This window comes from Pistacia vera, unplaced genomic scaffold (assembly GCF_008641045.1).
Source record: "Pistacia vera cultivar Batoury unplaced genomic scaffold, PisVer_v2 Contig195, whole genome shotgun sequence".
Taxonomy (NCBI): Eukaryota; Viridiplantae; Streptophyta; class Magnoliopsida; order Sapindales; family Anacardiaceae; genus Pistacia; species Pistacia vera.
In genome coordinates, this window is record NW_022195996.1 from 1 (window position 1) to 72,089 (window position 72,089).

Consider the following 72,089-nt stretch of genomic DNA (forward strand, 5'->3'; position numbering starts at 1 on the left):
TTTTGATTGATTATAATTTGTTATAGAGTGGGATTTATATGTATCCCTAAAACTACCCTTCACATATACTACAACCATTATTAAATTTTTACATAAAATAACTTTATGATTTTTAAAATAATAATAATTTTACACAAATTCTCTTATATAAAATGATTTATTTTAAGTTGATTAAATTAATAACTTCAAATTAAAGAGAACACGTATCTAACTTGCATGGTTGCTACATCTGTGTGAGAAAAATAGTTTGTCTTTGTTGATGCAACGATTTGCACCAACAAGAAGTATGCAAGATTTTAGATGAATCTATACAAGAGCCTATTTAAGACCCAAAGGTTTGATGTAGAATCACTGAATATAAAGACAGATCCAAGAACAAGAAAATAAAAGAGATTTTTAAAGTGATTTGGATGCTAAAAGTCAATCTTACGTCTACTGTTATGTTATTGGACTTATTGTTTTACGAGCTTGCTATAATGTGTTTTTTATGAGTAATATGCAACCTAATTCTCTACCCTCCCTAAGACTGATTATTTCGGGGTTTATACAGGGCCAACTACATATTTGAATATTTCATAATAGGATAACAACTCGATCTTCAACTCTCCTTTGGGAATCCATGTTGTAACTGAAGTAGGAATTATCCTTTCCGGGCCTATTGCACCACGAGTTGAAAATAAAATCAAACTTCAATAGATTAGGAAAGGTGGTGCGATCTTCGGTCTCGATTCTGGAAAGGTATCTTCGTGCCAAATTGGGATTTATCCTCTACCGATTTTCCACGCATCATTAAATGTCATGACGTTTGGCGCAAATCCATGTATCATAATTTGATGCACAACAGTCTCCATGGCTCCGTTTGGTTCACAATTTTGTGTTTTTGGGAAAGTTTTTTGAAAAAAGTTAAAAAAAAATTGAATTGGGCGGGTATTACAATGTAGGATTTATAAATTAAGAAAATACCCCCTATGTTTATTTTTTTACAAAATACCCTCTATAATAAAACATTAAAAGTTAGCAAAAACACCCTAACCCACCCTCAAATACGGACAGCCGGCCACCATCGCTGGAGGGTGGCTGGAGTCGCCGTATCGGTGCATGACCGGCTGGATTTTGCTGGTCGTGCGCCGAGGATCTGGTTGGCAAAGGCCAGATCTAGCCGTAGATCTGGCCATCGACGGCCAAATCTGGCCGTATTTGCTCGTCAACGACGACCGTTTGTTGGCCGTCGTTACCGACTGGTTACGGCCAAAGATCTGGCTGTTGAATGGCCGTCGTTACCGACTGGTTACGGCCAAAGACCTGGCCGTCAACGGCCCGATCTTTGGCCTTAGATCTGGCCTTTTCCAGCCAGATACACTGTGGATCTGGTCGGAAAAGACTAGATCGGCGTACTACCGACCAGATTCAGCTGGTAGTGCGCCATCCTACTAGATTCTGGCCATTTTCCGACAGTGGTGGCCAGAATCTGGTGAATGTGGATTGTTGGGGTGTTTTTGTAATTTTTTAAAAAATATTTAAGGGTATTTAATTAAATTAACAAATTTAGGGGGTTTAAAAAAAATTGAATAATATTGAATAATATTGTGAGTTTTTGGGTATTTTACTGTTTAACTTTTTTGGGAATACTAAATTGGCAACCAAACGAAGTCCATATTTCTTAAGATTACTTTTATGTTTATTTTTTTTATAAATTACTTTTTGTATCAATTTATTTAACATTTGCCATAATTTTTTATTTTTTCACAAAAGAAAGAGCAAAAGATAAATTTAGTAATTTGGGAAACACATTACTTTATTTGATAGCGCTTTTGAAAAGTAGAAATTAAAGTCAAAATGTACCTAACACCTATGGGAAAATTTAGCCGAAACTTTGTAGGCCTCCTGCACTCAAACGTCACGGCCGGCGATTGATGCATCGACACTTTCATATAAATCGTCTCCTAGAGATCTTGATAGTGCTGGCGGTGTCACTAGACGCGCCTCCTACGACTACCACTGGTTGCGGTGACGGTTTCCAGCCGGCAACGCCGCCAAACAGTTTTTCCGGATTTTATTGTTTTCATTTTTATTGATTTCATTTCTATTTAAAAGTGAAAAGAACTTATTAAAAGAAGACCCATTTTAGTCATTTTACACTCTAAAATTTATTCTCCTAGATATTAACAGGTCAGTGAGGTCACCGTCCCATTTGAAGACAAGATTTAAACAAAAAGTTGAAGGATCGGTTAGGGATGGAGATGGAAAACCATCTTCATATTACTTTCGGGTTAAGGATGCACCCCTTTCTGCCCCATCCTCTTCCTCATCCTTATCCCCGAACTTGAAATTATTTAATAATTAATTTAATTAAATGTTAAAAAAATTTAAAGATTGATATACTAAAGTAAAGAAAAAACTCTTATTTTATTTTCCTAAATCACAAAAAGAATACAATTTTACCACATCTTCATTTCTGTTGATGTTGATATATGTTTACTAATGTTGAATTTTATTACTTTTTAATGCTCAACAATCTAGCAAAAACAAATCAAAAAAGAAGTAATTAGAAGTCAATAATTGAATTTTTTTTGAAAATGGTGATTATATGTTTTAATATAATAATTTTTGAAAATATTGATTTTATAATTTTATAATAACTTTCGAAAAATAGTGAATAAATAAAAGATCCATAATGAAATTCCTATGTTGAAGTTTGAAACATACCTACATAAGGCAAAATTCTTACCAAATATGTATAGTTTATAAGTTGAAGATTTACTTGTGGGGTTACTCAAGATTTGAGCCAACCTAAAAGATTGTTCATTTCCATGAATTAAAGAGTCTCAAACTCAATAATGCTCTTAATTATTAATCTAATCATTAACTCTTGAAATTAACAAACTAAAAAAAGGGAAAAAAAACAATTACTACACTATGTATTAACCAATATTTAAATAGATGTCGGAAGAGTGTTAATCATTTACAAACATGACAATCGCATAAGTACTTAAAATAATGCAAAATTAGTTTTTGACATACTACACTTACAATCTTATCTCACAAACTTTCTTTCACAACCCCGAATTGACAGCTCATAATTAGTTAGCTTGTAATAAATCTCACTTGTCCAATTACAGGTCCCGCCTATCCAATTGCGAGCTGACCAACTGCAAACTGCTATGTTGAGATTATGAGAGAAAGTTTATAAAATTGAGTTGTTAACCAATCTTTATTGAATAGTTTTTGTTAAGGTAAAGTGTGTTAATTAGGGTAAACATGCGTGTCACATCCAATGCTCTAGTTAGTTTAATATTTCTCGTGTGTTTCAGATAAATATTCTTATAACATATTTTCCAAAATTAGGGTTACCTTTGTTTGTTGTGCATTCTTTTTATATATAATAAAGAAATTTTGTGGAGAGTGTACATGCATATGCTATATGACAATTTCTATTCTTGTTCTTTTCTTGTTTTTAGGATGTGACTACCTCCTGAATACGTGGATCCACTATTTTAAAATATGGCCTGGCTCGACCAGTCTGATTGTGAACTATACTCCAATCCGGTTATGACTACATGATTTAACTCGATTTTACCTTTGGATTGACCCTGCGTGAATAGTGCAAACTACGGTTCAACTGCCTAGTTAGACTAATTAGTGTCAGTATAGCAATAACCAGACCCGACAAACAAGACCAAAATTTTCTATTGAAATCCCTAAAATCTAAAATTTCTTCCCCTTCATCGCTTTGCAACCACGATAGCGCGACTTTGCCAGTTTGCCTTCGTTAGTCTGATGTCCGTTGTAGTTTACTTTATTTTAATCTTCGATTCTCCTGTAAGTCTCTGTCACAACTCACAATCATAACTCTACTTTCATTGATTTGGTTTGGTTTCATTTTGATTGTTTAATTCATTTGGGCGGAGATGATTTATGTGTTTGTTGAAATAGGGATTTGTATGATTGTATCTTGTTCTTATTATGTTTTGTGATTGAGTTTGTTGATGAATGGATTGTTTTTATGAAAACCCATTTTGGAATTGTTTGTTTATGTGAACAGTGATAACATTTACAATGTTATTTTTCTCTTTATGCTCTGCCTGAAGGTTATAGAGAAATTTTACCAAATAGATTTCTTTTTTCTTTCAAAACCGAACGGAAAAGAAAATCTTGCAAAGCTACTTTCTTGTATCATGAAAATCTGGTACCAACAATTTCATTTTATTTTTTTTCTTGTTTTATTTGCAATAATATAAGTTTCTTTGTTTGCTTCTGTAATTGAAATAATTGAACAAATTTCTCATTGTTATCAACAGAATGGAAAGATTAGAATTTTCATGCATTCGTATGATATTTTAGGGGGTGTTTGTCTGAGCTTATAAGCTAGTCAAACTAACTTATAGGCTCTAAAATTGAACTAACCTGTTTATTTATAACTTTTTTGGACTTATAAAGCTGAGCTTATAAGCCAAAATAATAATAATAATATAATAATAATAATAATAATAATTTGGGGGGTGTTAGGGCCAAAAAATGTATTCGGCCCAAATGGAATAACGCGTTCGACAATGAGGAAGAGATCAGGCCCAATCCTGATGCGGTCCAAGCCAGAGCTCCCCGGGTAAGGCCCATTTGATATGAAGCATAGTCGGTCCAAACCATTTGGACACAGGCCTCCTAATCCCAGTACACTTCCTAGACCTATGAACGAATTCAGAGCCCACAGTCACCTACGGATCACATTCCTACTCGAACACTGATAAAGTAGTCCACTACCGTCCCAACTCCTCCAAGGTCCGTGTCAGAGTCATACTTGGACTCCCTTTCAAGCCATGATAATAGGGCCAAAGGATATATCCCTGGAGGAGACAAATTACTACGAGAACTCCTAGTCCCACCAGGATTAGGAGACCAGATAGTCACTATTTAAACAGAGGCCAGTCCTCTCACAAGGCAGATTACATTACACCTTCAGACCCCGAAGTTCTAACTTGAGAACTTCACATTTCAGCCGTAGTCATAGTCCCCGACTAGACTTTTGGTAACCTCTCTACTCCCTAGCTCTCACTAAACCAGCCTTTTTCAGCCTTGCTGACTTGAGCGTCGGAGTGCCTACGGCAAACACCACCCCGGTGTTTCCCATCGCTTCACGTTTGTTTCTCTATGTGTGCAGGTACAGCAGATCGCTAGTTGCCTCAACCTCACGGGATCAGTCCCTCTTTCCGTACAGGTTGATTTTTACGTCTACAGGGGGAAGGTACTTTTTTTTTTTTTTTTGCTTATAATCACTCTGCTTACAAGTTAGTTTGACCAAATATATTACACATTATCCCTATTTAATTTTAGAATTTCATAATATGCATTTATTTTTATATTTCAAACAGGTCATGTTACTACAGTACCCTTTTTAGTCATTTTAATAATAAAATGTACTTATAAGCCACATTTTATCAAACGCATCAACTACTTATTAATCATTTATAAGTATTTTAACCAAACATATAACTGGTTAAATTTCAAATTTGAGCTTATAAGCACTAGCTGCTTATAAGCTAATTTTCATAAGCTCAGACAAACACTCCCTTAGATAGAACATAATGGAAATAACTCTTTATTACCATTGATGTTGTTCAAATTATTGTAATATTTAATTAATAGCAAATTACATTGAGTATATTTGTAGATGTTTATGACAAGAAAAAGATTGAATTGACTTAAAAGCATGAGTAGTTCATAGTTGTTAAAGGAAAACGATGGATGTCAAATCCTGAGAGAATCCTGAGTAGTAAACCACCGAAGTTTCCAATGCATTTCTCATCTTTACTTACGTATTAACATAGGTTCTTACATATTAACATAAGTTCCAAGAGATGATTACTTTGTTTAGTACAATTGCTAACTATAACATCGATTATCCACAAGATTGACAATGGAAGAATGGTCTGCCTTTTGGTGTTTGACATTTGGGCTCAAGATTGATGCGAGTGATTTATTTTATTATGAAAAGTTAGGTAATTCATGCAATTTAATTTCCTATTAGTTGTTCTCGTATATATTGAAACATTTGTAAATTTTACCTATGTACGCTTGTCATGTAGTTATTAGTACATCATATAGAAAGTCATCAAATTTCTCAATGAATTACTGGTTCAATTTATCTCCCTTTAGCTGTCACTGTAAGCTAATTTGTTCTTTAGTTTTTACTTCTTTTGATTATTTTTCATTTTTTTTCTAACTTATGTTGGAGAATGTCATCATCTGGGTTTGGGCAAAGTTCTATGACTGCTTCCTCACAATTTGTTCAAGCAAATAATGATGTAGCATGGGGACACGTTGTTGAGGGCCTGTATCAAAATAGAAAGAAGATACTAACATGTCTTTATTGTGGCAAGGTAACTAGAGGTGGATGTATTAATCAAATGAAACAATATCTAGCAAGAATAAAAGGGGATGTAGGTGCTTGCTCAAAAGTTCCTTATGATGTTAGGCACCAAATGCAAGAAGCACTAAGAGAAAGTGGGGTAAAGAATAAATTAAAAAATGAGCTTTCTAAGTATGCAAATCCTTATGATGCCAATATACATGAATTTGAGGGCAATATGTTAGGTGAAGATTGTGAAGAGGTCCCTCAAGCTCCAATGCCCATGAATGAAGGTGCTACTGGCAATAAAAAACAATGTACAATAACAAACGATGCAAAAGGAAATAGACCTATTGGGATTGGTGATTATTTTGCTCGAAGGATTACTCCTAAGTCTCAGCTATCAATTAAGAGTGTTTTAGGGGAAAAGAAGCTACGTGGAGAGCATACATGGCTTTTGCAAGGTTTTTTATGATGCTTGCATACCAATTAATTCTATAAATTCAATTTATCTTTAGCCTTTGGTGGATGCTATAGCTGCAATTGGTCTTAGGTATAAATAGCCAACTTATCATACTATGCATGTAAATTTATTGAGAGATGCTAAGAAAGAAGTCTAGTTACTTGTTGATAGTTATAGGAACACTTGGGAAGATGTTAAATGTACGTTAATGGTTGATGGTTGGACTGACAATTCACATAGGTCACTGATTAATTTTCTTGACTATTGTCCTAAAGGAGTTTGCTTTGTGAAATCAGTGGATGCTTCAGATGTTGTAAAGGATGTCAAGACATTGTTCAACTTGTTGGAGGAAATGGCTTTATGGATTGGACCCAGTAATGTTGTCCATGTTATCACTGACAATGGATCAAATTATAAAGCTTCAAGAAGAATGTTATGTGAGAAATATAAGAGTATTACTCGGTCACCTTGTGCAACACATTGCATAAATTTGATGTTAAAAGATATAGTTGAACTGGATCACATAGTCTTGCAAAACTTGTATTTGAAGTGACAAAGTTTGTGTATAATCATACATTGTTGATAGCTTGGTTGAGGAAAAGACAAGGTTGGAAAGAAATTGTATGCCCGAGCACAACCCATTTTGCTACTACTTTCATTGCATTGAGAAGCCTTCATGAGCATAAACATGAGTTGCAAGCTATGGTAACAAATAGATTTTTTTTATGGATTCTTGATATGCAAAAAGTAATAAAGGGAAAGATGTTATTCCCATAATTCTAGATAATGAATTTTGGGATGATATGGGTACAGTTTCCAAAGCCGTGGGTCTGTTGATGTGTTTGCTACGAATTGTAAACTCGGATGAGAGGCCTACAATAGGATATATGTATGGTGGCATGTACAGAGCAAAATTGGGGGTCAATACGCTGTTTAAGAATAAGAAAGATTGTACAAGCCTTATACAAAAATTATTAAGCTACGCTGGGAAAGGATATTGCGTCGTGATATTCATGTTGCAACTTATTATTTGAATCCAATTTTTCAATTTGACTGTGCATCTTTTAGCACCAAACCAGAGGTCATGAGTGGTCTCTATGATATTTCCAAGAGTAAAGCAAGTGTGCTTAATGTGAGTAAGTCAAAGCTAATGGAGGAGAGTAAAATATTTCGAGACCGCGAGGGAAGCTTTTCTCGTGAGCTTGCTACTCAAACCTGCAAAACCACATGACCTAGTATGTAATAGTTATTAAATTTATGAGCTTTTAATATTTAATTATGGTCTTTTAGGATGTGTTACAAGAAAAGGAATTTTGATCCTGTTAATGATGAAAGTATCAATAAAACTGAATTTTGGATAGTTGATGATGCAGAGGAGGTTAGTGAACTTAATGTGAACTTAATTATGATGAATTGGAACAAATATTTTATGGAGAAGGATTTTTTCATGTCGTTGTTGGTGATCACCCTTCTTATTATGATTCAATAGAAGTTTCACAAGGTTTTTTTCAAATTTTTAAGCAACTTAGTAGCTATTTTAAATTAAATTAGTTTAAAATGAGAAGTTTTTACTTATGATTTTCATTTTTTGCTGAACTTTTTGTAGATGATGATGGTGAGGGTGAGGGTGAGGGTGATGATGAGTCAGATGATGGTGTAGAAGTTCAAAGGAGGATAGATTCAAGATCATTGGGTGATGCAAATACTGTCTCTTGCTGCAATGGTGGAAATAAGCATTGAAATTGAAATGGATCTGGATTTATTTTATTATGTTATATTGTTATTTGGATTTATTTTATTTACCATTTGATCTTTGTATTTGGATTTTGGATTTATTTTATTTATGTTATAATGTCATTTAGATTTTTGATTTGGATGGATTTATTTTAGAAACTTCTTAATTATTAGAATTTTAAAATTGTATTACGTCATGTTGGTGTCAACATGATGTCGTAGATCCGACCCATTGATTGGACCATCCGACTCGGTAGCTGACCAGTTTAATGGGTCAAGGCCTGAGTCGGTATTAAAACATTGCATGGATCTAATAATCTACTTATTTTATTAGAGATCTCTTGAAATTTAGTGTTGGACTCGTTGGCACTTGAACACATGTTCACAGTAAGCTAATAATCCCCAAATCAGTTTCAAGTTTTAATAACTCAACCATTAAAATTGATTAAAAAATATTATCAAACTCATAGCATAATATTCATGTGACAATTTATCAATGTAACTTAAAAGGATAACCTTATATTCCAAACCAACAACCAAGTGTGTTTGATAAACAGTTTATAATTCATTATTTTAAAACCCGACCTAGCTTGGTCGGTTTAACCGGTTGGACCGGGAACCAAAGCATTTGTCGCGTTGGGTCACCCATTTCCATTATTTAAAAAGCCTAAATTCACGAAGAAGCAAACCCTAGAGGAGGGCGGAAATCGATGAGTAGACGATGGCAAGGCTGTTAAGGGTTTTGAAGAGGAAGTGCTAGTGAGTTGAAAGGTGGCGACGAAGGTGATTTCTGGTGAGTGAAACGACCAGAAAAGGCAAAAGTGATGCGGCCACATGAGTGGGTTGTCGTCGGCGATTGGCGAGGCGAATAGGGGGGTGAGATGAGTTTTGGTCAGGTTGTAGAGGTTAGTGTTTTCGTGGTGATGGGGGCTGTTGTCAACACTGAAAACATGCCTATTTGGCTTGGGTTTGGCAATCGTGTTGATTTTTGAGAAAAATTGTTCGATTTCAGCCAAATATTGGGCAAAATTTCCCAGGGAATGGCTTAAAGGATGAGTGGGATTTGTATTTGGTGTGTTGTCGTCACCAACCAATCGACCGCCGATTTGCATTTAGCCAGATCACAGAGGTGTATTTGCTAGATTTCAAACCTCTAGGGACTAATGTGTAATTTTTCAAGGGTGTGTTTACTGGATTTTAAACCTTTGGACATGTTGACGTTACCGGTCCGACTTGCCAATCAAACCGGTTCAATCAGTCAACCTAGGACTAGGGGTATAAATGAGCCAAGCCGAGCTAAGCGGTGGGATAATCAAGCTCGGCTCGGTTGCTACAGTGTCGAGTTTGATCTCGAGCTCACAAAAAAAAAAAAAAAAACTCCTTAGTTCTCTACTTTTCCACTTTCCCAATCGAGCTAAAATCTGGTGAGTTTGAACTCAGCTTGACACTGTAACCGAGCTCGAGCTTTTACCGAGCCAAACTCAAGCCTGACACCCCTACTCGAGATTTGGCCACTTTGCCGAGTTTCGCCCTGGGTTGATTATTAAAACATTGATCTATTTATGTGAGAATTGATGTAACATTGATGACCCTATTTTCAATAAATTAAATTATGAAGAAATAGCTGAAGCTCTTAAATTGTATTTAAAATATTGAAAATTAATTTCAGATAAGGAGGCAAAAGCAACATTTCGAGTGGTTTCAGGAGAGCCAATTAACATAGCAATCAAATTTAAAAGCATGTGGATGCTTCAATGGTGGTGGGGAACATAAGGCCAAATGTGTCTAGCAAATCACATGACTTGTTACAAGATTTCAAACAATTTTTCTCAATGCACATTCACAATTATTAATCTGATGAATAATAACAATAATAATGCACCCAAAATTAATTTAAGTTGTGGGTTCATCAAACAATATGATTTGATGCAAAAGTCACCAGCTAAAGGTCAGCTCCAGTTTATGAATTCTTAATTAATCAAGATTCTTATAATATTAATTACAAAAATTAATTAGCAGCTTAAATTGCACTCTTACTTGATACTTAATTTTTAAATAATACAAACAATATATATTCACCCTTTTCAAACTTTTTAATCTAAATTTAAAAATTATATCATCATAAAACTATTTGAAAATTATTTCAATAGATACATCTAAATTATTTTATCAAATGGATCCTAAAATCTTTGACCTATGTTTATATATATATATATGAAAACTTTTAGATGACAAAAGAGTTACATATAGATGGCGATTTACACCAAACTCTGGAGTCTGGCCTCCCATCACATTGACCCATTTAAGCACCTTCCATCTCTAAATGTAAAATCCCTTTTGGAAGATTAAAGACACAACATGAAGACAATGTCCCTCTATGCTCCAAAAATAATTTTCATATAAATTCTAAAATTATTCAACTCAAGTTCAATAATGTTGTTCAAATCTGGATGGACCCATATGAAAGCCTTTTTAATTTAATAATAGTTTTCAATTTGATTAATGAAGGGAAAAGTGTAAGATAAATGGCAGCATAAAGCTACTATAAACCAACAAGTGTGGGTGGGACAGAAGGAAGATAAGGCTAAGAATTAGATGTGTGTGAAATTCAAGTTATCTTAATTATGCCTTCTTCTACCGAAAGTTGCTCTATTTTGTGTTACCTTTCTATTCATAATCATATTCCCCACTGAACTATTTGGTTTTTTAGGCATCAAACTTATTACTTTTTGCACCCAATCATACTTTTATTTGATTCCATTCCTTAAAAATAAAGTTCTGTTTTGTTTTGGAACTACAATTATATGTAAAATAGTGATTTAACTTATAAAGTTTTAGTTATGAGTATACTAAGAAGTGAGTATGAAAAACACGTACTTTTTTTTTTTTAATGATCAAGGGTGTTCAGACCAATTTACGTATACCTTAACTAATCCTCCGGTACCCTAGAGGTAAAAGCTCCAGTGACCACCTCTATTAGCAACTATGGGAACTAGAATTCGAGAGACTATATTAGATCCTCTTACTCTTTTACCCTCAAAGGGACTCGAATTTGGAAGACTATGTTAGATCCTCCTCTTGGAAGATCATTTTAGATCCTCCTCTTGCTATTTTATCACCAAAGGGATTTAAACTTGGGAGACTATATTAGATTCTCCTTTACTCTTTTACCATAGGTCATCTAATAGTGGTGGTTGAAAGACGTACTTTATGATCACAAAAGTTTACCTTTTGGGTTTGACAATAAAACCTGACAAGCTCAGCTCAGGTACCACACTTCATTATAATCGCATTAAAAAGCTTTTAATTGGATAACTAAGGGTGCGTTTGGTTTATTGTTTTGGATAAGATTTTGAGGATAGTATTGGATAGTTGGATAGGGAAGTATTACGAAATAAAATTTAAAAATTTATGAAAAAGCCCCCAAGGTTTGCTAATTTAATAAACACCCCAATATATTAAAATATTGTAAAATGACAAAAACACCCTACCACCCGCAGTTCCAGATTCCGGCCACCACCGCCAGAATCTGGTCGGAAAATTGGATAACCACTCATACCGATCGGATCTGGCGGGTATTCGATCGATATGGCCTTTTCCAGCCATATCCACCACGGATCTTGTTGTGACAGATTCCGGCTACCACCGGCGGTGGTTTCTGGAATCTGGCAAGTATTGGTGGGTACGGGTGTTTTTGTTAGTTTTTAAACTTTTTTTTCGGGGGGTATTTAATGAAATTAATAAACTTATGGGGTCTAAAAGTAATTAAAAAAATAGACTAATATTTTGGGAATAACGTGCCAAACAACATTTGAAGAATAGGATTGAGAATATGGATAAAAACAATAAGTCAAACGCACCCTAAAAGATTGCACCACACGAGCATTCGCTTTATTAAAAAGCTAGAACCAGGATTTAGCTGCCTCAAGTAGAAGGGTTGGTCCAGTCACAGGTCCCATTAATTCCCAAATAAAAAAGAACAAAGTATATATATATGAGTGTGTGACATTATATATGATAATTAAGCTCCTGAATATTTCGATTGTGAAAATATTATTATCAATCAATTATAGAGAATAATGTTTTAAATAGCAATTTATATGAAATTAATAATGATAAATATGTCAAGGCAAGGTCTATTTATGTGGATGGTTGGAGAGGAGACAAGAACATTTTTTCTTGAATAATTGAAGAGATTAGTTCACTAGATTTATCAAATATAAAGCCATCTACCATTCCATTAAATTGACACCATAACCTACTCTTTTATGTCATTCATCTCCAAATTTGCTGCAAACATTTTCTATTATAAACCTTTTTTTTTTTTTAATGATAATCTAGAGGACCCCCAAATTTGTTTACAAATTCAATTTGAAACTAAAATCCTGTACTACCCATAATCTAGAAGAAATGCATAAAGATTGAAAAAAAAACGATGTGAAAGCACTCTGTAAAGTCTGACACTGATATTGAGAGACAAAGGGAAGCAAATGAGACTAGATTTCCCATTAGTCCCTACACTATTTTTATATCTTTTTGAGGAAAATCAAAAAAGAAAAAGTTGTTTGTCAGGTACAAAAGATCCCTTAAACTTTAAAAATCATCTCAGATATCACTAAATTGAGTTAAGAAATCTTTGAATACAATTTCATTGGATTTGTAAGAATCTTCTTCAACTGAGGTCACAGATCATCTAAAACTAAATCATACCTGCATTTAAGCTAAAGCGAATGAAATTAAAATAAATAAAAAGTTTCCTTCTCATCGATCCTTTCTGGTTTATGGAGGAAAAAGATCGTCAATAAATTAAGAAACAAGTGGCAGGCTCATGTATGGACCACTTTGTGCACGAACAACAAACAATCTCCCATTGCTTAATTGGCTTCTTCATCCTCTTCCTTTTCCAATCCAGACAATCTCGCTTTCTTAAACTACATTTTAGTGCTCAGCTTTACGTGTCCATTAGAGACAATAACAAATTAATACAACCCATGTGCATTTCCTTCAAATTGTCATCACATAATAATCTCAAATTTCTTAAACATTATTCTGTTATCACATCTCATTATTGACTATCGAACGAGTTTGAGATTTAATTTAATAGACACATTTTTTTGTGGATAATGTTTATAAGAACTTCTAAAGCAAACTTGTATGCTAAAATGGACAATTTCTAGTGTATGGACATTATAACCACCTTCAAATTATTGTTATTTTTCAGGTTTAACTTTTTGAGTCAAGTGGTTTCTTAACATGACGGCATTACAATGAAGATAGTATGTTTCATTTTGTGTAATGATAAACTGTAGTGAAGTTGTTATTTTAATTAGTGGCTCTTACGCAATGAAGATCAAGAAAGGAAAAGATAAAAAGAGCTCACCTTGCTTTTTCTTTTTATTTAATGATTTTTGAAATGAAAAAAGTTAGAAAAAGCTTGTTTGATATTTTGCTTTACAAAAATGATTTTCCAATTTCATGAAAAATAGTTGATAAAAACATCTTTTCTGATATTTTCTTCATTGTTAAGTTTTGTTTAACTATTTTTTGTGAAGAACTATATATATATATATATCATTTACGACTTCCCGATTTATCAGACAAATATTTAGATATTGAAAATACAAAATCTGATTAACTCTTTTGATTTCAAAACCATGCATGGTTGAAATTAGAGAGGCAAAAGGAATAATGAATGAAAAAAAAATGACATTTCCGTAAAATCTTTTCTTTTTTCTGGTGTAAGGGAAACACAAAAATTGACATGCTTTGATGCAGAACATTGGGTTATTGATTTCAAATGGGTTAATGCTACCAAAGCAATTAAAACATAGAAAATATCCCATTAATTATATGTAGTTATCAATCAAACAGTCCAATCTAACTTTTGAACAACACCTATCCAAAAATGTGAACGATTTCATTTTCAGATAGATGTTAATGTCTTCAGATAATACAAGTCAATAGTGATGCCTTACCTATATTTCTAAAATTTCGGAAACTGCCATTAAAACACCAGTTTCAATCACAACTGTTCATGATACATTTTTACATTTCAAACCAACTGTGTACTATTCTAGTTAGGAAACAAATAAATGACTCTCATCTACCTTTATGGTATTCAAACCAACCTTGATAAATAAGATGGGACCAATGTTTCAGACTTTGATTTGTCAATTTTGGAATTAGGCTGTGGTTGATAAATTATGCATATCAAACTTTAAAAAAAATAAATAAAAAAATTTGACTATTCATATATATATTTATTCTTTACCCATTTCAAATTATTAAAATACATTTCAAAAATATGCTTTACCCATTATTTTTTTTTACAACGAAAAAGACCTCCAATGAATTTGCTTCCTCGTTTGGTATAAATTATTCCTTAAAAAAACTTAAACCAATGTAGAATTATCCATCTACCACATACACAAAAGAAATTCAATAATTTTAATTAAATTCATTTGTTAATTAAATATTTAAACGAACATAAAATATAGAATGAAGTTACATAATTTTGCTTCAACCACTATCAATTTGTAAGCTTTTCAATGTATTCTAAATCATAATTTTGCTCCAACCATATATAATTCATCCGCGTGAAACTATTCATCCATCATAAAACATATTTTATCTCCTTGTTTTTGTTATTTAATTTTTTTTAATTTGTATTTATGTTAATTTGATTCTTATTTACATTATATTTATAATAATAAATTCACAATAATTATATAATTCAAAAATAAATTACTATCCATATGAAATTTTTCTTTTGTGTTATTTTTTTTTATAACATTTTATATTACATGTAATGTTTATTTAATTTTATTAAATTAATATAATTTTTAAAGTTATTATTAATTAATAAAAATATTTATTACCAATCTTTAATTAATATGTACAAAATTAATTAGTATAATTAATTAATTGTTGAGAATTAATAAAAAAATTTTAAAAAAAATTCTTTTTTATGTAATATTTAATGTAATAGATTTAAGATACAGTAATAAAATGATATAAAAGTTGCATTAATTTAGTGTAAAAGCTACGCTAATTTACTATTTGTGGTTTAAGATTTTCTAACACCGACAAAAGAAAAAATTTCTTAAGAGAACACTGTAATATACAGTTTGAATCTGAGTCTTCTTTAATGTAGTCACCATCTCCTCAGAGTTTGTGCACATAAATTCAAATTTTTCATGTCTAATCGAAGAAATTATTGATTAGTAGGGACCTTTTATTTTCTAACCAAACTAATTAGTAATTACTTGTCGGTGAGCGGTGATAATCGCACGCACTTAATCAACAAAAACCACCATGCAAATTTTATTAGTTTTTTCTTTTTATTAATGGAAATTTCTGAAAAGGGTTAATGTCATTAACTTAATAATTAAATATGGCCATTCCAAATACTAAAAACAGAACCAATATATTTTCATTTCAAAAAATCAATTTGGGTGCATATTAATACTATAGATTTCAACCTGAATATCAAATCAAACAATAAAACAGAATAATCAATAATCCAAAAAAATGTTGCACTTTAAAAATTAGAAAATATACTCTATTTAAAAAACAAAACAAAAAAAAAGGCAGCCATGAATTAGATGTTACCCTGCCTCGTGTTGTTTGGTGAAAGGGTTTAAGTAGTTGTTACGTCGTGGCCAAGAAAGAAAGGGTTTAAGTAGTTGTAACATCATGGCCAAGAAATTTAGGTGGCATTTGTATTTATTTATTTTTTTTCTTTTCACATTTTCGGCAAATAATAACCACTAAAATAGTAAAATTACATTAATGGTGGTTGGTTGAATGTCTTTAAAGACATCAAATGCAGCTGCGTTGGCAAATTGTCCTAACAATTAACATTTGGTTTATTGTAGGTAACTTTGAACAACTATGGGCATTTTATCATTATGACATTAGACACCTAAACTGCAACTCAAAAACTAAAATAAATAAATAAATAAATAAGCAAGAAAGAAAGCAACAGCATATTCACAGTACAATATTTTCAGGTCACTACTTAAAATAGGAAACTTTAAAATCCAGGTAACAGATTCTTTTAGAGAGATGGAAGGAGTGATAGCTGCACGATGGCTTGATTGTATCGAAAGACAAAGCAAGTTAAGAGAACAAGTTCCAGTGACAAACAACATCAACGAAAAGACCCAATGGACAGTGAAATACCATATACCTAGACAGTCATCCTGAGGCCTTACAGGGTCAGCTCGTCAAGGTAACGATCCAGGATGACTTCAACAGATTCGAGAAACACTTCCTCGCTTGATCCTGGGAGCACAGCTTCCTGTGCTTCTTGAACAATCTGCTCAATCACAGACTCATCCTTCAGTGTTTTCCTGCACATGATGCTTCCGATGGCGAAGGGAGTGAGTCCTCTCTTTGCACCTTTCTTCAGAAGCATGGTGGAAATACGAAGGATCCCAGCACACTCAGGTGGTATGTCCCAGCCGTGATACTTCAGAAGTTCAATATCCCGTTCAGCGTCCAGTGAGTTAATGTAGTCAATGGTGTCAGGGGAGTAAGGTTGGTGAGCTTGCGGCCAGTAAAGCCAGTCAAATGTACAATCTTCAAACTGCAGTGTGAAGAGATATGATCAATTAGAAGTCTAAAATTATAGCAGACGATGACAGATCATATAACCTAATTGATGAGTGAAGAAAGTTTAATTATTAAACCTAGCTAGCTATTGTACAAGTTAAATAAATAAAAATAAAAATCATTGGCAATAGTTTATGTTCTATGCACAAGCATGAGAAGAACTAAACGAATGTCTAAACAAGGAGAAAACAGATTTGAGTTTTGGCATGCATCAGGAAAAATACATCAGAGTACCACATTATGAATTATTAACTATCTATGCATCAAATGAAATATGCCTCTCAGAAATAACAGACGAGTTCTTACATAATATATCAAGGTGTCTAAAAGTATCCTATAACACAATGTTGTTCCACAGCAATCAACAAAAAGACAATGAAAACAATGACAAAGCTAGAATTCATATCATGAAGAATTCCGATAAGGATGTCTGAGGACAAGATAAGGAAGTATATTAGCACATATATAGAAACAAAGTAAAGCACTTACGTTTTCAGGCAAGCAGTAGCCATGATCAATGGGAATAAGCTTGATCTGACCTTCTTCATCTTTGCTGACCAATATATTCCCAGCATGCCTGTCTGCATTTGCCAACCTTATGTCGAGCACAGAGATCTTGTGTACCTCATCCACCGGGAATGCACGAAATCCCATATCCTCACAACTTCCTATATTCTTCATAAACATTTGCAGTGATCCAATCTTCACATTCTTGGCAGCATTTTCATAACCCTCTGGATGATTGAATCCTTCGTGCAAGCACTTAACCATAACTGTAGGGGGAACCCCAGCAAAGCCTCTCTCCTTATCAATAGAAGAGCTCAATGCACCCTTTGGATAATCCAAAATGTATGCCGCAACTTCCCTCAATGCTCCTTCTCCGACTCTTGTGCCTTTCTTCAATCCTTCACCATCTTCCGACAAGGGTAAGCCTCGAGGATTATTCACAGCCATTGGCTCCTCGTCAATTGGTTTAAAAACAGAAATATACTTCTGACCTGATGAATCTTGCATAAAATAAGCTCCTCCTGATCCCTCGGAGGAGCGAACAGGTCCATAACCTCTGTCTAACCCATCAAAAGTAGATTCAATTAGCTTTTTAATTTCTAATGGCAAATCAATATTGGAATCAATAACTAGAGGTTCCAAAAGGAAATCTCTTTGTAACAATTTCCTATCTGTGACCTCACATCCCGTGAATAGTGTTTCCAACTGGTATTCTCCTGCAACATCAGCTACCTTCTCCTTCAAATTATTAGCATCAATAGACACTTCAAAATCTTTCTCAACGGGTTTAGCCCTCACTTTAGCAGATTTTCGGACCAGCAAGTGAACGACAGAATCATTATTTTTACATAAGTCAGTTATGAGTCTCTTATCTTCGAGCTCCTCACCATCACATATCAGTTCTTGATCCTTGAGATCAACAAGCCCATTTCCCTTTTTAGCAATTTGCTGCTTCACATAACCTACATTTCTACTCCTCTCAACATTAAATTCAAACACCTTCCCACATACAGTCGTCACAGTGATGGCTTGGAGATCTGAAAGTCTAAGCACCAAATGCAAAACATTCCCATCAGCAAGCCCATAGTCTTTGACACGAGAATTGGTCCTAGCCAGTTCCCTCCCTCCGTACACCAGTTTCTGCTTCTTCACAAATAGCCCTTTGAAACTCTGAATCCTCAATTTCACAGAAGCAATTGAATCTGACTCCATAACACGCATGGGAATCACAGAACCCCCAACACTCAAAAAAATCAAGATCGACTCATCCGCAGGCAGAGCATGTCGATGAGTGAAATTCCCCAGAAAGTTCAAAGACTCTTCAAGAACCGGACTAAGAGCTACACTGGCAATCGACATTTTTATCTTGTAGATCTAGAACCCTGCGTACCTTATATCAACTTACAACTTCTATGTACAACTTCTAAGCCCTATAAGCCATTTTTATCTTGTAGGTCTAGAACCCTGCATACCTTATATCAAATTACAACTTCTATGTACAACTTCTAAGCCCTATAAGCCATTAAGAAATACTAAAATTGACAAACTTCTACCAGGAAAACCTAATACCCTAAATTAACAAACAATTAAAACTCCAAATCTGCACCCAAGAACTAAACCATTGAGTAATAGGGTTATTAACCCTAACCCTACACTAGGATTTTGTTACTTTGTCATCCATCTTTGATTTTGCTAAAATTATCCCCAAAGGGCTTAGGGTTTATGTAGCTTCACTGCAAATACCCTACAATAAAAATAAAATATCATCAATCAGAGAATGAAAGACAGATATTTTGTTCAATCACGGAAAAAAAGAATCAATTGCAACAAATTGATAACACAAATGATAAGATCTTTGAACCACTGGATCAACACACTTTAAACAGCTAAGTTTATATTCGATATTGCAAAAGTGTTATCTGAACAATGAATATTAACTTGCTTTTAGACAAAGAAAATCAAGAATTAGAGAAAATGAATTACAATTAATTAAATTTTAACCTTTCTGCTTCCAAAAAATAAAATAACAGAAACTAACAATCGATTTGACCAAGCCAAACAGTCTACTTAGTCGCAGTCTCCGTTCTCACAGCTTCATATAAAAAATCCTCAATTTTTTCTTTCAAAATTTTCTCAGCAACCAAACATATAATGAACCAAAATAACACATCAATTTAAAAAATAACTAAAATCAGAAAACAATTCAAGCGATCAAATCAAACAGAAAGTTAACAAAAATGTATAATTTCCTCAATTCAATTTCAGTTCCCACAAAAATGAAAAATTAAAATTAAATTACAAAAAAAAATCCATACCTTTGAGAAACCGAAATGAAAAGAATAAATGGAATGATTATGAGAGAAGAAGCAAATTAAAAGCGATGCGTTTCTTATCTATGAAATTGTACGAGACTTTCTCACAGAGTTTCCCAGAATCAGAAATTTTTCTCGAGAAACTTCCTCGTGGGAGGGAAGAAAGAGAAAGTTGAATAGAAATGTAAAGCGTTAACGTGTTGGAATTATTTATTTATTTATTGTCAATTTGTCATTATTGTACTGTTCGGTGTTCCACCTACGACTTTGACTGAAGCTTGGTGAGCAATTCACAGAGTTAACGGCCGTTACATTCATTTTTTGTTTTTTTTCCCTTAAAAATGAATATTTGCGCAAAAATCCAGGATACTTATTTATTAATTAATTTTTTTAATTGGAAAATTTTATATTAAGTATAAATATTTTCAGTTATTATTTGAGAAATCTTATGATAAGCAATTAACCATTCACTATTTTAGAGAATTTTTATAATTTAAGAATAAATTTTAGGAAGTTAATGGGATTTCTTACTGGGCAAATAATTGACAATTTGAAGGTTTTTCTCATTTTCTTTTAGTAAACAATTTATATTATTTTAAGCGTATATTTTTATTGGGAAAAAGAAGTCAAAGACAAAAGGAATCTGCATAGAAATATCTTCAAGTGGTGAATTAAAAAAAAAAAATGGAGTGATAATTTTTTCATAATTATTTTATTCATCTTCGAGAGATTATTAAGTTTCAAAAATTTAACTATTTTAAAAAATAAATAGCCATTTTAAATTATTAAAACAATAAAATGAAAACCCATAAAAATATCGAACTAAAAGTATATAATTATTTTCGAAAATTCTTAAAACAATTAAGATTGAACGATCTCAAAGAGTGAGTATAATAAATCCATTAATAAACTTACAAAAATCTTGTAATATATATTAATTTAATTTTTATTCCCTTTATAAGATTATTCCTTCTTCATTTTTTCTTCTTCTTCTTTTTAGAATGCTAACATCAATTCTTTTAAAAGTTTAAAATATGATAATTTCACATGTACACAAAATATTCTCGAGTAAGTGGACAAAAATGTAGTTTACTAGTTCTAGTCAATTACTTTGTTGACAAGAAATATATCTACCACTAACTTACCAAAAGAAATATATCTAGCAGTAGCATTTATAGTTATTAAAATCTTACATAACAACCCAATCAAAACAATTTATCCAGGACAGAATGTATATACAACCTATCAATCATAAAATTTTACATTTGTAAAATATAAACTGTCCTATAATTTGTTGATCATACATATATAACCTTGTCTTAATGTATGCCCTTAAGATACATTCACTTTATTTATGAGAAAAATAAAAAACACATTTTTCAATATATCAATATAATCATTGTTTTAAAACCTGGCCGGTTGATCTGGGACCCAAGGCTTTCACTAGGCCGAATTACCCGTTTTACTATTCACCAAAAACTCTAGAAATTGGGATGATGATCAACAAACAATTGAAGGTCACGATGTTAGGACTTCTAAAAAGAAAGTGTCGATGAGTGCAATAGTGGCGATGACGTTGATTTTTGGTGAGTGAATAGACTGTAAATAGAAAAAAAAAAAAAAAAAAAGCAGTTGGCCAAGCTAAGGGGGGTGAGGTGAGGTAGGTTTTGGTCGGGAGGCAGGGTGATGGGGAGGGTTGTCGACGCTAGCATCGATGGATTCTGGCTTGGAATGTCGACGTTGGCGTCTGTGATATCTGGCCAAAATCGATTTGATTTCGACTAGATCTTAGGTAGATTTTATGGGAAATGGGCTTAAGAGAGGATTGAAATTGCATTTGGGATGTCGCTGTTGCCAACTAGTCGACCGCCGATTTGTATTTGAGGTGTGTTTGTAAATTTCAAATATATAAAGACTTAATTGTAATTTTTAGGTGTGTATTTACTAAATTTTTAAATTTTTGTCACCCAATTGACCAACCGGTCAAACCGATCAACCCGAGACCAACAACTTTGGCAAGTTTCACCCCAAGTTGTGTTTTAAAACATTGGATATAATCAGTTTTTTTTTTTTTTTTCTTTTTGTTATCTTAAAAAAGATTTTAAGACACATTAAGACAATTTTGCGTATAATTATTCGATCTTTCTCGTACACATTAAATTACCTACTATACTAATTAGTAATAACATTATGATACCAAAAAACAAAAATTAAAATCCATAATGGAACATATGATACCTTGGCACCAGATTTTGTGAATGTAAAAAGGAAGTGGGAAAATTTTGCAATTATTTTGAAGGAAAATTGAGTTTCCAACTCTCTTCTCTACCTTAACAATAACAACAGCAACACATAACGTTGAGAGAAGAGGTTGATTCTTCACAAAGTTCTCTCAATGAACTCCCAAATTCTCTCTTCCATATAAATTCTGTCCCTATGACGACGCGGCATGTGTCGTTCATCTGGGAATATTAATATTTCATAAGGCTTTCTGGCAGCCACAAGTGCATTAATAAGCCTTGCAGTGTGCCTAAAATGCACATTTTCATCAATCATGCCATGCACAAGCAACAACTTCCCTTTCATCTTGTGCACATGGTGCATCACAGAGCTGTTTTCATAGCGTACAGGATCCTCGGAGGGCAATCCCATGTACTTTTCAGTATAAAATGTGTCGTATCCATCCCATGATGTAACAGGGGCACCAGAGACAGCGCACTTGAAGACTTCAGGAAACCTTGCCAAAGTCATGGCTGAGAGATAGCCTCCGTAGCTCCAACCATACAAACCAATATGGCCAGGTTTTGCCAACCCTTGTTTCATGAGCCATTCAGCTCCAGTCAGCTGATCCTCAGCATCAATTTGGCCAGCATTGTATTTGATGGCCGCTTCAAACTTCAACCCACGCCGAGCAGTTCCTCTGTTATCTAACTGCGAACATCGATACATCAAGTAACGATTTAGCATGATTACGGATGCATAAGACAACTTTTACAAGTTTGTATAAATGCAAAACATGAACTGCGTAATCCATAAGAGACAACAAATAAAACTGTCATGACTCAACAATAAACGTGTCTATAATAGGAAATTGAACCAAACTTGACGGTTAAATAAATGCAGCAACTCTAGGCACATTAAAAAATTATTCATGTAATAAAAGAGGTTTCTAATCAGAATAGATCATGAATTTAATCATGAAAGAAAAGATATTCAGTTTGGGGTGTCTAGAGAGGACTACTAACCTTCCATACTAAAATTCCTTTGCTTCGTAAATATTGTGCTCGCATGTCAACTGTATTTATCCAAGAATTACACACAAGCTGTACGCTAGGACCACCATACACGCTTATCAAGGTTTTGTATGGTGGAGGTCCAACCTTAGTTTCGTCAGGCTTGTATAAAGCACCATGTAGAACAGTCCCATCATTTGCCTGTATCTGAACCAACTTTGGAGGCTCAAGTTGGAGCCTTTTTAATCCTGGAACAATTAATGGCTGCTCATACAGAGGCATAATTACACTTCCATCCAGCAAGGAGCAAATCAAAATCTTTGGTGGTGAATCAAGAGAATCATGAAAATCAACAAACTTTTGCATATTATGATCAAGCACAGCCACATGTTTTCCACTCCCATGAGTTAATTTCACTGGGCCTTCCAAAGGAAGGTTCCAATCAGGATAAAGTTTAACACAATAAAGGTGAGATTCCAAAGGTCCATCTAGAGTTCCAGTGAAATACACAAGCCCTGAAACCTCATTCACACCTGCTATTTGCTCAACCATCCAGTTACCTTCAGTGATAGGTCCTAAGCAATTCCCATTAGTATCGTGTAGATAAAGATGTCTAAATCCTGTTTTTTCACTTGCCCAGATGAATCCTCCAGAATATTTGGTGACACCTTTATCTAGAGGTGTGAAACAGTCATGTAAATTAATCCACGAATCTACTTCTTCTACAAGTACAATTTTTCTTTGGCCTGTTTTGATATCAAACTTCAGGACCTTTAATTTGGTTTGAGACCTGCTCAAAACCTGAGCAGTGAGAATATTTCCATGCATCCAATTGACTCTGGCCAAATATTCCTCCTCATAAAGTTGATTTGTTCCCCCACAAAGAAGATCCATCCAAGTGATAGGACCTCCAGCAACAGAAACTACCCCAAGACGAACTTTGACATTTGAAGCTCCGGCAAAGGGATAAGCATGGTCTTCCTGTGCCTCTGAACCAACAGAGCTTTTACCTTGGTGCATAATCCTAAAAAGGGGTATCTCAGAGGAATCAACTTGTGTAAATGCAATATATTTACTGTCAAGTGACCACCAATATCCAAACTTCCGATCCATTTCCTCCTACAATCAACAATATTTTGAACAACCTCAATAGACTTTACAAACGCACGTAAAGAAACAAATATCACTTTTTGCAGTGCTTAATAATGGCTGTCTTGTTTCCAAAAGCAGCAATTTATTTTCAAACTGAGCAACTCAAAGCAATAATAAATAATATACAAACTAGTTAGAGCCTATATACAAATAATATATAATATGGAAAGCAAGGAAATTCAAAGAAATTCTCACCTGAGCTATGTACTCAGCAAGACCATGAGTCTGCAATAGAAAAAAAAAATCATGTCAAACTTAGTCACCAGCACCATAACATTTATCATTATCTACCACAAGTCGGAGCAAACATAATCTCAGAAGTGAACATAAACTATAAGAATTCTAAGCTGTAAAGCCAAAAGTTTGTTGCACACAGCCTTGAACATTTTGGGCTCTTTGCATTTTGCAACTTATTATTCTTACCTTCTATAAAATTCCCACTGAGGTTAAATCAAACACACACACATTGCGTAATTACAAAAAGAATATGGGAAGATGAGGCAGCAGAGGGCCACAGCCAAGTTCACATGAACTTGACCATTCATTTGCACATAATATCATAATTCTGGCAAACAATAATATATCAAAGGTGGGGAGAAAAGAAATCTCAATAGAGGTTATAGTCCCAGAAAGAGATTAACCAAAAAAAAGGAAAGAAAGATAGAAATGAAGCAGACCCTGTAACCGGAGTTAATGTGTTTAGAACTTAATTGATTCCCAAGTTTTAAAGCATATCTAGCCACCAAATATATCAGCAGCAATGGCAAAGCCAAGAAATTTATCCAAGATGGGCAAAATTGAACTATAGTCAGATTTAAGAACATTATAACAAAAATTAATATTAAAAACAATGTTAATAGCTAGTATTTTAATTCATATATTTGCAATTTCCAAATGATTTCAAGGTATGAAACCATTTATCAAACATTTAAATTGTACCTAAGTTTTCCAATAGAGTATACAAAAAAATTAAATTATACATCTTCAGATTTATGTGCAATTATCAAAAACACAATAACAAAAATTTTGCATGCATTTTTCTGTTATTCAGCTTTGACCTGATTCTCTATGATACACAAATAATTACATATCTCTTAAATAAATGATATTCCAATCATGAACTTTGTGTATATCTAAAGAGTTGTCTTTTCGAAAACACCGTCTCATCTCATATCATGATCATAAACATATTCAAACAAAGTTTACCAGACAAGAAGTTATACCTAGTTGCAACATGAATGTTATATCATAATATAAAAAGTTTTTATCTCATGTCCTTAATTATTTTTCTAGAATGAAATCCAAGTTATAGAGGACAAAATAACAAAGTCAAAACTGTGTCTCAACTTTCTAAGTTAGGTTATATAACACTAGAAAATCAAAGGACAAATTAATAATTCTAATAAAGCTTTTGAAAGTTTCCCAGGAGGGAGAGGGAGACGGGGATGTCCCTCTGGCTGCGTGATAGCTCCAACTTTGATCACCGGCCAAATAATTCAGAAACCTATCTAGTTGTGATTACACAGTTTGGGCACATTTACTGAAAATAAAAAATAAAAATATAGAAATTCTTAATACACTATCATATAATAGTAAACATTCTCTCCATGTAAAATACTTATAATTGGCACTTACCACCGTGTCTCCCTTGGCACCATGTGTTAATTGTTTCTGTTCATTGGACAAGAGATTCATAACATGCAACTCATTATCTCTCACATAAGCAATCATAGTACCATCTAGAGAGAGATGAGGATCAATGACAGGTGAGAGTGGTGAGCTTGAAAGCTTTAGCTCTGGTTTTGAACAACAAAGATCCTGAAAGTAAATCTGTCCAAAGAAAGACAAAAAATAATCATCAGAAACTAGACTGACATTCAAGTTTGTTGCAAACCAGTGAGAAAATTTTGACTTCAAATGAATTAAATTTAATGTCTACATTCTTAATCATCATAGATATCAACGTCGCCAAAGATGATAACGTAAAAGTGATCTAAGAAGTAAAATATAATGTAAGAAATTTGACTAACCCCAACAGGCAAAGGCACCATAATTGCTTTCTTCTTCGAGCCAGTCTTCACCCATTCATATCGCGTCACTCCCAATCCCCGCTCCCTTAATCTTTCCCTCCTCAACTTCTCTTCTGGTGATATGTTACTCTCATCAAGCCCTCCATCTGGAGGACTAAAAAGCAGCTCTTGCTTGCCAGTGTGGAGATCAAAAGCAAAGACATTCCTACTCAAGGATTGATCCGGACTTAACAAGTAAGTTACCAAACTATCATCAGGACTAAAAGTAATTGCCGTAGGTACAACGTATCCCGGTACCGGAGATTGTACTATATCTTCAAGAGGGAAGAAAATACAATCATCAACTGTTCGTGGGGCAGTGGTATCAGTCACAGGCATATCGCAAGAAGACGGTGATCTTGATCGCTTCAAACTCTTCTTTTCGTCACTATCATCAACTGATTGCATAACAGATTAACTAACTGACCTGTGTTGATCAAAATCAAAACACAATATCAACCTAAAAATCCCAAAAAACAAACCCTTAAACCCACAATAAAGCAACAACATTACAAAGAGTTAAACTAATAAAGAAAGAGTTTCAAGAATCTAATCCAATACTAAACAAGGCGACATTTCAGGATTTTCAATTTATATCCTTTTCCCAAATTTCTCAGCCACCAAACACTAATAAGTCAACAAATAAAACCCAAAATCCAAAAACATGATTAAAAAAGTGACAAAAAATCATTAATAACCTGATAAAAAGCTCTACAAATCAATTTCTGAACAAAGCCGTTGGCACCAAAATCCAATGGATCCAATCACAGGATATCAAACTGCAACAAATTCAAACAAAATTGAACCTTTGTTCATCAAAAACAAAACATTTGTACTGATTATACTGAGAAAGACAAAAAGTGTTCAATTGGAATATTACACGGAAAAGATTTGAAATTGATTAGCCATTAAAGTCAAAAAGGGAATCCAGTAAATGGGATTTTAATTCCTGGGAAATCGAATTATTTTGATGGGAATCGGAATTGGATTCTCTAAGATTAAGATTGTGGTTTATTTTTTGAAATTGAGAGGATTAGAGATCTAGTAAAAGCAAAGTGCTTTTCTTGATTTTGTTTTTGCTGTTGTATGAAATGGAGACGGAAGAAGTGAAATGGAGTTCTTGATTTAAGTGATGATGAAATTCATGTTGAATTTTTCAACATATTTACACGCGCGATTAACTCGCGTGTGGCTGATCTATTATTATTTTTATTATTGATTTATCTTGCTATTATTTTATATTACAGTTACTAACACAAATCCCCCTCAGGTTTTATCAAATCACACAATTCTTCTGAGGTTTCTACAATAACATAAATACCCCTACTGTTAAGTTTTAATTGTTTAAATAAACGGTAGAATGGTAATTTATAAACTCCTAATAATGTATGCTCTAACGATTCACTAACTGTTAACTAACAACAAGGTATTTTTGTTATTCCCAAATCTTTCGGGGGCGTTTGGTTCAGGGAATGTTGGATTACTGGAATTTTATATTACTTTGAAGATTATTGAGAATCTTTAAGAAAATGTGTTTGGTTAATTGGTGGGTATGTTATATTAATATGTTTGGTTAGAAGGAATAAATTTGTGGGTATGTTATTTAAATTACTAAATTATCCCATTTTTAAATATTAATATAATATTATTTTTATTATTAATTTTTGAATAACTTTTTTAGCCCCCAATATTTCAGATTTAGCTAAAACACCCCCGCTTACATAAAACTTTAATTTATGACGAAATCACCTCCACCCTTTGTCGCCACCGCAAACCACCGCTGGAAGTTTGTGAAAGTCGCCGTGAGTAGCTCACTATAACCACGAGGCTCAGATATGGCCGTTTTCGGCCATATCAGGCCATTTTTGATCAGATCGATGGATCTGGCCATTTCCAACCAGTTCGATGGATCTGGCTATTAACGACCTGGCCGATAATGGCCAAGGATCTGGCAAACGGCCATCAATATGGCCAAAAACGACCATATCAAAGCCTCCCGGAGCCTCCCATTGAATCTCGATCTTTTTTAAGGACTCCGGCTACTTTTCGGCGGCGGTCTGTGGTGGTTGGCCCGCTGTTGGTGGTGATTGTTGGGTGACAGTGGTGGTCTGTAATTTGTTTTAAATATAAGGGCATTATAGTCCAAAAATTTAATTAAGCAAGGGTAAAATTGAAATGGTATATTAATGTAAATTTATTTTAAAATAGAGGCATTATTGTCCAAAATTTTTATTAATAAGGGATAGAATTATAACAAAAATACAATGCTTTAAAATCCCGCCCGGCTCGGCCGATTCAACCAGGACCCGGAAGCTTCAACGGGCCGGGTTTATATTTTTCCTATTCACCCAGAACCCTAAGATTTGAGAGGATGATTGGCGAACAATTGATGGCCGGAGTGTTGGGGCTTTTGAAGAGAAAGTGCCGGTGAATGCAATGGTGGTGACAGAGTTGATTTCCGGTGAGTAAATCGACTGGAAATTGAACAAAACTGGCAGCGGCAACAATGGGATTTTGTCGGCGATTGGTGAGGCTAACGGGGGTAAAGTGAGGTGGGTTTTGGTCAGGAGGAAGAGGGGAGTAATTCTTGGGTGATGGGAAGGGTTGTCGATGCCGGCGTCGATGAGATCTGGCCTGGAATGCCGATGCCAACTTCAGTGAGATCTGGCCAACATCGAAACTATTTCGGCCAGATCTTGGGTATATTTTGATGGAAATGGGCTCAAGGGACGATTGGGGTTACATCTAGGGTGTCGCCGCTGCCAATCAGTCGCTGGTCGATTTGCATTTGGGGTGTGTTTGATAAATTTCAAGCCTATAGGATTTAACTGTAATTTTTAGGGGTGTATTTGCTCAATTTTAAAAGTTTTTGTCAACCATTTTGACCAGTCAACCCGGGACCCGGAAGCTTTGCTAGGTTTCACCCCAGGTTTGGTTTTAAAACATTGCAAAAATAAGATTACCTTGGTAATCTTACAATACCTAAGAAAATTGAGGTAATTAGATTACCTCCAATATTTCCAACAGTAACAACTATTGGTAATGCAAGATTATCGGAATCTTATATTACTTGACAACTAAACATGGTAATCAAGTAATATAAGATGACATAACTCGAGTAATCTTCATTAACCTCCAACCAAACGCCCTTCAGGGTATTCTGTGTTAACTTTAAACCTTAGAAGGTATATGCTTTTAACTCTTTACATTAATATTATTCTATATTTTGACCATCAGATTAATTGCAGAGTTTTTTTTTTTTTTTTTTTTCAAATCTTAATTACTCAAAGTTTGAAAATAAAATATTTTAAAACTTTTATAAGATTGGATATTAATTTTGATATAGGTAGTTATTATAATTCTATAACTTAAATTGTTATAAAATTTTATTTACAAAATATGTAGTCTAATATTTTTAATAATTATTTTTTGGTAAAAATAAGTATATATTTTTAAACGCTACTAACTTTCTTTTATCATAAATAAGTAAAAATGATTTGATAATAATAATATTATTGTGGTGTTAAAAAAAATTTAAGCATGGGGATTTACATATAATTTAATTTAAAAAATTTATAAACAGGTTAAGATATTATGTTACTTTTTGATTTAAAATATTAACACAATTTACTAATCATACAGCTAAATTAAGACAATGATTGCGCAAAAAGAAATTAGTAATAGTAGTTTAATACTAATTAGCAACCCTTTTAATCATCCTATTGATTAAATGAATTAGGGATGCTCAAAACTGGGTACCTGATCGGCTAGGGCTTTTGCTGAACTGGATCAAAAATTCAGTTCAAGTTCTAATAGTACCTGATAACTGAATGATTTATAAATTACCTGGTTTTGAACCAAATCAAAAATTAAGTTTTCGATTTGGGTATTGGTTTTTGCAGTTAAATTGGTACTCGAATAAAAAATTGGTTTCTTTCCACTATAACTCAAAATTGAACGATTTCTAGGTACTTGATTTTTTCGATTCGGTTTCAGTTTAGATACTGAGTTGGGTATTTGAACACCCCTAAAATGAATGGTATTGAATATAAAAAATTAGTTACAATTTCTCAATATGTTATAAATATTAAAAAGATAATAAGAAGATACCATTACAATAAAAAAATAAAATGTTAGAATTATTCAGCATATAGTAGTTAGGATTAGGTTGAATAATTATTGGGAAATTATTTTAAATCAAAAGAATTTGACCGTCAATATAAAATAATCCTCTTATAATATGGAATGATATATACCATAATATTAATAAAAAATATTAACTATAAATTTGACACCTAATAAATCAAAAAACATAAAAAAATATATATAATTTTTTTTCTAATAAATGGATGCTTTAAATTAAAGGACGAAGTTACACTTTTTAATCATCAAAATAATTGATAAACCCTTTTTCACTTTAATTAAGTAGATATAAATATTTGATCTCAAACGTGAGAAGGCGCGTGGGATAAAAAAATAAAATGGAACCAAAAAAATTTAATTAAAAAAAAAAAAACAGAGAGAACAAAGAGGAGAATCATCAGTGAGAAGCAACCAATGTTTCACAGTCACGTATTACCTTTTTTTTTTTTTTTTTTTTTTTGTCAACGCAGAATCAACTTAGCAACCCTTTTGTTTTTGTATTTATTTAATTTTAATTGTCTGCCTCTTCACGAATCCTAATGTGTAGATAAAATAGATAGGAACATAGCAACATCCACCTAGGTATTGTGTGGCATGATCCATCACAAAATGGACCAATCACAAGTTGCCACCTACGCTGATTTTCATTTTGATTTAGCCCCACCTTATTCTATGATTGATTTGTATGCCCATCAATTCAAATAGATAACTATGAAAGTGAAAATCTTTTTCGATAATTTATCTGTTCGATAATGTTACTTGTCTTATTGCAACCATTGAGTTTGAATCGACTCTCATATTTAATAATTTAAAATTTTGAATATGATTTTAGGGTTAGTCTCGGATTGATATAACTTTAATATTTTTTATTAAACCTTGAAAACAATTTACCAAAAAAATTAATTAGTTGATATATTTGATTAATTTTTATGAAATAAAATTTTATTCAAGTTCAATTTGTAATTGAGACTCTTATTTGAGTTTTATACCCTTATAGAAATATAATAATTATAAATATTGACATAAATAAAATTTCATACTTCTGTTAGAGGAGCTATTTTTAATCCATTATTAGTAAACTATAAATGTCATATAATTATATGATATTAGCAAAATTAAAAAGTCATTTTAGTAACATGTTACTTCTCATTTAAAGGGAAAATTGATTTTTTTTTTTTTAAATAACCAGGGTGTTCACTGTTCAGGCCAGTTTGTACATACATCAACTAATTATTTAAGCTCATTGAATACCCTACAAGTCCAATATTCTAAGTAAACCACAAATATGGTAGATAACCTCAATGGTTTAAATCCAAAAAGTCAATAAAGGTTTTCCAAATGGAGATTAAGGTGAAGGAAATGAAATGTCTAAATTGCCCCTTTTTTTAATTACTTTGGGGTAACAACAGTTACTATTACCATTTAGAAACATCTAAATAGTATTACCTTTTAAAATATGTGAATTAAAGTATACTTTTATCCAAACCTAAAAGGGAAATAGTAATTAACCCAAGTAACATTATATGTCATAACTTAATAGCAATGTGATAGTAATAGTATATAACACTGGAAAAACCTCGCCATCAAGTAGACCATAGTCCAACAAATTAGGAGAGAATCAACAGATTTCTTTTCGGAAGAAGGACCATTTAAAGTACTTGTTGGAAAGAAAAAAGGGTTACCAAAGAGAAGCATATAAAAGCTTTAAAAGGATTTTGAATTTTAGCACCGGTTCTCAAGTGGGATGGACCACACCGAACAGACCATGGCTTCAAAGTGAGCTGGGCTAATACAGGCCCAACTTAACATCATGGCCCACCTTATATACAGGCTGCTCATATTGGGCCAACCATAAGCTATATCTAATCCAACCAAAGTAGGTGCAAAATAGCATAATTAACTCCCAATATTTCCACAAAACTTCATAAAACTTGTAGCATTCTAATCTTTTATCAATACATTTTGGCCAGGAGGAGAACATTTTTGGATGCAACATCAGCTCCTGTCTTCGACATCCAGATAACGATAATGAAACAGGGTTGGGGAGCATAAAACGTCACGCTTGTAATATACTGCATCAACTAATAGCAAAAATGTTTTAAGTCATTCCTATGTCAAATTTATGATGCCTACAAAAATATATTGCAAGTGTAAAAGCATCAAAACTGTCATTTGATTTTACGTTAAGATAAATCAAACAGATTCTGCAACTCTAGGAGGAATCACTTTAGAATACTAAAACAACCCCTTTATTACATATGAAAAACAAGAGTGGGATTGAAAATTTACCTCTTCAAAGGCACACAACATCTTAATCACAAAACTTCCGATGCGAAACAAGATGCAAATAAACGCCACCCATATACAGTTAGTTTCTACCAGCAAAACAGTACAAGCACCTGCTAACATCGCAAAACAAAGCAGTCATGGATAGGCGTTGTAGCTTGGCTGTACTTTAGGAGACTTACACTTGATTTGCTCTAAGCTTTGCTTCTAGCTCTTCTGGTTAAGCATAGATATGAAACCATGTGGAATCTAAGTTCGCTTGTAGATTATGTTCATCTCAAAAAGCAACAGTGTCGATGCATTTTAGAGATGATATGAACCTAGACTTCTGAATCTTCAACTTCAGTACTTATCACAAAGCTGGGAAATGCCAAGGTTATGTCCCTGGAGAACAAGAAAATGGCATGTTACTGTTCTAAAAATGAACTTTTTTCGAGGAAAATGGACTTGAAGTAAATTTAACTCTATGATTTCATGCTACTTGGTGATATACGTGGTTCATTGCTTAATTCTTAATCAGTTTTACAGAAGCACAAGCAACCTAAGACTTACATCAAATATGGAAGAGTCATGTTCTTTATCAGAGAGGGATTCTTAGACACAAATTCTTTCCATTCTTCTAGGTCAATTTTTCCATCACCTTTTGTATCAGCATCACTAAAGGTCTGCGAAAAAAGACAAAGTTCAGGACTGGAGGAGGACCAAATAAGCATGAAATAGTGTAGTTGAAAGGGTTAAGTTATCTGAACCTTATTCACAATAGTTTCAATGAAATCATCTGAAAGTACGAGATCTGATTCATGCAGTAGCGCCAAAACCATCTCCTTCAACTGTCAAGTGATATAGAATTATAAGCTTAAGTTGCTGAATGCAAATTTTGGAAGCACATTCTAAAAGCCTTTACCATACTAAAAGGGCCACATATATAAAAGAAACTATAGTGGTAAGTGGTTGCAATATTTACCTCCTCCCACTCAATGTAACCAGTCTGCCTTAGATCATACAATCTGAAAGCAACTGCAAAAGCAATTTTGCAAATTTAGTAGGTATTTAAGAAGCACAGAAATCATCTAGTGTTTATGAGATTTTTCAGTTTAACCTCAAGAAATATTCGTATAAAAGAAGAGAGGTTTAGTAGCATGCATAGGAGATGATACATTTCCAACACAGAAACACTTGTAAGAATTCTATGATAGAGAAAATGATCTTACATGCAATTTTGTCCTCCAAAGGTGCTTTTGGATGAAAGACGCCCAAGATCGAACAAATTCCCCAAACTCGATGACCCCATTGCGATTGACATCAACAGATCAAAGATCTACAAAAGAAAAATCACACAAAAATTAATGCAACAGTATCCACTAGTGCAAATATGACAGCGATTTTTGCTGTTAAATAGTTATTGAGATACAAGTATAGATCAATATCCATAACTAGGAGCCAGCTATACCACCCTGTCAGCGAAAAGATTCCTCCTATTTCTGTTCCTGAAGAGTGCAAACTGAAACTCTTCCTGCTCATAAGAACCAAATACAATTACCTTTCTTTAGAATGAAGTCCAACTTAAAACCATCACCTATAATGAATTTTAACTTAAAATTAGAAATAAGAAAAAGAAATATACCTTGTGAATTAGCCCATTATTATTACTGAACTGCTTAATTTCTTAAACAGTTCATACAAGGCCTCTACTTCGCTAACAGTGACTGCAAAGAAGGAAACCACATTGTATTTTCAAAATCAGTCTCAAGGAAAATTGTTAGGTGATTCCAAACAGAAAGGAATCAGGCAGTATAATCCTATTGAGCAGCAAGCTTGCGGCTGAAACTGGACAAATTAACTAGCTAAAATTGTATCACAAGATCTGTAACTTCCAATAATAGCCAGGTTCTCCATTTTTTTCATGTCTTAATATGCCACATATGATGTGAATGTCATCTTTCTATATTTCAATGCCAGTGAACTCATGATTATTTTAATATATATAATCTGATTTAATAATTCACACCACCCAATAAGATATCCCAAAAGCGCAACAGACTAGGCTCCTACTATCGGATAGTAGCATCACTTTATTCAAGTCAAGTTTTACTCTGAGATCTTTCATTCCCACTCGATGCCAAAAATTGAACATATTCCAAGAACCAAGTAAACTATTCACTTTACTTTAAAGAAATCATTTCAAGGTGCAGGTGTCATGAATTTTGTACCATTCTAACTTTAAGAGAATATATGCTTGTTATCACTTTAATAACATCTAGAGAATGATACTGAGAGACATAACGCAGGATATAAGCAAACAGACTTGGAAGATAATAATTAAGCACAGGAAAATAAGTTGAAAGGCAAGAATTTTACAGGCGGGCGATAATGACTGACAAGTGTTTCAGCAGCAAGAAACAGTAGGCTCCTCATAACCAGCGCTCGTCCACTTTTTTCGTCAAGACACAACCCATAGAAGAGCTAGCACAATTTATCCACAAAACATTTGCAATCAATACTACTCATACGTTCACCACCTGCCAATATCCAAGAATTATATCTGTCACAATAAGGCTGCACACTTGCAGTAACTCATACATGCAAGCACACATAGAGAGATAAAAGTGCTTGATTGATTTAGTCACTTAAGTCATTATGCATGCTGATGATGCTAAAAGCAGTTCAACATATGTTAGATGATTGGTCGATAGATAAATTGATAAAGCAAATCCTACAGCTTATAATGTTTCAATTGAACTATCTGCAATACAGATTTTCTTGAATTGATGGAATTAAATGGACAGAGCACAGGCTACTTATACATGGAACGGTAGAACCAACTTTTCTTTTGGCAAAACTCCAGGAACTAGAGCCTCATTAAGAAAAACAATGCTTATCCCATGATGGAGTAAAAATCAGTTTGCCCCACTAGAGTTCTCAAAAGTCTTAACTTTTCGGGCAACTATGGCTTTTTTAATTACCTTACCCCACATGTTTTAGAAACTAATCATTACCCCCTAAAATCCTAACTATGTCCCAACTCTGTTAAATTCATAAGGGTATAATGGTATTCCTTCGGGAGAAAGAAGCAAAGGAGGGAAAAGAACTCTATACCTTTGATTCTCTATAATCAATGCTAGTTACCCTTCTGAAATTACTGTTGAAATTTGGTTAACTTTAGTATCATTTGGGTCCAAAATCTCAAAAGAGATTACTTTGTTCCCATAAATTCATCAATAAAATCAAAGAAATAAAAAAACCATTAATCAGAAGACAGTACTAGAAAATGTACAAAATCCATTATTCCTAATGGACGGCTGAGTTCTTCTCAAGAAAGAAAAGACACAAGCAAAAAAGTAAAATATTTTTGAGAAACCCTTTTCAACTAATACTATACAATTTAATCTCCAATAGGATCAAGCAACCAACAAGCTAATCACCACTTTAAGATTTACAGGTATTAAATATACAAAGATGTGGTGGAAATTTCAGAAACTTCCATCGTCCCTAATAAATTAATAAAATTGAACCCCTAATGCCAATAAAGCTTATGCAAGCAGATCTGACCTCGCTGATAAACCCAAAAACTATGAGATATTCAAGAATTCAAGCCTGAGATGTCAGTCAGCGCTTATCAACAAAAAAATACATATTAAATAAAAAAATCCCTAAATTTTTTATTCTATAATGAGATTAATTTTAAAAGAGACCAAAATTGAGTTCATCTTGAAACTAATAATAGTTTATCAATTAAAGCTCTTAGTTATTGAAAAATAAATGAAAAAACAGAAAGAGCAAAAAGGCCAGGAATGTCTCATTGAAGAAACTGAGATGTGTCTTCAAAATTATTAATTTTTCTTTCAGCAGAAAATTTTTATATATTTTTTTTCTTCCAATTTTTGGGCCACAGACCTAACGCAAGCTAAAGCCCGTCAAATATATAATCTTTTATTTAGGAACCAAAGTTCATTTGTTTTCTTTTCCTTTCCATGATTTTCTCAGCAACCAAACATAACAATGTGTACTTGTATAGTTTATGTTATCATTGTATTTTATAAATGCTTCACAAGAATCAAGAAACACGTTTGGGCCGAAGTTGTTTTTTCTAAACAAACATTTCAGCTTCTAATACTATTTTTCAAACCCCAGAACGCATCTACACTGTTTGGTTGCCAAGAAAATGTAGGAGGAAAAAGAAAGACAGTTCTTAGGTTCTAATTTAACGGACTGTCATGATTTGACCAAAGAAAACCAAAAAACATCTTCACTCCTTTGGTCACCACATTAACATGTCAAAAATATTGAGATCTAAAACCTTCTACTTCCTCCCACATATTTTCTCAACAATCAAACAGAAAATTCAACACAAGCCCACAATTTAAAAACAAACCAATTCCATTAACAGCTATAATTCTTAGCATAGAACAAGCACATGAAATAAAAAACACTACTTTAAAAAAAGAAAGAAAAGAAAAACTAACCGGAGAGAAACAGCCGTCCGTTTAAACTTTGGTGTGAGACAGCTGGGAAATATAGCTAGTTTTGTAGGTGCATATTGTGGAGCAAAGAGAGGTTTAAAGAAGAAAGTGAAGAATTTGATTGATGAGCTTCAGGCTATAGAAACGAAACGTGGCGTGGTGGTGGTCGTCTTCAAAAACTCTGTAGTTTCAGGAGGCTTTGTTGAGTTTGAACGTCAAGTTTGGCTGGCAAGTGGCCATGGCATTTATAATAATTACACTTTGAAAGAGAGAGTTTGAATTTTGAAGATTTTGTATAAAGTTTTTACGTTTCTTGTACAGCTACAGCCGTCTCCACCGACCTTTTTTGTCTGTATACTGGAATATTTATTTATTATTTAATAATTTTATTTTTCTTAGACTGATAGTATACACGCCCCACTGATTCTCTATTGAGCCCCGTTTAAATTTAAAATGAATATATACAATTCTAAAATAACCCTTAATTATGGATTTTCTTTTATGAAATCATTTTTAATTCCTTTGTACAAGATATTATCAAAACCAACTGATGTCATTGTAACAAATCCGTACGAATTTTGAATCATAAACGTTACCTACCAAAACACATTTGATGTTGACATACAACCTTCACTTTTGGTTTTTGGAATCGCCATAATTGACAATGTGTTCAATTATAAATATTTAAACAAAAAATGTTTTTTTGTTCTTTCCTTTTATATATATTTGATGGTTTTTTTTTTTTTTTAATATTTTGAGTGGTGTTTAGGCTGCTATTGGTACCCTTTTCTAATAGGATTTGTAAAATAATTCTAAGAATATGTTTGGTATATTATTTAAAAACATTTTTTTGAAAAATATTTAGATTACTTTTTAATCCCCTACATTTGTTAATTTAGCTAAATATCTCTTACAATAAAAATTTATAAATTAACAAAAACACCCTGACCCACCTAATTAAATTTTAGCAATCGGCTATCAATGTCAGATGGTGGTCGTTAGTCATTGAAATGGTTATCGATCGGTTGGATCTGACTGGTCGTGGGCCGATCTTGCCTTTTTAGGCCAGATCCATTGTAAATTTGGTGGCAAAAAAAAGCCAGATCTAGGGCAAAAAATTGGTTGTTCGTTAACGATCAAAATTTGGTAGTCAATGACGACCAAAATATGGCCGTTTCTGACCAGATCTACTATGGATTTAGTCAAAAAAAGCAAGATCGATGCATAACTAGCCAGATCCAGTCGGTTGTTATGGTGCTGACTGTTGGCAGGTGATAGTGACTTAGGTGGGTAGATGTGTTTTTATTAATTTATAAATTTTTATTATGAAATGTAATTGTTAAATATTTTGAGTTGAATATAATATAATTAGATTTTTAATAATATTAAAACAAACACATTTTTCATTGTTTAGGATATGATAGTAGAATAAGATATGGTGAAACAAAGTTAAACAAACGGAAAGATATTTTTTGAGCAGGTTTTAAAATATTCGGGAAAAAAATTAGATATAATATTATATATATATATATATATACTAATATATATATATATATATATATATATATTAAATTACAGCGTTTAATCTCTCCGATGTAAATAAAAATAATCCAAAAATAAATTTAAAAGTGCAATATTACCAAATCCTTTATTATTATTATTATTATTATTATTAGGATAAGTAGAGAACATAGATAAATTACTATCATAATATAAAAGATAATTTTTCAAATATATTGCATATTGCATTATAGGATAAGAGCAAAATGGATATGCACCGACTCTTGGATTAGGCAGACTCCAAATTTAATAATGTTTTGACTTTTGACCTTGTCAAACAATTGAGTCGTATAAGTAATCTTGCCTATCAATTGTTCTTTTTACCTAATTTTAAAATTTAAAACCTCAATTTTAATATTGGAAATGGCTAATTGATATTATTAAAGAGAAATATCTTATAAAGATTTTTATATAAAGTGATGTGATAAAAAATAAATAAAATAGTGAATACAAAAAGTTTAATTTATTGTATAAAAATCTTTAAAAATTTCTTTATATCTCTAACATTATTGAATATTAAATACATTCTTACAAAACTAAACTCTAAGTTTAAGATTGGTATTACACTAATTGTAGTAATAAATTTGTAAAAATAGATACATAATAATCAATATTATTCAATAATGTTAGACATATAAACAAATCTTACAAAAATTTGTGTACAAACTAATGTGACAAAAAATAAGTAGAAAAATTAAATAAAAAGTCAAACTCATCATATTCATTTTTTATTTATTTTCTACTACATCCATTTGTACACAAATTTTTATAAAATTTGTTTATATGTCTAACATTATTTTATTCTCATACGATTAATGTTCTCCCAAAAAATAAAAATAAAAATAATATTATATGATACATATCTACTATTATTGAATGTGCTCCGACTATATTAATATATTGGGTATCATTTGTTTCATGAGAGACCGGTAAAATACTAAATGCCCTAACAAATTTGGGAAACTATTATATATTCCCTGAAATTATTAAAATTCCTCTAAAAAAATATTAAACTTCTTCAGAAATTTAAATAAGTTCCTAATAAAGTTGTATTTTTAATTATCAAAAATCCATAGAACGTTTGAGGATAACTCTCTTTAAGAGGGATAATATTAACCTGATATATTTGTAATTTTATAAAATGAATTAAATATCGCATGAAAATTCATGACGTATTGAGAAGCACAATTCAATTTGTGTTGGTATAATATAGGCCACCAAATATTTATTGAAGAATTAAGTAGACGACAATTGTAACATGTGTGTTTATTATGTAATTTAATCTATTGATTAGGAATAAAGTTTTAAATAAATAAGTAATTGAGTCGGGTTTTGGTCCACTCTTGTGATTAGACATGGGCACATGGCAAACGGATAATATACCCGCGGGTCTACGGGTATCCGGTTCGTTTTAGCGGGAACAGGTTCATGCATTTAAGACCCATGGGATTATTACCCGTATCCAGATCGCCTATCCAGATCGCCTGTTATTCTTAGGGGGTGTTTGGTTGGGGATAACGTAGAATTACTGGTGTTATATTATTTTATATTGCTTAATTACAGTGTTTGATTGTCAAGTAATATAAAATTTTGGTAATCTTCAAATACTAATAGTATTTATTGTTGTTAATATTAGAGGTAATCTGATTATCTCAATTTTTGTAGGTATTATGAGATTACCAGGATAATTTTTTTTTATTGTTATAATTCTATCCTTTATTAATAAAATGTTAGGTCAATAATGCCCTTATTTTAAAATTTATTTACATGAACCTGGCTTTTACTATTTTATCCCAATTAATTAACTTTTTAGATAAAATTATCTTTGAATTCAAAACAAATTGCAACCCATCCAAGCCACCACCCCCACCCACTTGCCGTCGGCAACCACTACCGTAGTCAGCCGTCGTTGTAGCTGGAACGGCACACGAAAGGCCGAAAATGGCCGCTTTCCATGCGCCGTTAGGTTACCGGCTATTGGCCCACCGCAGGCAGTGGCTAGGTTGGTGGGGGTGCTTTGTTGATTTTCTAAACTTTTATTATGAGGTTGTTTTGCTAAGTTTTTAAATAAAGGGGGGTTATATAATCCAAATAATAATCAATATTAAAAAATAATATAATAATAATATTTAATTAGAGGACAATTCAGTAATTTAAATAATATACCCATAAATTTATTCCTCTCAACCAAACATATTAATATAACATACCCACCAATTAACCAAACATATTTTCCTAAAGATTCCTAATAATTTTCAAGATAATCTAATTTTTCAGTAATCCAGGACATGAACAGTACTGTGGAAAGAAAAAAGGGTTACAAAGAGAAGCATATAAAAGCTTAAAAGGATTTTTGATTTTAGCACCGGTTCTCAAGTGGGATGGACCACACCGAACAGACATGGCTTCAAAGTGAGCTGGGCTAATACAGGCCCAACTTAACATCATGGACCACCTTATATACAGGCTGCTCATATTGGGCCAACCAAGCACTAATCAACAAGTAAGTCAAATAGCTAATACTCCCAATATTCCAAAACTTCATTAAACTTGTAGCATTATAATTTTATCAATACATTTTGGCCAGGAGGAGAACATTTTTGGATGCAACACAGCTCTGTCTTCACATCCAGATACGATAATGAAACAGGGTTGGGGAGCATAAAACGTCACCTTAATATACTGCATCAACTAATACAAAAATGTTTAGTCATTCCAGTCAAATTTATGTGCTACAAAATAATTGCAAGTGTAAAAGCATCAAAACTGTCTTTGATTTACGTTAAGATAAATCAAACAGATTCTGCAACTCTAGGAGGAATCACTTTAGAATACTAAAACAACCCCTATTACATATGAAAAACAAGAGTGGGATTGAAAATTTACCTCTTCAAAGGCACCAAATCTTAATCACAAAACTTCCGATGCGAAACAAGATGCAAATAAAGCCACCATATACATAGTTTCACACAGTTACAAGCACCTGCTACATCGCAAAACAAAGCAGTCATGGATAGGGTTGTAGCTTGGCTGTACTTTAGGAGACTTACACTTGATTTCTCTAAGCTTGCTTCTAGCTCTTCGTAAATAGATATGAAACCATGTGGAATCAAGTTCGCTGTAGATATGTTCACTCAAAAAGCAACATGTGGCGAGATTTTAGATGATATGAACCTAGACTTCTGAATCTTCAACTTCAGTACTTATCACAAAGCTGGGAAATGCCAAGGTTATGCCCTGGAGAACAAGAAAATGGCATGTTACTGTTCTAAAAATGAACTTTTTTCAGAAAATGGACTGAAGTAAATTAACTCTATGATTTCATGCCTACTTGGTGATTACGGGTTCATTGCTTAATTTTAATCAGTTTTACAGAAGCACAACAATAAGACTTACATCAAATATGGAAGAGTCATGTTCTTTATCAGAGAGGGATTCTTAGACACAAATTCTTTCCATTTCTAGGTCAATTTTCCATCACTTTTGTATCAGCATCACTAAAGGTCGCGAAAAAAGACAAAGTTCAGGACTGGAGGGGACCAAAAAGCATGAAATAGTGTAGTTGAAAGGGGTAAGTTATCTGAACCTTATTCACAATAGTTCAATGAAATCATCTGAAAGTACGAGATCTGATTCAGCAGTGGCCAAAACCATCTCCTTCAACGCAAGTGATATAGAATTATAGCTTAAGTTGCTAATGCAAATTTTGGAAGCAATTCTAAAGCCTTTACCATACTAAAGGGCCACATATATAAAGAAAACTATATGGTAAGTGGTTGCAATATTTACCTCCTCCCATCAATGTAACCAGTCTGCCTTAGATCATACAATCTGAAAGCAACTGCAAAAGCATTTGCAAATTTAGTAGGTATTTAAGAAGCACAGAAATCATCTAGTGTTTATGAGATTTTTCAGTTTAACCTCAAGAAATATTCATATAAAAGAAGAAGGTTTTGTAGCATGCATAGGAGATGATACATTTCCAACACAGAAACACTTGTAAGAATTCTATGATAGAGAAAATGATCTTACATGCAATTTTGTCCTCCAAAGGTGCATTTGGATGAAAGACGCCCAAGATCGAACAAATTCCCCAAACTCGATGACCCCATTGCGTGACATCAAAAAGATCAAAGATCTACAAAAAAAAAACACAAAAATTAATTAAAACAATCCACATATAGTGCAGAATATGACAGCGATTTTGCTGTTAAAATAGTTATGAGATACAAGTAAGATCAATACCATAACTAGGAGCCAGCTATAGCACCTGTCGCAAAAAGATTCCTCCTATTTCTGTTCCTGAAGAGTGCAAACTGAAACTCTCTCCGCTCAAGAACCAAATACAATTCCTTCTAGAATGGTCAACTTAAAACCAATCACCTATAATGAAGTTTAACTTAAAATTAGAAATAAGAAATAGAAATATACCTTGTGAATTAGCCATTATTAATTACTGAACTGCTTAATTTCTTAAACAGTTCATACAAGGCCTCTACTCCTAACAGACTGCAAAGAGAGGAAACCACATTGTTTTCAAAATCAGTCTCAAGGAAAATGTTAGGTGATTCCAAACAGAAGGAATCAGGCAGTATAATCCTATTGAGCAGCAAGCTGCGGCTGAAAATGGAAAATTAACTAGCTAAAATTGTATCACAAGACCTGTAACTTCCATATAAATAGCCAGGTCTCCATTTTTTTATGTCTTAATATGCCACATATGATGTGAATGTCATCTTTCTATATTTCAATGCCAGTGACTCATGATTATTTTAAATATATAATCTGATTTAATAATTCAACCCACCCAATAAGATATCCCAAAGCTGCAACAGACTAGGCTCACTAATCGATAGTAGCATCACTTTATTCAAGTCAAGTTTTACTCTGAGATCTTTCATTCCCACTCGAATGCCAAAAATTGAACTATCCAAGAACCAAGTAAACTAATTCACTTTTCTTTAAAGAAATCAATTTCAAGGTGCAGGTGTCATGAATTTTGTACCATTCTAACTTTAAGGAGAATATATTGCTTTGTTATCACTTTAATAACATCTAGAGAATGATTGAGAGACATAAAGCAGGATATAGCAAACAGATGGAAGATAAATAATTAAGCACAGGCAAAATAAGTTGGAAAGGCAAGAATTTACAGGGGGGATAATGACTGACAAGGTGTTTCAGAGCAAGAACAGTGGTCCTCATAACCAGGCGCGTCACTTTTTTTGTCAAGACACAACCCATAGAAGAGCTAGCACATTTATCACAAAACATTTGACAATCAAATACTCATATACGTTCACCACCTGCCAATATCCAAGAAATTTATATCTGTCAGCAATAAGCGCACACTTGCAGTAACATATACATGCAACACACATAGAGAGATATAAAGTGGTTGATTGATTTAGTCATTAAGTCATTATGCATGCTGATGATGACAAAAGCGTTCAACATAATGTTAGAATATTGTCGATATGATAAATTGATAAAAGCAAATCTACAGCTTATAATGTTTCAATTGAACTATCTGCAATACAAGATTTCTTGAATTGATGGAATTAATGGACAGAGGCACAAGGCTACTTATACATGTGAAGGTAGAACCAACTTTTCTTTGGACAAACTCCAGGAACTAGAGCCTATTAAAGAAAAACAAAGGCTTATCCCATATGAGGTAAAAATCAGTTTGCCCCACTAGAGTTCTCAAAGTCTAACTTTTCGGGCAACTATGGCCTTTTTAATTACCTTACCCCACATGTTTTAGAAACTATCAATTAACCCTAAAATCCTAACTATGTCCCAACCTTGTAAATTCACTAAGGGTATAATGGTATTCCTGGGAGAAAGGAAGCAAAAGGAGGGAGAGAAAGAACTCTATACCTTTGATTCTCTATAGATCAATGCTAGTTACCCTTCTGAAATATGATTTGGTTAACTTTAGTAATCATTTGGGTCCAAAATCTCAAAAGAGATTTACTTTGTTCCCAAATTCATCAATAAAATCAAGAAAATAAAAAAACCATTAATCAGAAGACAGTACTAGAAAATGTACAAAACCATTATTCCTAATGGACGGTGAGTTCTCTCAAGAAAAAAAAGACACAAAGCAAAAAAGTAAAATATTTTTAAGAAAACCCTTTTCAACTAATACTATACAATTTAATCTCCATAGGATCAAGCAACCAACAAGCTAATCACCAACTTTAAGATTTAGGATATTTAAATATACAAAGATGGGTGGAAATTTCAGAAACTTCATCCCTAATAAATTAATAATAATTGAACCCCTAATGCCAATAAAGCTTATGCAAGCAGATCTGACCTCCTGATAAACTCCAAAAACTATGAGATATCAAGAATTAAGCTGAAGATGTCAGTCAAGCGCTTATCAACAAAAAAATACATATTAAATTAAAAAAATCCCTAAATTTTTTTATTCTAATAATAGATTATTTTAAAAGAGACCAAAATTGAGGTCATCTTGGAAACTAATAATAGTTTATCAGAATTAAAGCTTAGTTATTGAATAAATAAAAAAAAAAAAAGAAAGAGCAAAAGGCCAAGGAATGTCTCATTGAAGAAACTGAGAAGTGTCTTCAAAATTATTAATTTTCTGCAGAAAATTTTTACATATTTTTTCTTCCAATTTTTGGGCCACAGACCTACGCAAGCTAAAGGCCCAGTCAAATAATATAATCTTTTATTTAGGGAACCAAAGTTCAATTGTTTTCTTTTCCTTTTCCATGATTTTCTCAGCAACCAAAAATAACATAATGTGTACTGTAATAGTTTATGTTATCATTTAATTTTATAAATGCTTCACAAGAATCAAGAAACACTTTGCCCGAAGTTGTTTTTTAAAACAAAACATTTCAGGCTTCTAATACTATTTTTCAAACCCAGAACGCATCTACTGTTTGGTTGCCAGAAAATGTAGGGAGAAAAAGAAAGACAGTTTTTAGGTTCTAATTTAACGGACTGTCATGATTGACCAAAGAAAACCAAAAAACATCTTCACTCATTGGTCAACCACATTAACTGTCAAAAAATTTGAGATCTAAAACTTCTACTTCCCCCAAATATTTTCTCAACAATCAAACAGAAAATTCAACACAAGCCCACAATTTAAAAAACAAAACCAATTCCATTAACAGCATATAATTTTAGACGTAGAACAAGCATGAAAAAAAACACTACTTTAAAAAAAGAAAGAAAAGAAAAACTAACCGGAGAGAACAGCCGTCGTTTAAACTTTGTGTAGTAAATATAGCTAGTTTTGTAGGTGCAATTGTGGAGAAAGAGAGGTTTAAGAAGAAAGTGAAGAATTTGATTGATGAGCTTCAGCTTATAGAAACGAAACGTGGCGTGTGGTGGTGGTCGTCTTCAAAAACTCTTAGTTTCAGAGGCTTTGAGTTTGACGTCAAGTTGCTGGCAGTGGCACATGGCATTATAATAATATCACTTTGAAAGAGAGATTGAATTTTGAAAGGTTAGTTTAGTTTTCTTGTACAGCCACTCTCACCACCTTTTTTGTCTGTATATGAATATTTATTTATTATTAATAATTTTTATTTTTATTAGACTGATAGTATGTAACGCCCACATTTCTATGAGCCCCTTAAATTTAAAAGAATATATAAATTCTAAAATAACCCTTAATTATGGATTTCTTTTATGAAATATTTTTAATTCCTTGTACAAGATATTATCAAAACCAACTGATGTCATTGTAACAAATCCGTACGAATTTGATTTTGAATCATAAACGTTACCTACCAAAACAAATTGATGTTGACATACACCTTCACTTTTGGTTTTTGGAACGCCATAATGACAATGTGTTCAATTAAATATTTAAACAAAAAATGTTTTTTTGTTTTCTTTTAATATATTGATGGTTTTTTTTTTTTTTAATATTTTGAGTGGGGTTAGGCGGCATTGGTACCTTTCAATAGGATTTGTAAAATAATTCTAAGAATATGTTTGGTATATTATTTAAAAAAATTTTTTTGAAAAAATTTAGTTACTTTTTAATCCCCTACATTTGTTAATTTAGCTAATATCTCTTACAATAAAAATTTATAAATAACAAAAACACCCTGACCCACCTAATTAAATTTTAGCAATCGGCTATCAATGTCAGATGGGGCGTTAGTCATTGAAATGGTTATCGATCGGTTGGATCTGACTGGTCGTGGGCGACTTGCCTTTTTAGGCCAGATCCATTGTAAATTTGGTGGCAAAAAAAGCAGATCTAGGGCAAAAAATGGTTTTGTCGTTAACGATCAAAATTGGTAGGCAATGACGACAAAAATATGGCGTTTCTGACCGATCTACTATGGATTTAGTCAAAAAAAGCAAGATCGATCATAACTAGCCAGATCCAGTCGGTTGTTTGGTGCTGACTGTTGGCCGGTGATAGTGACTTACGGTGGGTAGGATGGTTTATAAAATTTTATTTTACATAAATTTATTGTAGTCTAATATATTTTTAATAATTATTTTTTGGTAAAAATAAGTAATAATATTTTTAAACGCCTACAAACTACTTCTCTTTATCTTAATTAAATAAGTAAAAATGATTTTGATTAATAATAATATTATTGTGTTGTAAAAAAATAAATTTAAGCATGCGGATTTATCATATAATTTAATTTAATAAATTTATAAACAGGTTAAGATATTATGTTTACTTTTTGATTTAAAATATTGACACAATTTACTAACCATACAGCTAAATTAAGACAATGATTGGGCAAAAAGAAATTAGATAGTAGTAGTTTAATACTAATTTAGCAACCCTTTTAATCATCCTATTGATTAAATGAATTAGGGATGCTCAAAACTGGGTACCTGATCGGCTAGGGCTTTTGCTGAACTGGATCAAAAATTCAGTTCAAGTTCTAATAGTACCTGATAACTGAACTGATTTATAAATTACCTGGTTTTGAACCAAATCAAAAATTTAAGTTTTCGATTTGGGTATCTGGTTTTTTGCACAGTTAAATTGGTACTCGAATAAAAAATCTGGTTTCTTTCCACTATAACTCAAAATTGAACCGATTTCTAGGTACCTGATTTTTTCGATTCGGTTTCAGTTTAGATACTGAGTTCTGGGTATTTTTGAACACCCCTAAAATGAATGGTATTGAATAATATAAAAAATTTAGTTACAATTTCTAAATATGTTATAAATTTATTAAAAGGATAATTAAGAAGATACCATTTACAATGAAAAATATAAATGTTAGAATTATTCAGTATATATTAGTTAGGATTAAGGTTGACTAATTATTGGAAAATTATTTTAAATCAAAAGAATTTGACCTGTCAATATAAAATAATTTCCTCTTATATAATATGGTATATACCAATAATATTAATAAAAAAATATTAACTATAAATTTGACACCACAATAAATCATTAAACCTTGTTAAAATACCAAAATTATCTTATAAAAGTAAAAACATAAAAAAAATATATATAATTTTTTTTTCTAATAAATGGATGCTTTAAATTAAAGGACGAAGTTACACTTTTTTAATCATCAAAATAATTAAATAAACCCTTTTTCACTTTATATTAAGTAGATATAAAATATTTGATCTCAAACGTGAGAAGGCGCGTGGGATATAAAAAATAAAATGGAACCAAAGAATATTTCATAATAAAAAAAAAAAAAACAGAGAAGACAAAGAAGGAGAATCATCAGTGAGAAGCAACCAATGTTTCACAGTCCACGTATTACCTTTTTTTTTTTTTTTTTTTTTTTGTCAACGAAGTAATCAACTTAGCAACCCTTTTGTTTTTGTATTTATTTAATTTTAATTGTCTGCCTCTTCACGAATTCTAATGTGTAGATAAAATAGATAGGAAAATAACAACATCCACCTAGGTATTGTGTGGCATGATCCATCACAAAATGGACCAATCACAAGTTGCCACCTACACTGATTTTCATTTTAATTTAGCCCCACCTTATTCTATGATTGATTTTTATGCCCATCAATTCAAATAGATAACTATGAAAGTGAAAATCTTTTTCGATAATGTTACTTGTCTTATTGCAACCATTGAGTTTGAATCGACTCTCATATTTAATAATTTGAAATTTTGAATATGATTTTAGGGTTAGTCTCGGATTGATATAACTTTAATATTTTTTATTAAACCTTGAAAACAATTTACCAAAAAAATTAATTATTTGATTAAATTTTTATGAAATAAATTTTTATTCAAGTTCAATTTGTAATTGAGACTCTTATTTGAGTTTTATACCCTTATAGAAATATAATAATTATAAATATTAACATAAATAAAATTTCATACTTATGTTAGAGGAGCTACTTTTGATCCATTATTAGTAAACTATAAATGTCATATAATTATATGATATTAGCGAAATCAAAAAGTCATTTTAGTGACATGTTACTTCTCTTCTAAAGGGAAAATTGAGGTTTTTTTTTTTTTTTTTTTAAATAACCAGAGTGTTCAGACTAGTTTGTACGTACCTCAACTAATCATTTAAGCCCATTAAATACTCTACAAGTCAAATGTTCTAAGTAAACCACAAATGTGGTAAATAACCTCAATATGATTTAAATCCAAGAAGTCAATGAAGGTTTTCCAAATGGAGATTAAGGCGAAGGAAATGAAATGTCTAAATTGCCCCTTTTTTTAATTACTTTGGGGTAACAGCAGTTACGATTACCATTTAGAAACATCTAAATAGTATTACTTTTTAAAATTTGTGAATTAAATTATACTTTTATCCAAACCTAAAAGGGAAATAGTAATTAACCCAAGTAACATTATATGTCATAACTTGATAGCAATGAGATAGTATATAACACTGGAAAAACCTCGCCATCAAGTAGACCATAGTCCAACAAATTAGGAGAGAATCAACAGATTTCTTTTCGCAAGAAGGACCATTTAAAGTACTTGTTGGAAAGAAAAAAGGGTTACCAAAGAGAAGCATATAAAAAGCTTTATGTAGTTCAAAATTTCTTTTGAAGTGGACGTTTATTGCTATCTATTTTGGCTTCCTAGCACCATCACGTATTAAAACAAAAAACCCACGGATTAACTTGTGAAGCTCTATTTTTTTTGGTTTAACATAAGAGTGAAAATGTAGTAAATCTTAGTCCAACCCAACCCATCAAAATTAGATTGGTTTGAAGTGGGTTGAACAATTTAAAAGGTCCACACCAAACAGACCATGGCTTCAAAGTGAGCTGGGCTAATACAGGCCCAACTTAACATCATGGACCACCTTATATACAGGCTGCTCATATTGGGCCAACCATAAGCTAAAACGTAACATCAGCTCCCAATCCTTCCTCAAAACTTCATGTAACTTGTAGCATCCTAATATTTTATCAATACATTTTGGCCAGGAGGAGAACATTTTTGGATGCAACACCAGCTTCTGTCTTCTACATCCAGATACCGATAATGAAACAGGGTTGGGGAGCATAAAACGTCACACTTGTAATATACTGCATCAACTAATAACAAAAATGTTGAGTCATTCCCAAGTCAAATTTATGTTGTCTACAAAAATAAATTGCAAGTGTAAAAGCATCAAAACTGTCCTTTGATTTTACGTTAAGATAAATCAAACAGATTCTGCAACTCTAGGAGGAATCACTTCAGAATACTAAAACAACCCCTTTATTACATATGAAAAACAAGAGTGGGATTGAAAATTTACCTCTTCAAAGGCACGCAACATCTTAATCACAAAACTTCCGATGCTGAAACAAGATGCAAATAAATGCCACCTATATACAGTTTACAAGCACCTGCTAACATCGCAAAACAAAGCAGTCATGGATAGGTGTTGTAGCTTGGCTGTACTTTAGGAGACTTACACTTGATTTCCTCTAAGCTTGCTTCTAGCTCTTCTTGTTAACCATAGATATGAAACCATGTGGAATCCAAGTTCGCTTGTAGATTATGTTCAACTCAAAAAGCAACAATGTTGATGCATTCTAGAAATGATATGAACCTAGACTTCTGAATCTTCAACTTCAGTACTTATCACAAAGCTGGGAAATGCCAAGGTTATGTCCCTGGAGAACAAGAAAATGGCATGTTACTGTTCTAAAAATGAACTTTTTTCAAGGAAAATGGACTTGAAGTAAATTTAACTCTATGATTTCATGCCTACTTGGTGATGTACGCGGTTCATTGCTTAATTTTTAATCAGTTTTACAGAAGCACAAACAAGTTAAGACTTACATCAAATATGGAAGAGTCATGTTCTTTATCAGAGAGGGATTCTTAGACACAAATTCTTTCCATTCTTCTAGGTCAATTTTTCCATCACCTTTTGTATCAGCATCACTAAAGGTCTGCGAAAAAAGACAAAGTTCAGGACTGGAGGTGGACCAAAAAAGCATGAAATAGTGTAGTTGAAAGGGTTAAGTTATCTGAACCTTATTCACAATAGTGTCAATGAAATCATCTGAAAGTACGAGATCTGATTCATGCAGCAGTGCCAAAACCATCTCCTTCAACTGACAAGTGATATAGAATTATATGCTTAAGTTGCTAAATGCAAATTTTGGAAGCACATTCTAGAAGCCTTTACCATACTACAAGGGCCACATATATAAAAGAAACTATAATGGTAAGTGGTTGCAATATTTACCTCCTCCCACTCAATGAAACCAGTCTGCCTTAGATCATACAATCTGAAAGCAACTGCAAAAGCATTTTTGCAAATTTAGTAGGTATTTAAGAAGCACAGAAATCATCTAGTGTTTATGAGATTTTTCAGTTTAACCTCAAGAAATATTCATATAAAAGAAGAAAGGTTTAGTAGCATGCATAGGAGATGATACATTTCCAACACAGAAACACTTGTAAGAATTCTATGATAGAGAAAATGATCTTACATGCAATTTTGTCCTCCACAGGTGCATTTGGATGAAAGACGCCCAACGATCGAACAAATTCCCCAAACTCGATGACCCCATTGCGCTTGACATCAAACAGATCAAAGATCTACAAAAAACAAAAAAAAAAAAAAAAAAAAACACAAAAATTAATGTAAAACAGTATCCACATCAGTGCAGAATATGACAGCGACTTTTGCTGTTAAAATAGTTATTGAGATACAAGACATACAAGTATAGATCAATATCCATAACTAGGAGCCAGCTATACGCACCCTGTCTGCAAAAAGATTCTTCCTATTTCTGTTCCTGAAGAGTGCAAACTGAAACTCTTCCTGCTCATAAGAACCAAATACAATTACCTTTCTTTAGAATGAAGTCCAACTTAAAACCAATCACTTATAATGAAGTTTAACTTAAAATTAGAAATAAGAAATGAGAAATATACCTTGTGAATTAGTCCATTATTAATTACTGAACTGCTTAATTTCTTAAACAGTTCATACAAGGCCTCTACTTCACTAACACTGACTGCAAAGAAGAGGAAACCACATTGTATTTTCAAAATCAGTCTCAAGGAAAATTGTTAGGTGATTCCAAACAGAAAGGAATCAGGCAGTATAATCCTATTGAGCAGCAAGCTCATGGCTGAAACTGGAAAAATTAACTAGCTAAAATTGTATCACAAGACCTGTAACTTCCATATAATTAGCCAGGTTCTCCATTTTTTTCATGTCTTAATATGCCACATATGATGTGAATGTCATCTTTCTATATTTCAATGCCAGTGAACTCATGATTATTTTTAATAATATATAATCTGATTTAATAATTCAACCCACCCAATAAGATATCCCAAAAGCTGCAACAGACTAGGCTCACTACTATCGGATAGTAGCATCACTTTATTCAAGTCAAGTTTTACTCTGAGATCTTTCATTCCCACTCGAATGCCAAAAATTGAACATATTCCAAGAACCAAGTAAACTAATTCACTGTTTTACTTTAAAGAAATCATTTTCAAGGTGCAGGTGTCATGAATTTTGTACCATTCTAACTTTAAGGAGAATATATGCTTTGTTATCACTTTAATAACATCTAGAGAATGATAATGAGAGACATAATGCAGGATATAAGCAAACAGACTTGGAAGATAAATAATTAAGCACAGGCAAAATAAGTTGGAAAAGGCAAGAATTTTACAGGTGGGGGATAATGACTGACAAGGTGTTTCAGAAGCAAGAACAGTGGGCTCCTCATAACCAGGCGTTCGTCTACTTTTTTTGGTCAAGACACAACCCATGAGAAGAGCTAGTACAATTTATCCACAAAACATTTGACAATCAATAATACTCATACGTTCACCACCTGCCAATATCCAAGAAATTTATATCTGTCAGCAATAATGCTGCACACTTGCAGTAACATTATACATGCAAACACACATAGAGAGATATAAAGTGGTTGATTGATTTAGTCACTTAAGTCATTATGCATGCTGATGATGACTAAAAGCGGTTCAACATAATGTTAGAATCATTAGTCGATATGATAAATTGATAAAAGCAAATCCTACCGCTTATAATGTTTCAATTGAACTATCTGCAATACAAGATTTCTTGAAATTGATGGAATTAAATGGACAGAGGCACAAGGCTACTTATACATGTGAACAGGTAGAACCAACTTTTCTTTTGGACACAACTACCAGGAACTAGAGCCTTATTAAAGAAAAACAAAGGCTTATCCCATAATGGAGTAAAAATCAGTTTGCCCCACTAGAGTTCTCAAAAGTCTAACTTTTCGGGCAACTATGGCTTTTTTAATTACCTTACCCCACATGTTTTAGAAACTAATCAATTAACCCCTAAAATCCTAACTATGTCCCAACCCTGTTAAATTCATAAGGGTATAATGGTATTCCTTTGGGAGAAAGGAAGCAAAAGGAGGGGAGAAAGAACTCTATACCTTTGATTCTCTATAGATCAATGCTAGTTACCCTTCTGAAATATTTGGTTTAACTTTAGTAATCATTTGGGTCCAAAATCTCAAAAGTAGATTTACTTTGTTCCCCTAAATTCATCAATAAAATCAAAGAAAATAAAAAAACCATTAATCAGAAGACAGTACTAGAAAATGTACAAAATCCATTATTCCTAATGGACGGCTGAGTTCTCTCAAGAAAGAAAAGACACAAAGCAAAAACGTAAGATATTTTTAAGAAAACCCTTTTCAACTAATACTATACAATTTAATCTCCATTAGGATCAAGCAACCAACAAGCTAATCACCAACTTGAAGATTTGTAGGATATTTAAATATACAAAGATGTGGTGGAAATTTCAGAAACTTCCATCATCCCTAATAAATTAATAATAATTGAACCCCTAATGCCAATAAAGCTTATGCAAGCAGATCTGACCTCCCTGATAAACTCCAAAAACTATGAGATATTCAAGAATTGAAGTCTGAAGATGTCAGTCAAGCGCTTATCAACAAAAAAATACATATTAAATTAAAAAAAATCCCTAAATTTTTTTATTCTAATAATTAGATTAATTTTAAAAGAGACCAAAATTGAGTTCATCTTGGAAACTAATAATAGTTTATCAGAATTAAAGCTCTTAGTTATTGAATAAATAAAAATGAAAAAACAGAAAGAGCAAAAAGCTATTAACCCAAAAGTCAGGAATGTCTCATTGAAGAAACTGAGATGTGTCTTCAAAATTATTAATTTTTCTTTCAGCAGAAAATTTTTACATATTTTTTTTCTTCCAATTTTTGGGCCACAGACCTGACGCAAGCTAAAGGCCCAGTCAAAATAATATAATCTTTTATTTAGGGAACCAAAGTTCATTTTGTTTTCTTTTCCTTTTCCATGATTTTCTCAGCAACCAAACATAACATAATGTGTACATGTAATAGTTTATGTTATCATTATAATTTTATAAATGCTTCACAAGAATCAAGAAACACATTTGCCCGAAGTTGTTTTTTTAAAAACAAAACATTTCAGACTTCTAATACTATTTTTCAAACCCCAGAACGCATCTACTCTGTTTGGTTGCCAAGAAAATGTAGGGAAGAAAAAGAAAGACAGTTTTTAGGTTCTAATTTAACGGACTGTCATGATTTGACCAAAGAAAACAAAAAAAAAAAACATCTTCACTCATTTTGGTCAACCACATTAACATGTCAAAAAATATTGAGATCTAAAACCTTCTACTTCCTCCCACATATTTTCTCAACAATCAAACAGAAAATTCAACACAAGCCCACAATTTTAAAAACAAACCAATTCCATTAACAGCATATAATTCTTAGACGCTAGAACAAGCACATGAAATAAAAAACACTACTTTAAAAAAAGAAAGAAAAGAAAAACTAACCGGAGAGAAACAGCCGTCCGTTTAAACTTTGGTGTGAGACAGCTGGGAAATATAGCTAGTTTTGTAGGTGCATATTGTGGAGTAAAGAGAGGTTTAAAGAAGAAAGTGAAGAATTTGATTGATGAGCTTCAGCTTATAGAAACGAAACGTGGCGTGGTGGTGGTCGTCTTCAAAAACTCTATAGTTTCAGAAGGCTTTCTTGAGTTTGGACGTCAAGTTTCGCTGGCTACGGCTGGCAATGGCATTTATAATAATTACACTTGGAAAGAGAGAACTTGAATTTTGTAAAAGGTTTTTATGTTTCTTGTACAGCCGACTCCACCAACCTTTTTTGTCTGTATAATTGAATATTTATTTATTATTAATAATTTTATTTTCCTTAGACAGATATTACTGTATATATAGTATGTATGCCCCACTAATTCTCTGATGAGCCCCGTTTAAATTTAAAACGAATATATATAATTCTAAAATAACCCTTAATTATGGATTTTCTTTTATGAAATAATTTTTAATTCCTTTGTACAAGATATTATCGAAGACAAAACCAATTCATGTCATTGTAAAAAAATCATATATTTCATGAATATACAACTCACAGAATAACAAATCCGTACGAATTTTGAATCATAAACGGTTACCTACCAAAACAAATTTGATATTGACATACAACCTTCACTTTTCGTTTTTTGAATAATATTAGCTTTACAAAGAGGTGTATAAAGAGTCATATAAAGAGACAATCTATGCCCTTAAAAGAAAGGAAAAAGAGAGAGAGAGAGGCAATTATAAATTTTAAAGATAGAGATTATCTCTTTGTATGCCTCTTTATAAGGCTAGTGTTACTCTTTTGGAATCGCCATAATTGACAATGTGTTCAATTATAAATATTTAAATAAAAAATATTTAGGGTGCGTTTGGCTTATTGTTTCTGCCCATATTCCTAATCTTTGGCTGGTAATTCATCGATCTGGCCTTTTCCAGCTAGATCCACAGTGGATTTGGCCGGAAAAGACCAGATCTGGCCGTCAGTGATGGCCAAAGAAATGGCCATCGTTGATGATCAACGACGGCCAAAGATGGCCTTCTTTGGCCGTCGTTGACCGTCAACGGCCACATATAGCCGTAGATCTGGCCTTTTCCGGCCAGATCCGTGGTGGATCTGGTCGGAAAAAGCCATAGTGACGTCATACCGGCCAGATCTGATCGGTATGTGTCGTTACGTAATTTTTCTACTAGATTCCGGCGGTGGTGGCCGGAATCTGGCATTGCGGGTGGTGGGGGTCTTTTTGTCATTTTACATATTTTTATATATTGGGGTATTTATTAAATTAGCAAACTTAGGGGGTTTTTTTTATAAATTTATAAATTTTACCCCGTAATACTCCCATATTCAATTATCCAATACTATCCCCAAAATCCTATCCAAAATAATAAACCAAACGCACCCGTTTTTTTGTTCTTTCCTTTTATATGTATTTGATGGTTTTTTTTAATATTTTGAGCGGTTGTTTAGGCTGCTATTGGTACACTTTTCTAATGGGATATATAAAATCCTATTTTGAATATATTTTAGGATATGATTTTGAGGATGTGTTTGGTACATTATTTAAAAACATTTTTTGGAAATATTTAGATTACTTTTTACCCCTACATTTGTTAATTTAGTTAAACAACCCCCACAATAAAAATTTATAAATTAGATTACTTTTTAATCCCCTATATTTGTTAATTTAGCTAAACAACCCCCACAATAAAAATTTATAAATTAACAAAAACACCCCGACCTACCTAATCGAATTTTGGCAATCGGCTATCACTGTCGGATAGTGGCCGTTAGGTGTTGGAATGGTGCACGATCAGTTGGATCTGACCAGTCGTGGGTCGATCTTGCCTTTTTAGGCCAGATCCATTGTAGATCTGGTGGTCGAAAAAGGCCAGATCTAGGGCAAAAAATTGGTCGTGCGTTAACGATCAAAATTTGATAGTCAACGACGACCAGATATGGCCGTTTTTGACCAGATCCACTACGGATCTGGTTGAAAAAGGTAAGATCAGTGCATGATCGGCCATATCAGTTGGTTGTTATGACGCTGACTGTTGGCAGATGATAGTGACTTGGGTGGGTAGATGTGCTTTTATTAATTTATAAACTTTTATAGTGAAATGTAATTATTAAATGTTTTGAGTTGAATATAATATAATTAGATTTTGAATAATATTAAAACAAATATATTTTTTATTGTTTAGGATATGATAGTAGAATAGGATAAGGTGAAAAAAAGTTAAACAAACGAAAGATATTTTTTGAGCAGGTTTTAAAATATTTAGGAAATATTTAATATATATATATTTTTTAAATTACAGCGTTTAATCTCTCCTCTGTAAATAAAAGTAATCCAAAAATAAATTTAAAAGTGCAATATTACCAAATCCTTTATTATGATGATGATGATGATAATAAGTAAAGAACATAGATAAATTATTATCATAATATAAAAGAGAATTTTTCAAATATATTGGATATTGCATTATAGGATAAGAGCAAAATGGATATGCACTGACTCTTAGATTAGTCAGACTCCAAATTTAATAATGGTTTGACTTTTGATCTTATCAAACAATTTAGTCGTATAAGTAATCTTGCCTATCAATAGGTCTTTTTACCTAATTTTAAAATTTGAAACCTCAATTTTAATATTGGAAATGACTAATTGATATTATTAAAGAGAAATGTACTAATTGATTTTATTAAAGAGGAATATACATGTGCAACGAAATCTTATAAATTTTTGTATATTAAAAGATATGAAAAAAATAAATAACATAGAAATACAAAAAGTTTAATTTATTGTATAAAAATCTTTAAAAATTTCTTTATATCTCTAACATTATTGAATATTAAATACATTCTTACAAAACTAAACTCTAAGTTTAAGATTGGTATTACACTAATTGTAGTAATAAATTTGTAAAAATAGATACATAATAATCAATATTATTCAATAATGTTAGACATATAAACAAATCTTACAAAAATTTGTGTACAAACTAATGTGACAAAAAATAAGTAGAAAAATTAAATAAAAAGTCAAACTCATCATATTCATTTTTTATTTATTTTCTACTACATCCATTTGTACACAAATTTTTATAAAATTTGTTTATATGTCTAACATTATTTTATTCTCATACGATTAATGTTCTCCCAAAAAATAAAAATAAAAATAATATTATATGATACATATCTACTATTATTGAATGTGCTCCGACTATATTAATATATTGGGTATCATTTGTTTCATGAGAGACCGGTAAAATACTAAATGCCCTAACAAATTTGGGAAACTATTATATATTCCCTGAAATTATTAAAATTCCTCTAAAAAAATATTAAACTTCTTCAGAAATTTTAAAAAACAAAAGTTCCAAATAAAGTTGTATTTGTAATTATCAAAAATCATAGAACGTTTGAGGATAACTCTCTTTAAGAGGGATAATATTAACCTGATATATTTGTAATTTTATAAAATGAATTAAATATCGCATGAAAATTCATGACGTATTGAGAAGCACAATTCAATTTGTGTTGGTATAATATATGCCACCAAATATTTATTGAAGAATTAAGTAGACGACAATTGTACATGTGTGTTAATTATGTAATTTAATCTATTGATTAGGAATAAAGTTTTAAATAATTAAGTAGTTGAGTTGGGTTTTGGTCCACTTCTTGCGATTAGACATGGCAGACGGATAATAAACCCGCCGGTCTATGGGTATTCGGTTAGTTTTAGCGGGTACAGGTTCATGCACCCGTATCCAGTTTGCCTGTTTTTCTTAGGGGGCGTTTGGTTGAGAGCAATGTAGGATTACTGAGGTTATGTCATCTTATATTACTTGATTACTGCGTTTGATTGTCAAGTAATATAAGATTTCGATAATCTTCAAATACCAATAGTAGTTACTGTTAGTAATATTAGAGGTAATCTGATTACCTCTATTTTCTTAAGTATTATAAGATTACCAGGGTAATCTTTTTTTGTTACAATTCTATCCCTTATTAATAAAATTTTAGGACAATAATGCCTTTATTTTTAAATTTATTTACATGAATGTTGCTTTTACTATTTCACCCCAATTAATTAACTTTTTGGATAAAATTACCCTTGAATTCAAAACAAATTACAGCCTACCCAAGCCACCACCTGTCGCCAGCAACCACTGCCGCCGCGGCCGCCGAAAAGGCACATGGACGGCCGAAAATGGCCGTCGTGTGCCAATGTGGCCATTTCGAGCCAGAGGTTTGGTCGAAAATGGCCATACGGTCTCACGAAGGCCATTTCCTGCCTTCCATGTGCCATTAGGTTGTAGGGGTGTTCAAAAGAACTAATTGGAACCGAAACCGGCGGGTACCTGAGGTTTGGTTCCGGTTCCTACCTGGAACCGGTCGTCAACGAGTAGGTTTGGAACCGCTACTGTGTGGTTTCGGTTCTAGTTCCTATAGTTAGGAATCAGAACCAGAACCAGGAATCGAAACTAATATAAAATAAAATTAAAGAGTAGGGGGGTTAATAAGAATTTTTGTAGAAAAAGTAATGTGAATACATTTATATTTATATTTCATACCAGTTAAAGTAAGTTGGTTTGACTTTTGAGAATATACTTTTACAAAGTAATGGAGTTTGTAATTTTGAATTTTGAATTTTGAATTTATAATTTGTAATTTTATTTTTGTTAACAAATGCCAGGTGGGGGGGCATTTGTAAGTTTTTAAGGGTTTTTTGCCATTTTAAAAACTTTTGGGGGGTACTGTAATTTTACAGGGTACCCAAAACCGAAACCGGAACCATTGTTACAGGTTCCAATTCCAGTCCAAATTTCAAGAAATTGTCGGTTCCGATTTCGGTTCCTTCAAAAAATGCAGGGTACTTGGAATCGAACACCCCTATTAGGTTGCCGGTTGCCGGCGGTAGGCAGTGGTTGGGTTGGTGGGGGTGCTTTGTTGATTTTTCAAACTTTTATTATGGGGTTGTTTTTGCTAAGTTTTTAAATATAGGGGGGTTCTATATAATCCAAATAATAATAATATCAAAAAATAATGTAATTATAATATTTAATTAGAGGACAATTCAGTAATTTAAATAACATACCCACCAATTTATTCCTCCTAACCAAACATATTAATAAAACATACTCACTAATTTATTCCAACTAACCAAACATATTTTCCTAAAGATTCTCAATAATCTAACTTTCCAGTAATCCAACATTCCTAAAAATTCAACATTCCCTGAACCAAACACACCCTTAAAGGCATGCCGGATGATACCCGCAAGTACTCGCATTAAATTAAAAAAATCACTTATTTTTTTATCTAATCTGCACTTTGCTTGGGTTATAATCACTTTAAAATGATGTGAATAATCAACCTTATGATTGAGTTGATGACCATCAATAAGCTTAATTTCTTATACTTTGAAATGGAGAACAAATTAAACACAAACTGAAAGATTAATTTCTTATAAGCATTATGACTCTTTTTGTTTTGGTGGCTAATGCTTCCAGTTTGAGGGGATACTTATACTCCAGGAAAGCAGACAAAGAGTTAAATTTAAGGTAATATATTAATGAGATTCTTAATGGCTTAATTTAGACTTTTCAACTAAACAGTTTATGAAAACAACATGCAAGTGGTGGCTGTGTCAAAACCATTCCCAGATTTTGGTTCCTCGGATTTATAAGTCCCTCCTTTAGTTGTTTTACTGTTGGTTTATCTTTAGTTTAATGATAATTAATCAAAGATTAAAGATGAAGATGAAACAGTTGACGTTTCTGGAGTATTTTAATAAAAGTCTAATCAATATGCTTGAAATTCTAACCTATTAGATCAAACGGATGCCGATAAGATAAATTAGACCCACCAACCTTTTTCATTTCGTGTATAAAACAAACATTAAGATTATGAATTAAATGGATGTGTAGTATTATGCTAAGATTATTATTATTATTTTATATGTCAACCAATATTAAATTGTGTTAACCACTATGCAGGTTGCAAAACCTGTAATTGATTTCCAGTGTGTTTGCCCTGTTTTACCTCTCTAGTTTTAATTTGATCATACATGTCAAGCAAGCTCATGTGAATTAAATGGATTTATTTGGAAAAAAAAAAAGTGAAAATATATATGGGAAGCGGTTGACCACAGGTCAACCCGTACCTGCAAGGGCAAGTACCGGTGGTGCAACTCCTTTCCCGCTCAAAAATTTTACTCGTTGACCCATACTCGTGGAACCTAGCCCATGCCTGCTTGGCCTGTCTGTTTGCCATTTCTATTTGTGATATATGCCTTAATTTAATAAAAAAGGAAAATAAAAATTTATACTGTATGTAAGTATTTTTGTCAACTTATGTTCTCGTGTGGGCACTTCAGAGTCTGTATGGTTACAACGCATCCAATAGATATTTTTTCACAAAGCACATATTGCACTCGGTTTGCAAAGAGGACAATATATTCTCTTTTAAGATATTTGTTGTAGTCCATTTACACCTATCCTCGTATAATTTGATGTACTAGAAAAATTGTTTTACTTTGTTTGTGGTCCCAAAGATTCTTTTCTAGAAAGCAAAACATAAAAGTTGAACTTTAACTTTTTTGTCTCTCAGCCTAGTCGTCTTGTTTTTTATATATTCATATTTTTCTAGTGTCTTCCTTAAGAAACTTAATTGCCTCTTATTCATCATTGAATATCTTGTAAGGTTTTTTTATTCATCTAAGGTTTCTCATATGCTTTGGTAGACTTAAAATTACCTTCTTTTACATTGTCTTTGTTGTGACGATTCTGGAACATAGTTCCATGTTGATGCTTAGATGTGTGCAAGCTACTGTTCTGAAGTTGATATTTTGTTGTTGAAACTTGAAAGCAACTCAAGTGCGACCTGGTGGTTTCGTGTAAAGCTTGCTATGGTAGCTTGAAGTTCAATCGAAGAAGAGAAGATTGATGTGTTGAAAATAAGGAGTGTTTTGCAACTATGTTTTTCTTGTTTTATATTTGAACTCATAAGTTTACATAGTGGATTTGCCTCTTCTGGACTTGGTCCTATAGATATAGACATATTGTCAAACCATGTAAAAATGAGTGTGTTCTTTTTTTGCTTTGATGGATGTTTCATTTATACTTTGAACAACTCTTATGCACAATAAGAACAAACAACTCATTTGCACAAGTTGTAATCATTTTGTTATTCTTTAAAACTTTCACTGTAGTCAATGCATTGTATTAATAGCGGGTGTTTTGCTCAATGATTAGGAATGTATATCAAATAATTAATGACCTAATTAATTAATTAAAAATAAATCCACTTGTTAAGAAAATTGAACAAACCATTCTTTTTTTCGAAAAAAAAAAAAATTACTGATTGCTTTTCCAAATATTTGACTAGTAAGAATTGTTATATCAGATGAATATATATATTTTTTGAGCTTTCGTTATATATATATATATATATATATATATATATATATATAGACACACACGCACCCTACATATTATAAAATATTATCAGTGGTAATTAGACTGTTTAATTGATATTAATCAATGTATATTACTCATCTCATGGCTTTTAAAGAAGTTTGACTTATATTAAATGAAGATTCTAAAATTATACCAAAATTTACATAATCATTCTAAGTTACAACCACTTTTTGTGACTTCCTTCACCATTCATCATTCTTCTATAAATATTTAGCAAGTGAGATGACACCTCCAACAACATAATAACCAGAGTCCATCAGTTTATCTATTGGTGTTAGTGTTGTAGTTAAATCACTGTTCTTTCCAGTAGTTTTCAAAAAATCCAATATATATATATATATATATATATATATAAAATTGTGTTCTCTTTCGATGGGTACTGTTGGTTATTAGATGCTCTCAAATGTGGGTTGTTGGTGAACGAGTCTTGACACTTACCAATTATTTTTTTTCCTAGAAAGAAAATTGATTACTGTCATTTGAAATCAATAATTATCTAATTAAACAAAAAAATTGTGTATTGTACTAACTTATACAATGCAAAATGCGTAACAAACAAATTATACACGTAGGAAACGCAAAACACCTTTATTTACTATCTTCTTCTTTTTAAGATCTTCACAATTGATAAACTTCTTTCTTCAACCTAAGAGAAATATAGTACTTCAATATGTAAAATGTCCAATTTGGGCAAAGAGCTACAAGGAAAAAAAGATTAGGTATTAGGCTTTATTTATTTATTTTGATTTTATGGTGATTTAATGCCAAATTAAAAAAATTGTTTGGAATATTAAAACTTTGGAATTTCAATAACATATACCTTGTTCGATATGCAACATCTAAAGTAGGTTTGAAATTTTAAATGCTCAAGTTCTTTCCCCTTTTAAGGTTTCACTAAATAAAAAATTTACTCTATATTAGCAGTGTTCAATTAGGGTTTTGGAGTTTAATTTGACGGACCAAAAGTAATATATGTTAGTCAAATGAAAAAAATAAAAAAAAACCTACCATGAAATTTATGAGTGGCAACATGTAGGCACACAATGTGCGGCAGAAAGGCACACGATGTGTAGCAACAGCCCACCATGTGCAGCAAATGCCTCCACACCCATGACACATCAATAGCCTGTTGGAGTAGGTGCCCTAGAGCCAATCAATTATTGTAAGATTGACTTTGTAATAAATGTTTATTTATCAATAAAAGACATATTCTTCTATATCGTGTAAATCATAGTTATATGTAATGATATATCTCCTTAGGATGGTAGAACCGTGACGAGAGTATCAAGTGTTTCAAATCTTGATAGTGAGAACCCTATGATCACATATGGTGGCCATTCTAGAAATGTTCGTAGCCCTAGTATTATTCTGACTAAGGACACAGATAATACGGTAAAGCTATCATAGCGTTGAATGACTCTGTCGAAAGGTCGTGACTGATCTCACTTGTCAAGGTTGTTTGCCGACAACCTAGTGCAACGCATGGGTGCTTGCTAGAGGCAAGTTCACTGGATTGAACCACTAGAGGATTCCATATGGATGGTAACCAAAGTGTCTATGGAATAAATCTTCTAACGGATGGTGATGCATGTGAACCTTAGACTTGAGATCACCGGAGCGTCTTGTGCACCAATTGTTGTAGTTTGACACTAGCCCAATGTAGTTCTATTCAGAGCTATCAATACGGTAGTGATTGACTATATTGAGAAGTGTATTAAGACTATGGTAGATCGACAAAGGATTCATCACTCCTGGGTACGGGAAAAGTTATTTCACTGGGTAATTCAGTAAATAACAATGACACTAAATTTGTGGCCACAGTGGGATTGAGTTGTTGCTCAATCCAATTTATTATTCCGGTCATTGGTCCATTAACTAAATACAAACATGTCGATGATAGATGAGGTTGACACTATTTCTGTACCTCAGTCTTGATGAGATAACAGATGATGAAAGGATTTGATTGCACAGTAACCATACCGTTGACAGGCTGCGATTCGAATTTATCGGGTAGCCATGATGCCTTGCTAGGGGCCAATCTTGGTCTACGTGTAGTGAGATGATTAATTGGTGTTAATCGCGATACTACACACTACCGATCTGATGAAAAGCCTACGGGTCACACACTTAGAAGATAATTTAAGAATCAATTTGTGAGAATGGTATTTTGGTAATCTCACGGTGCAATTAAATTTGCTGAGGTTGTTGCTTGTATTTAATTTTAATATTAAAATTAAATTAGTGAGATTATATTTAAATATATCTCTGTACATATTTAAATGAATTATTATTATTAATTAAATGTTAATATATTATTATATTTTAATTGATTTTAATTATAATAATAATTAATTAATTAAAATACCATAAACGGTGTGTTTGGTTGCAAAGGTGAATTAGGGTTGGAGCCTATGGCTATTCCTAAGTGGAATAGAGTTTTAATTGTTGCACTATATAAGTGCAACTTAAAATTAAAACAAAAGGGAATTTTTCAATAATCAAAAACCCTAGCCACCCTATCTCTCTCACGTTACACTCTTGAGTGAAGAAGAATATTTTTCTAGTTCTTCTTTCTTGATTCTTGAAGCCCTTGATTGTTCTAGCAAAATAATCTAGGGTTCTACAGATTGTCTTCGTGTGGATTTTCGTGAGTGCGATCCTACTTTGGATCGATTAGCGAAGAATCACTTGAACAATGTCAATAAACAGTAACCGATGAATAATGTTGATGAACATTGTAGATGAATAGTAGCTGATGAACATTGTTGTGAACAGTGTTTGTAAGCGTAGTCAGAGATATTCGGAGGAGCCTCCAAATGTGTGTAAGCATTCTGAATCCTTGTATGGATTTATGATATTGTTGTAATGCAAAACTTGTAAATATTATAATCTATACCTAGATTTGGGATTAAAGCATATGATTGGTTTTTATTTGTTTTAAAAACTGTGTTTTTTTGTTGCTTAAACCGATCACTTACTAACATAGCCCACCATGGCAAAACAACAGACAAACCATGACACTACCCAGCCACACCATGGCACAATAGTAGCTCACCATGGTAGCACCCAGCCACAACCACCAATACCTGGTACCCAACAACCACCAACCTCGTCACCACCACCACCCACACCCATCAAGCCACATTGGCACCACCAAGTGCCACCACCCATACTGCCCATCACCAGGTGCCACTACCACCACGTGCGACCACACACACTACCCACCAAGCCATACTAGCTACCATCAAGTGCTACCACTCACACTGCCCATCAAGCCACTATTGTTGCCACCACTAAGGCACACTACCACCATCCCCTACCATGCCGCCACATTGTGGTCTGTGTTCTCACAACTAGGTGGGTGCTGGGGCTTGGCACATGCCTTGGCCACCTATGGCACCAATGTGCAACTAAATAGCCCACATTAACCTCCTCTGCCTCAAAACAAGCCAAGTAGCCTTGCTGTTGCCTGTTTTCCCATAGTTCAGTGTTGTTGCTAAGGCTGCCGCTCATGGCACCCATGCTTCTAGGAAGAGCCGATATCGACCGATCAAAAAGCAATGTCGCTATGAACGCTTGACTACCACAAGCTAGTTATCCTTGTAGTAACTTTTCTAACACATCTAGCTTCAAATTCCAAAAGTCTAAAGGATTAATGAGCCACATTTTCACAGTTCATATTCATACTAAAAATCAAAATCAAACAAGATTTTATCCTTTTGCTCCACACGAGACTTCGACCCGAATCGGCCTGCCGAGATGGGCCTTGGGTCCAAAAAAAGGAAAGTGTCCCACCTCTGATTCACAGAATAAGTAAAATAATGTTAAAAGTAGTGGTATTTCACTTTCGCCTTTCGGCTCCCACTTATACTATACCTCTCAAGTGATTTCACAAAGTCGAACTAGAGTAAAGCTCAACAGGGTTTTCTTTCCCCGCTGATTCTTCCAAGCCCATTCCCTTGGCTGTGGTTTCGTTGGATAGTAGATAGGGATAATGGGAATATACGCGTCAATAATAAGATGACGAGGCATTTGGCTACCTTAAGATGTCATAGTTACTCCCGTCGTTCACTCACGTTTCGTTGAATTTCTTCATTTTGACATTCAAAGCACTAGCATAAATCACATTACATGAGCATCCGTATGGACCATCGCAATGCTTTGTTTTAATTAAACAATCAGATTCCCCTTGTTCGTACTACTTTTGAGTCAATTGTTTGACCCCCAGGGAAGGCCCTTGAAGGGGTTGTTCTCAGTCTGTCCCCCGGATGACACGCGACGACTCACTCTCACTGTGAGAGTAGCTCAAGTAGTCCACTAATGGCCAGTGGGTTCAAGACCTAGACCCCCGTGCCCAATCTTCAAAGCCCACCGTGGATGTACTAGACACCACGCGACGTGCGGTTATGAGTATGACCAAGCGTGGATGATAGTTAGTCCTCCGGGTTTTCAAGGCCCACCGTGGATGTACTAGACACCACGGGACGTGCAGTGCTTTTCCGACCATTGAACCCTACCTTCATCTAAGACCCGTATCTAGGGTGGGCGGCCATTAAGATAACTCTTCCTAAGGCCCTTGCCGATGTCTTTAGACTCTTTAACGTTGCCATCAGTACTCTTATACTTATCAGGGCCTGACACTTGCCCCAACGATCGACTATAGGTCTCACACATTGGTAAGAGCTTCAAAATACATATTTACTCGATGGTTTGTAGGGATTATTTGTGAGAAATTAGGTTTAAATTGAGTAATTTGGCTTAATTATTTTATAAATGTCTTTTACCGGATCACGTGTGTGTTTGAGTGTTTTTAGGGTATCTATGCTAAATGTTATGCTTGGATGAAGAATCATGTCAACAACAGAATGAGTGATAAGTAGAAATAAATGGATCAAGAATCGAAGTTGAATTGAAGAAGTTATGGAGTTTTGAAGTTAAAGAGGAGATTCTAGATTACGCTCTAGTTTGAGCATGCTTTGGTGTTTTGACAATAACTTGAGCTGTAGACCTTGGATTAATACTATTCCTAGACTATTGGAAAGTTGATTCAAAGGGATACATTTTATATGTTTACCAATTTTTCAGATTCCATCATTATCGTGCTAAAAAATCACTATCTCTAGAGTGCTGAGGAATGATGCAAGGTTTGAACTGAAGAAGAGGAATTTATCATCATGCTGCAGCACAATTAGTCCAAAATCAATAATGCCGTAGCATAGTGTCGAGGCACAATCACGACACTGAAAATTTATTTTTCGTTTTTGACTAAGAAAATAGGGTTCAAGAGTCCTAAACTAAGTAGAAATAAGGAAAACAAAATCCTAACCCTTATGGGATATAAATAGAAGTCTTTTAACATTATTTTGAGGGAATTTTGGAGAGATCAAAAGAAAAATTATTAGAAGAAAAGAAAGAGCATCAGAATTTCTGGAGCTTTTGGAGCAAAATCATAGAGAAGTTTTTCCTTGTTCCTCCTTAAACTCATGATTTTTGTTTTAATAAAGATGGTTGTTTCTTTTATATTTGCTATGAACTAATTTTATTTTCTAGGGCTAAGATGTAGCCCAATTTCTTGATTATGTGTTGATTTATTTATGTTAATTTTTATTAAGATTTCTTCCTATGTTTTATTATTATGCCTAATGCTTTTGATTCTTAAGGATCCAAGAATTGAATGAATTAATGGACTAGGTTGAGATCGAGAGATGATACTTAGTTGGTCTACGGTAGTAAAACCATAGGTTGAGCGAACGCTAGAGATAGGTTACTGCGATTTGTGAGGTTTTGGTAAACTCTATAAAGCGTAATGATTCCAGTTGCTTAAATCTAATTAGAGATAGTTTGGGTAAGTAATTAAGAGTAAATTTGATAATTGTTTGAGAGAAAATTATTGGAAATTTAGGGAGTTTGACCCGTAGAAAGAGCTTAGTGAAATTAGCATAAGTTATCAACACATAGGAATAAAAGTTGGTGTGAAATCTATGCCCTTTGTCTAGTCATCTTGCATTAAAACCAAAGATTTATTTAGTTGTTTTCTTTTTAGTTTTGTTATTAAAATTCAATTGTTTACTTTAATTTAGGTTTTTCTTGATAAAATTTGGATTAATCAAATAGTAATAGGATAGTTTAATTTGGTAATTGATAGTAGTAATTCCCTTGGGTTCGACATCCGTATTCGTACACTTTATTACTTGCACGGTTTCGTACACTTGCGAAAATTACAACAAGTTTTTGGCTCCGTTGCCGGGGAATTATTATTTTTTTATCAATATCATTACGAGCTATTTAGTTGCTAATTTGATTTGTTTTAATTTTTTTAATTTTGTTTTGTAATTTTTTTTTAGATCCTGGAGAGCTTACATTCTAAAGGTGCTGAGCTCGATCCTTTCGATTATGAGATTGAGAGAACAATTGAAAAGTTGAGAAAAGTAAGAAGACGGGCTAGCACACAAGAATCCAATCCAATGTTTGATTCAACTATTGGAGATAATCATGGAAACAATGATGAGGAAGTCCATGGGAATGATGCAGAAGGGGGTAATGTGGCTAGTGGAGCAATGGTTATCCAAATAGCGTTGAAGGACTACTCTAGTCCTACTATTGAAGGGTATTATTCTAGCATTAAGAGACCACTTGTTCCAGCAAATAATTTTGAGATAAAGCCAATCATTATTCATATGATACAACATTCAGTACAATTCATAGGGTTGTCTAGTGATGATCCTCACTTGCATATTGCCAATTTTCTAGAGCTATGTGACCCATTCAAACACAATGGGGTATCTGATGATGCAATTAGGCTAAGGATTTTCCCATTTCCTCTTCGGGATAAAGCTAAGGTTTGGTTAATTTCTCTACAACCTGGAAGTATCACGACTTGGAATGAGTTAGTTTAGCCATTTCTTATGAAATATTTTCCACCCATCAAGTCTGCCAAGATGAGAAGTGACATTACAAATTTTTACTAGCAAGATATAGAGTCACTTTATGAAGCTTGGGAAAGGTACAAAGATCTTTTACGAAAGTGTCCTCACCATGGGTTGCCAATATGGTCACAAGTGCAAACGTTTTACAATGGGTTGCTGCCAAGTATACAAGCTATGATAGATGCTACAAGTGAAGGAGCTTTGAATAACAAAACACCAGAGGAAGTTTATAATTTAATTGAAGTGATGGCGAGCAATAACTACATGAGGCCTTCAGAGAGATATTTAATAAGGAAAGCAACATGAGTACACGAAGTTGATAGCTACATCATATTGGTTGCCCAATTTTCAGCCATCCAAAAGCAATTGGGAGTTGCCCTAAAGGTAAATGTTATTGAATCGTCTTCTCTAACTTGTGAACTTTGTGCAAGGAATCACTTGTCAAAGGATTGTCAAAAAGGGAATCCATTTGCTCAACTAGAACAAGCTAACTATGTCAACAATTTTCAACGAGGGCAAGGGAATCTATACTCTAGCACATACACTCCAGCATGGCACAATCATCCAAAATTTTTGTGGAGCAACAACAATGAGCACAAACCACCATCGGGCTTCCAACCTCAAGAGAAGAAATCCAACATGGAGAATGTGCTTACAAAGTTTATGGAGGAATTGGGTAAAATATTTGACAAGAATGAAACTCAACTTCAGAAATATGAAGTCTTGTTGCAAAATCAATCCGCTTCTTTAAGGAACTTTGAGACTCAAATGGGACAAATACATAGTATCTGTTGAAATTTAATACAAATTAGTAGCAAAACAACAAAAAATCCAGTAGCAAAACAGTGGAAGAACAACAGCAAAATGGCAAAAAACCAGTAGAAAAACAACAACAAAAAGCAGTGAGACAATAGCAAAACAGCAATGATACAGCAGTGAAATAGCAACATCAAGGCGTGCAAAAGCACTATCCTTAAGATTAGAATTCCGCTCCTAGTGGAAGAGTCTTCGTGGTGCAAAAAGGCTCAACAACAGAATGACCTCCAGGATACAAAGACGAACTTCCTTTTAAAGTGTACACTCTTTAAAAGTTTGGAACAATATAAGAAAAAATAGTAGTGGTGAAGAGTTGGAAACAATAAGAAAGTGAAGAAAAATGCAGAAGCAACATACAAATTTTGTCAAGTGAGAAGATTGTGTGTTGAAAAGAGAACAACACCCCTTTTTATACTTGACAATGTCCATTTTCCCCCTCTTAATTTTCCACATGTAACAACCATTTTTTAAATCAAAAAATTGAAACTGCCACCAACTATTTAAAGCTCCAAAAACTGTCATTGAATTAATTGCATAATAGTTATTTCTTAAATTAAAAATTGAAATTGTCATTGCTATAATTGCATAACAGTCCAAGCATTGATTAATTGTTATAAAAGATTGGTATTTTGAAATACCATATCAGCCAACTTTATAACAATCCCCCTCATATTTCAAAATAACCAATCACCACTAATGATAGAACTTAATGTTTATGAGTTGGTGTCTTTTGGACTATGAACCAATCATTGAGTAACTAAACGTGAATTACAGAAATTTGGTGAAACTAAGTTTCTGTGAACCAAAAATTTCTTTATGTAATTCAGAGGATTAGTTCCTCACACTAAATTCTTTGCATTATATATTGTTCTACGGTTTGACACTTTATGGCCTTGTGCTAGCCTGGATTTCATGAGTGCTCTAGAGATGTCGCCTAAGCTCTCATAGGAATTGACTCAATTCCACACTTACAGAGGTAAATTTCCATAAGGTGTGAATTGTAGTTTTTTCCACACCACCATTTTATATTGGCTATGGATTTCATTAAGAGTAATTTTACTCAACTTTATTCACTGCAATTAGTATTATCTCGCCATAGGGAGAACTTTCTATAGATATAAAATTCGTTAATACTTATCAAGACAACAAGTGACTTGTTATTACCCTTATGAACCTACTTCATGGGATCTCCAATCACATAGGTAGAGTTACCATCACTCTTGCCATATGCTTTAGGCATAAGTCTCATCCCCCTCGATGTGTATTCCACTAAACTCCTACTTAGTGGTTTAGTCAGAGGATCGGCCAAATTTAACTCTGACTTCACAAAGTCTTGGCTCACTACCTTAGATTCTAGCAATTGCTTTATAATGGCATGTCTTATCCAGATATGTTTGGTTTTCTCATTATAAATTTTGCTCTTTGCTCTCGTTATTACGGCCTGACAATCGCGATATCGATGAATTGATACTGAAACATGAGGGTGAGTTTCAATGGGAAGATCTACTAAGAGATTCCTTAACCACTCAACCTTAGAACTTGCCTTTTCTAAGGTGATAAGCTCAGACTTCATGGTAGACCGAGCTATGCAAGTTTGTTAGGAAGACTTCCATGACACAGCACCTCCAACAAGTG

General features: G+C 33.0%; 3 protein-coding genes, 1 non-coding gene and 2 pseudogenes across 4 annotated transcripts; all 6 read right to left on the reverse strand.

The window, feature by feature from the left end:
- Positions 1–16,470: 16,470 nt before the first annotated feature.
- Positions 16,471–20,163, reverse strand: LOC116127731 (phosphatidylinositol 4-kinase gamma 3). The gene is made up of 3 exons (XM_031413375.1): positions 19,979–20,163; positions 17,646–19,407; positions 16,471–17,130 (listed from the first exon to the last, which is right to left on the reverse strand). Exons 2-3 carry the CDS (start codon positions 19,020–19,022, stop codon positions 16,753–16,755), a joined length of 1,755 nt encoding a protein of 584 aa, XP_031269235.1. The 5' UTR covers positions 19,023–19,407; positions 19,979–20,163; the 3' UTR covers positions 16,471–16,752.
- A 2,116-nt stretch (positions 20,164–22,279) lies between these two features.
- On the reverse strand, positions 22,280–27,522 carry LOC116127754 (dipeptidyl aminopeptidase 4). The gene is made up of 7 exons (XM_031413388.1): positions 27,312–27,522; positions 27,128–27,208; positions 26,391–26,856; positions 25,996–26,190; positions 24,556–24,585; positions 23,221–24,327; positions 22,280–22,906 (listed from the first exon to the last, which is right to left on the reverse strand). Exons 3-7 carry the CDS (start codon positions 26,835–26,837, stop codon positions 22,355–22,357), a joined length of 2,331 nt encoding a protein of 776 aa, XP_031269248.1. The 5' UTR covers positions 26,838–26,856; positions 27,128–27,208; positions 27,312–27,522; the 3' UTR covers positions 22,280–22,354.
- Positions 27,523–32,179: 4,657 nt separating this feature from the next.
- On the reverse strand, positions 32,180–34,754 carry LOC116127732 (annotated as a pseudogene).
- A 7,298-nt stretch (positions 34,755–42,052) lies between these two features.
- On the reverse strand, positions 42,053–44,122 carry LOC116127733 (annotated as a pseudogene).
- A 6,712-nt stretch (positions 44,123–50,834) lies between these two features.
- Positions 50,835–61,507, reverse strand: LOC116127734 (calcineurin B-like protein 4). Its single transcript, XM_031413376.1, has 8 exons — positions 61,398–61,507; positions 52,236–52,359; positions 52,063–52,122; positions 51,788–51,896; positions 51,541–51,593; positions 51,326–51,406; positions 51,129–51,241; positions 50,835–50,959 (listed from the first exon to the last, which is right to left on the reverse strand). Exons 1-8 carry the CDS (start codon positions 61,505–61,507, stop codon positions 50,896–50,898), a joined length of 714 nt encoding a protein of 237 aa, XP_031269236.1. The 3' UTR covers positions 50,835–50,895.
- Positions 61,508–69,647: 8,140 nt separating this feature from the next.
- On the reverse strand, positions 69,648–69,754 carry LOC116127828. The gene has a single exon (XR_004127646.1). It is a non-coding gene; the product is annotated as a small nucleolar RNA R71 (small nucleolar RNA).
- Positions 69,755–72,089: the final 2,335 nt, after the last annotated feature.

Excerpts from the sequence above, each read along its gene's own strand:
- LOC116127754 (XM_031413388.1), bottom strand. The coding sequence starts at position 26,837 with ATGCAATCAGTTGATGATAGTGACGAAAAGAAGAGTTTGAAGCGATCA. Across the intron at positions 26,191-26,390 it reads TGGTGCCTTTGCCTGTTGGG|ATTTACTTTCAGGATCTTTG; the intron begins GTTAGTCAAATT and ends TTCTTTGGACAG. Across the intron at positions 24,586-25,995 it reads GTGCCAAGGGAGACACGGTG|ACTCATGGTCTTGCTGAGTA; the intron begins GTAAGTGCCAAT and ends TTTCTATTGCAG.
- LOC116127734 (XM_031413376.1), bottom strand. The coding sequence starts at position 61,507 with ATGGCAAACAGACAGGCCAAGCAGGCATGGGCTAGGTTCCACGAGTAT. Across the intron at positions 51,897-52,062 it reads AGAATCTTTTTGCAGACAGG|ATCTTTGATCTGTTTGATGT; the intron begins GTGCGTATAGCT and ends TGTTTTTTGTAG. Across the intron at positions 50,960-51,128 it reads ATGACTCTTCCATATTTGAT|GGACATAACCTTGGCATTTC; the intron begins GTAAGTCTTAAC and ends CTTGTTCTCCAG.
- LOC116127731 (XM_031413375.1), bottom strand. The coding sequence starts at position 19,022 with ATGTCGATTGCCAGTGTAGCTCTTAGTCCGGTTCTTGAAGAGTCTTTG. Across the intron at positions 17,131-17,645 it reads GCTACTGCTTGCCTGAAAAC|TTTGAAGATTGTACATTTGA; the intron begins GTAAGTGCTTTA and ends TTCACACTGCAG.